Here is a 72,089-nt window from a genome sequence, read left to right as displayed (position 1 = left end):
ATTTTTTTCAAGAAAGTTAACTACAGAAAAGGGAGTATTTAATACTCCGTCACACAGAAAATAGCATAATAATTATAATGCTTTTAATAGCCATGCCTTCAATTAAGACTATTTTCTTCTACGAAATACCGTTGGTATGAAAATCTGAATGTTTTAGTTGGTAGGGGACGAAATAGAAATACTGAAAAGTTGAAAACTGGTTTCCTGGCAGTGAAATGAAGTTGCCGAAATCCAAGGAATCTGGACTCGAGGGGCGTCTGGACAGTCGCCAGCGAGAGGGGCATCCCGTCTGCTGTCTGTTCTCGTTTCAGGGATGGCGCCTGTCCTGTACATCCTGCGCTATGGCTACATTCATGGGTTGGGGTGAGAACCTTGCTTGCAGGGAAGGGACTGACAGGCACCTGGTGGAAACAAACCACTAGAACCACAGACAGAGGATACGTTCTCTCCCTGGGTTCAGGTGGCAGGTTGGGAAATGGGGGCGGGCGGGGAGGGTGATAAAGGGTTAAAGATGGAGGGATAAGGCTGCATCCGGAAGCCAGCTGGGAACAGCTCCCTTTCTTGGGCTTCTGCAGGGAACAGAGCTGCCGTCACAGAATGTAAACAAAACCAGGGAAGAGTCTGACCACACCTTGGCCAGGGCACACGTGCACGTGCGTGCACACACACACATCCTCAAAGAGGGAAATTCGGCAGCATAACTGAAGCTGTGTGATCCAGAAGGAGATTCTCCTCCAGCACGAGACAGGGTGTCAGTTTGCTCACAACGACATGCTTTGGGGGCGGGTGTGACACTGCACAGCTGCACGCGTGTGGTGCACGCAGAGCTGGGGGGCCCAGAGCCTTGAGCACGTCAGGGAGGCCAGTCCGCCAGGACGGAGAGGACAACGAAGGTTTCCCTGAGGAAGAGGGAGTCGAGCAGGAGAAGCCTGGTGATCCTCCCTCCCGGGCACAGAGAAGGGCAGTTGAAAACACAGAGATAAGAGAGGGCTGCGCATGGGGGGGCGGGATGGGAGCTGCTAAATGATTAGGGACTACATTAGGTCACACTAAAGCATTTGGGAGCAGCAGGCCACGGGATATTTTTTAAATGGGGCGCTGATGTGATGCGGCCATTGTCCTGGAGACACTGCTCTGAGGCCAGGAGTGGGCACTGGTTTGGAGACCAAGGGCCGGAAGTCCAGGTGGTGGGATTTGCCCAGGTGAGCAAGGCCTGAACTGATGTGGTGTCGAGGGGATGCAGAGGGGATAACGGGTCTCAGGGGGTACAGACGCAGAAGTGACAGAGCTGAACTGGTTGAGGGCCAAGGAGGGAGGGGCCGAGCACAGTCACCAGGCTCCCAGCTCCGATGCTGCATCACCAGGGGCTGTGCCCCCGGCAGGAGCACGCCGGGGACGGTGTGTGCCTGTGAGTCAGTTTGGGCTGTGTTGCCTTCCAGATGTGTCTGAGATGTCCAACTATTTCCACCCAGTGACTGTTACATATTGAAGAGAGAGAAGGTGAGACAGTGTCTGGAGGGCGGGGTGTCTGGAGAATTCCAGCGACAGCGACAGGACAGGGGAGGGCTCTGGGGGGCTGGGGGTTCCAGGTGGGGGGCAGAGGCCGGTGTGAGGATGGAGTGAGACAGAAGTCACTGGGTGAGAGTTGGGTGTTTGGGTAACAGCATCAGATGTGAGATAGGGACCAAGAAGCATCCACAGATTTAACTATATGCAGATCACCAGTATCCTTGCAAGAGCCATGTCCGTGCACTGGGGGAAGGAAGACGAGACTGGGGAGGGTGGACAGATGGACAAGAGACATGCGGCTGGAAGCAGCTGCAGGGGCCGCGCTCTCAGCTTCCCCTCTGCAGGGAAGGGAGCGGCTGCCGGGGTCTTGGTGCGGGGTATGCCGGCTTTCTTTTCTTTTTCTTTTTTTTTTTTTTAACATGGAAGAGGTTTGAGCATGTTTAAATCATGATGAAGAGAAACGCAGACAGAGAGAGGCTTACGGCGGGAGAAGACAGAGCGAGGCCCCGGGGAGGTGGGAAGGTGGGGGCACGCCCGTGAGGAGGGGGGATAACGGGAGGGAAGAGGACGCTGGAGGAGGGCCGGGTCAAGGCGGGCGCGGCGATGGGACGGGGAGTGGAGGGCTCTGCGGGGGGCCGGCTTCTCCCTGTGAAGTAGAAACTGAGGTCTCATCATCCAGCGGGGTTGGGGGGGTGATGGGGGGCTGGGGGAGGGTGGGGGGTGGGGGAGGGTGGGGGTGGGGGGTGGGGGAGGGTGGTGGGGGGGAGGGGGTGTGGGGAAGGGTGGGGGTGGGGAGGGTGGGGGGTGGGGTGGGGGGGCGGGGGGTGGGGGTGGGGGTGGGGGGGTGGGGGGTGGGGTGGGGGTGGGGGTGGGGTGGGGGTGGGGGGGTGGGGTGGGGGGGTGGGGGGTGGGGTGGGGGTGGGGGGGTGGGGGGTGGGGTGGGGGTGGGGGTGGGGGGGTGCGCAGCCAGCAGTGCAGGGAGGAGAGAGGCCACAGGAAGTGGACTTGGGAGCTGGAGACCTCGCTGGGCGGTGGGATCACGAGCTGCCCGCGGTGCGGGACCCCTGCTGCGTTGCAGGCTGGCCGCGGGGAAGGTGGTCGGCGGGGTCCGCGCGCAGATGCGAGCGAGAGGACGGCGGCGGGCTGCGTCAGGGGTTCGGCCTGGCCACCGAAGGTGCGGACAGCGGCCCTGGCGCGGGCGAGCGTGGAGGGCAAAGGGCTGAAGGGCCGAGGACGGAGGCAAAGCAGGGTGCGCACGCGGCGTGGCCCGGGGCGTTGCTTCTGATGGAGGCGCTCCAGGTGACAGCGGAGGAGGGGGAGGCGGGCAAGGTGCGGGGGAACAGGGCGGGCCTTGCCCAGACAGACGCGGACGTCACCCGGTCCCCGTGTGGGACGGGCTGGCCAAGAGGCCAGCAGGTGACGAGCCTGCCTGCACCGCTCACACTGAACCGCTGGCCTCTCTCTGCCTCGGTGACCAACGATGGTGCGAAGCGGGGCCCAGGGACACCAGCCGTCCACGTGCTTCTGGGTGATGTCACCCACGATGGACTCTCTCTCTTTTTCAGTCAACTCGTTAATTTATTTTGAGACAGTAATAAAGCCACTGCGATCAACATAAATTTATTTACGAAAAAAACCCGCTATATTTTCCAAACCAAAGAAAAATGGCGTTGTTTTATGTTTCTGCAAATTTCTTTAAATGTCTGGCTTAATAGAAAGAGCCATATTCTCATACCTGCTTCTTCATTTGATCTGTTAGAAAATCATATGTCATAAAGCCCCTGGAAAACTCTAATGTACACTCACGACGGGATGAGAGTGAAAGAAAGAAAAATTTCTGACTCTGGAGCAAATTGGTTTGCTCTCCCGGACTACTCGGAAGGGCCTTGGGGATTCTGGCGACACTGGACCACGTCCTGAGGGCTGCCGGTTCACTACTCGGAAGGGCCTTGGGGATTCTGGCGACACTGGACCACGTCCTGAGGGCTGCCGGTTCACTACTCGGAAGGGCCTTGGGGATTCTGGCGACACTGGACCACGTCCTGAGGGCTGCCGGTTCACTACTCGGAAGGGCCTTGGGGATTCTGGCGACACTGGACCACGTCCTGAGGGCTGCCGGTTCACTACTCGGAAGGGCCTTGGGGATTCTGGCGACACTGGACCACGTCCTGAGGGCTGCCGGTTCACTACTCGGAAGGGCCTTGGGGATTCTGGCGACACTGGACCACGTCCTGAGGGCTGCCGGTTCACTACTCGGAAGGGCCTTGGGGATTCTGGCGACACTGGACCACGTCCTGAGGGCTGCCGGTTCACAGCCCTCTACTCTGTGTGCCCTGAACGCTCTTAACGACTGGAATGCGGGCAGAGAAGACAGGTGCGGCCTCTAGAACCGAGGGGATCCTCAAAGGAGAGGCAAGTTGAAGATAGAAATGGATTGGGAGCTGCTTTACCCAGCAAGTGGTGAACTTCCACATCTTATCCCAAGACTAGCAGGCCACAAACAAACGACAAACAAAACAAACAGAAGCCTTAAGAAGTATTTATTAATGTAACAGGAGACGAATCTGTGATAAACTAACATCTCAGAGACATTCCTGACGTCCTTGGTTGGACTGTTAGAGGACGTCCCTGTGCCCCTCATCACGGTCCCTCTGAGCCACGGCCAGGGCTGCACTTCTGCACTGGACGGATGCAGGATGTAGATCCTTTTGTTCTGAGCCCGTGGCCGCCCCTCTAGAAGAAGAGCCAGCCAGTGTCTCGAGGACATTCGTGAAGCAGGGGTGGCTTTCCCAGAAGCAGCCTCCATGTGTCTCTGGCCCTTCAGGTCTCCTGTCTCCAAGGTGACAGTGCGGCCACACAAATGGAATTGCAGTTTCCTTGATTTGGGATCTCAGTACTCATTTTTTTCCTCAGAGTTTAACAGTTTAGGTTTCTCCTTCCTTAAATTAGTGGCATTCATAGCACCAACCCTCAGGTCAAAATTTGACACAGAATATTCCATGATTTTAAAAATAGCTTCCCCCAGTCAAGTAGACAAAGATACCTGAATTTCAGATATGGGTACTATATTAGTTTGCTGTAACGAAGTGACACAAATTGGGTGTCTTCAACAGCAGAACTTTATCGTCTCATAATTCTGGAGAGCGAGGTGTGGGCAGGGCTGGTTCCCGCTGAGGCTGTGAAGGAGAATCTGCCCCAGGCCTCGTCCCCGGCCCCTGGCGATCCTCAGTGACCCTGAGCTGTAGATGCACCCCAAGTCCGCCTTCACGTTCGTGGCGCTCTCCTGCGTGGGTGTGTCTGTGGCCAAGTTTCTGCTGTTTATAAGGACCCCAGTCATATGTGATCAGGGCCCATCCTGCTCCAGTATGGCCTCATCCTAGCTACTTACATCTCCAGCCACCCTATTCCAAGTGAGGTTACCTTCTAGGTTCTGGGGGTTAAGACGTCAACATCGGAATTTTCAGTGAAGGCAAGTCAGCTCGTCAGAGTTGCAGTCCAATTACTGTTGCCATCTTTCCTTTATGAACTGTAGCTTGTTTTTGGTGTAATGTGTACCCAGACCTCAGATGTTCAGAGGTTAATTCTGTCATCAGCAGTGGGCTCTGTGAGAGTAACGATGCTAAAGAATAGATTTCAGAAACGCCTTGGTTGTGCTGGCTTTAGTCCTGTTTTGACCAGACCACGGTGCTCTGACGCAGCACTGGGAAAGAAACGTGTGGGTTTAACGTGGTGATGATTTCTTTTCGTAAACCTCTGTGACATCATTTGGAATGTTGCTGCTTGTGAAATAGAAGGTCTGCGTATATTTGTACTTTAATCATGTGTGACATTTCCCACCTGTTGTATCTTAAGATTTTTCTTCCTCTGAAGCCCTCCCATTTTTGTTACCAGGGCGAAGCCCAACACGGGTCAGGAAGAAGTTTATGGAGATCTCAAGGACTTTAAATAATTGCTTTAAAAGCACAGATTCAAGTTTGACATGAAAAGATTTCAATTCTATTATGGTATTTCATGATCAAAGTTTAAACACATTCCTTTAAGATGATCAGAGTCGCTGGGTTACCTGAACTTGAAGCTACTGCCTCTCATTTTCTCCTCTGACGGGATTAGGATTATCACGAGAGTGAGCAGGGTTTTCATCAGCTTGTTGGGTTTTCTTTCTTCCTCTGAGCAGTGTAACACACATTCAGCTCAAGGAACACCATGGTGCCCCTTCTGTGTTCTGGTGGTAGAGATGCAACAGGTGAACAGAACGCAAATCCCAGGTCTGGTGGGCATTGATTCTGGCAGAGGGAGACGGCCAGGAAGTCAGAAAAGTAAAACATTTATGAAACCACATAAAATCTCGCACAAGTGAATTATATATATATAAATAGTTTGCTAAGATGTAATAAGCAGTATGGAGGAAAACGAAGCAGGGATGCAGATAAGGACCAGGGGTGGGGAAGGCCCAGAAAGGCGCATGCTGAGAAGGGGGCTGGAGGGGCCCACGGAGCAGACGCTGCAGCAAAGGCAGTGGGCGGCCGGGCTCCGCCGCCTGAGCCTGAGCTGGGGAGGTGTAGGGGCGCAGGTCACAGGGGCAGAGGAACTTCCATGGCAGCAAGTCTCAGGGAGTAAAGGGGCGACAGAGCTGTGTTCTGGAAGGGCAGCGAGAGGGGCAGCCCGGGGACCGTCACGGTGGGAGTGGGCTCTCAGAGCCTCTCTAGAAGAGCCCATCCCAGAAGCTCGCAGTGTTTGTCAAGCACCAGCTGAGTCTGCAACCTTGTGTGGGGAGGATGGTCCAGGGAACCGACAAAGTCACTCTGAGCAGGAGATGATCTCTTCCCGTGGGATAAGGACACACATGTACATGTCTGTGCGTGCACACACACACACCCCACGCGCACACACACGTGCGCACACGCACACTTAGACAAGGTCAACGCTGCCAACCTGGATGAGCTACAAAACCATGACGTAAGATTCGACAATGGGCCTCACGACCATCGATTATGTTTCTGATGTTTGTGAAAACATTGGAAAGGGAGGCACAGAGAAGGAAACTATGTTACGTTCCCCATTCTCGACCCAAAAGAACACCGTAAGCACAACCAGCTGTCTCACTAACTAGAGTGGCCTAATAAAAGAGACAGACGGTAACAAGCCTTAGTGACGATATGGAGAAATTGGAGCCCTTGCACGTTACCGGTGGGAATGTAAAATGATGCAGCCGCTTTGGAAAGCAGTTGACAGTTCTTTAAAAAGTTAAACATCAAATCACCGTGTGACCCAGAAATTCCACTTCTAATATATACCCAAGATAATTGAAAATATATGTTCATGCAAAAACTCGTACATGCTTTTCGTAACAGCATTATTCTTAATAGTCATACAGTGAAAACAACCCAAATGTCCATCTAGTGATAAATGGATAATCAAAATGTGGTCTATCCATACGATGGAATACTAGTTAGCCATAAAAAGGAATTAAGTTCTTATATATCTGCTACAACACGGATGAACCTTGGAAAAGTTTCACCTTTTGCTAAGTGAAAAACTACATCTGATTCTATTTGTATGAAGTGATTCTATTCGTATGAAGCATCCATAATAGGAAAGGCTATTGTATTAGTCCGCTGGGGATGCTCTAACAAAAGACCAGACTGGGGGGCTGAGACACTTATTTTCTCACAGGTCTGGAGGCTGGCACTCCAAGATCAAGGTGTCAGCAGGTTTGGTTTCTCCTGAGGCTTCTCTCCTTGACTTGCAGACGGCCGTCTCCCCGCTGTGTCCTCACATGGACTTTTCTCTGTGCACCTGCATCCTTGGGTCTTTCTGTGTCCGAATCTCTTCTTCTTATGAGGGCAGCAGTCAGATTGGATTAGCGCCCACTCTAAGGGCCTCATTTCAATGATCCTCTCTTTAAAGGCCCATCTCCAAATACACTCACATTCTGAGGTCCTGAGGCTAGGACCACAATATGTGAATTTGGCGGGAAGGAGGAGGGCACAGTTCAGCCCCTAACATCTTTAGAGACAGGAGAGGCTTAGTGGGTGCCAGGGGCGAGGGGGGGAGGGGCAACAGGAGTGACTGCTAATGGGGAGGGGCTTCTTTTGGGGGCAATGAAAATGGTCTAAAACTGATCCTGGTGACTGTCGCACAGCCTTGTGAATTTAAAAGGGTGAGTTTTATGATATGTGAATTATATTTCTCAATTAAAAAAACAATATTCTGCTAACCTCCAGAAGAGGTTAATATAGCCGCCAGTGGGAGAAAAACAGGAGAAATAAGGACAAAATCACGAAGAAAGTGTTTCCTGTAGCTCTCCTTGGCCTCCTGACTGTTTCCCGGTGCCTTTGCTGAGCCACCTGCTAAGGACTCCATGCTGTTGCCAGGCTCCGAATTCCAGGAAGGAAAAAAGCCAAGAAATAGAACAAAGGTTCCGTGGTGGCTGAGCTCCCCGGGCCCAGCCCTGGTGACAGCTTCTGCGGGCAGAGCGGGTCTGGACTGCGGGCTGCTGTGCTTGGGAAGACATTCCCTCTGCAGCGTCCCATACGCCTGGGGCTCCGCTCCTCTCCCTGTCCACAGCTTTCTTCTTTTGTAAAGATCATCATTCCTGTCCTGAGCCCATTCTGTGCCCCAAAGGAGCCCGGAAGGGGGTGGTTTGCGGAGCCGTCTCCTGCTTGATAGATTCCCCGGGCCTTGGCGCAGGAGGGCCTCCCACTGGCGCTGGCGGCTGTCTCTGTCATCTGCCCGCTCATCCTTCTGGCTGTGAGTTTGCACAGACTGAACATCCCAACATTGTAGGGACCACACTTGTTAAGTGTGGGGAAAAACACAACGTGAGCCATGTCTTAGAATAGAAATTATCCTGATCCAACATTTGATACTTTTTTTTAAATGTGTGACTTAATACGTCATGAATCTTGAAAGATCTAAAACAGCGAAGGGAAAGAATGTCAGCAACATTTTCATGCTGCTGAGACAAAGAAAATACAACAGGTCCTGCCGGAGTAGGTGGTAGCCATTTGTGTCACAAGTTGAACTTGCGGTCTTTAATATTTGTCTATTTAATGTCCTCAGTCCATATGTGACAACACGGCCATGATTAGTGGCGGAAAATATCCCTGTGCCTTTATACTAAAAGCCGATAGTCCTGGCAAAATTAAAACTTTCTTTGAGAGTATAAATTTGCACCTTCTAACAAACCTTTCAGAAAAAGGTCACTTTACATGAATGCATGTGAAAATTTCACACAGCTCTTGGTCATCCACAGTCACAAAAGAGAACATGAGTTGAAGTCAACGAATAATGTGGAAAATCCAAAGACGTTGCGTATTTTAAATTCTTTCCCTGCTGTGTCAAGATTTGCGCTAAGTAGCAGAGGGAGCGGCGGCTCCTTGGTCCATGGCGCCCTCTGGAGGAGGAAAGGGGAAGCGACGCGAGGCGGGCGGGACGTCGAGGTGCAGCAGATGCGAGCAGGTGCGCTCCTGGGAAAGCCAGCTGTGTCCGCAGGCGGGATCTCAGGCTGTACAACCGCTCGGGGGTCCTCTCAATTTCAAGTTGAGAAACTCGCATCCAGAGAAGAGAGGCTGTGTCCACCCTGGCTCTTTGAGGCCAGGACCCTGGAGCGGGGAGACCCTAGTCCCTACCCCCCGTAACCACCGGCGCTCTAGCGGGACTTTAGGGCGCGGCAGGCAGGTCCCAGGATTGGATGGAGCGAGCCTGAGGTCATCCCGGAGCTTTCTGTGTTCTTTACGAGGGAGCGCCAGGGTTTGCAGCCCACGTGTGTGGGTAGTTTGGGAACACTGGAAGACGTTCCAGAGCACTGCACAGGGTGAGCCAGCAAAGGCCAGAGCGGGGCCCGGGTGAGGCTGGGGGGGTGTGACTGGACGGCAGAGGTTGGAAGCTTGTTGGAGCAGGTGGTACCTGTGTTCGTGTTAACAAACTGAATTCGTGGCCTTTAATATTTCTCTAGTTGATTTCCCAGCTCACATTCTGCCCTGTGTGGCTCGGGCAGCGTTGCTTAATCCCTCTGTGCTGAGGTGTGTATGACTGGAAGTTAGGCTACTACCCACACCTATTATACATCTTGGGTTGCCCTGAGGGTTTAACGGGTTAATTTGTATAAAACACTTGGAACTGTGCCTGAGCTCAGCACACGGCTACCACGAGGAAGCTAAGGTCCGTGAAGGTGGTGATGATGAGAATGTTTGAGCCAGTCTAGCGAGGGTTCTGGGGGCACAAAGGCGATCTTGTCACACACCGCGGAATTCAGTAAGGACCTCCACCTCCGTCCTCACTCAGGGCCGCAGAAACGAACCCTGGGTAAAGCTGCTAGCTCCTTTGCCGTGTCTTTACCTCCAGTTGGCTACATTAAGCAACATAAATAACTTTGACCCTTATTTTGTTGGTAGATTAAAAGATACGAACGGGAGACCCACAAATTTCGAAAAAAGTTAAAAACGCAAAGTATCAATACTGAAAAAGGCATAGGCCCTTCCACCCTAAAGCACCACCTCCCATGCCTGAAATTAATGAACTTACAAATGCACACGAACAGGGGCATATACACGCAAACACATATGTGAGCATACACACAGACCCACACAGAGACACACACACATGAGCATACACACACAGACACACACACACAGACACACTTGAAGAATAAGAAGACAGTGAAAACAAATGACCAGACACAGAAAAGACTCAAAGGTGTAGGACAGGGGAATCATTTTGAGGTTTCAGAGTAATTAGTATCATACAAAACAAATTTACTTTTTGATACAGGGGAAAAAAACTAAAGGCCTCATCCTGTTTGAGACATTATTTCATCTAACAGAGGTGAGGTCAGCAAAGATTGCTTTCAGATTAAAAACACGATTTCATTTTTAAAAGCAACACAAACAAAAGGACAGCTGCATTTACCCTTCAACCTGGCAAGCCCGCTTCTGGTAATCTATCACGAAGGTATACCTGCACAAGGACAAAGTTACCAATTGCAGAGTTAGTTGTGCTAGTACAAGGCTGGAAACAACCGAAATACCCGTGAATAAAGGGCTGGATTTGAAGCTACGCAAGAAAGAGGAAGGTCTCTGTGTACGGAAACATTAAGACCTCCAAGGTCTTGTATCAGGTGAACAAAAGCAAGAGTCAGAACAGAATAAACAGAACCTACCTCTTGTGCACTGTGGGTGGGAAATAGGATATAGGTATGTACACATATACCCGAAGAGAAACAGATGAACCACAAGCTCGCGGTTCCATGGTTACCTATGGGGACAATTCAGGGAGAACAACGATGGAAGGGGAGTGAGACTTCAATCATTAATTCTCGAATCCTCCTTGATTTTCGAATCCTGTAAATGTGTCATGTAATTAACCGAAAAAAGCAAGCCCTAAAATTGAAAGCCATAACTAGTGAGGCTAATTGTAAATATGTCAAATTGGTAACGTAACCACATAGAGAAAGCAATCATTTCATGGGTCCGTAAAGCATAAGATTTTTATGATTTATGTTTCTGTGCTTGTTTAGAGGAATACAGTCAAAGTACAAAGGGAGTTACAAAGAAATCTTAAACATCATATAGTCATTTTGTTCTTAGTCATAATATTAAAATTATTATTTTGAAACTATCTTATAAGTGTTATTTAAAAGAGCTAACGTGTTAACATAGTGGATTAACTAGATTGATTTTAGAAAACCAAGCAGTCTTATATCCTGAAATAAAACTTAGCTGGTTGTGGTGCATTTAAAAAATGTATTTGCTAAATTTTATTTGCTAATATTTTGTTACAGATTTTTGTGTCTACAGTTGACCCTTGGACAACATGGCTTTGAACTGTGTAGGTCCTTCAATGGGTGAATAGTTAAACAACCATACTGGAATATTATTCAGCAATAAAGTGGAATGAACTATGGAGACACTCAGTAATTTGGGTGAATCTCCAGAGAGTTATGCCGAGTGTGAAAAAGAAGCCCCCAAATGTTACATACTCTTATGATTCCATTTCTATAGCTTTCTTCAAATGACAAAATTATAGAAATGGAGAACAGATTTGTGGTGGCCAGGGGTTATGGCGGGAGTGGTGGCAGGGAGGGACATAGATGTGGCTACAAAAGGGAAACACGAGTGATCATTGTGGGAATGGAAACCTTCTGTATCTTGAGTATATCGATGTCTGTATCCTGGTTGTGATACCATAGCTTTGAAAGACGCTATCGTTGGGTGAAATTGTGACGCTATCACAGATCTTGCATCATGTGACTCTACAAATAGCTCAAAATGGAAAGTTTAATTAGAAAACAAATTATATATGTACAAATGTATAAAATATATATAAATTATGTAAGATATATTTACATATGAAATACTTTAAAACACTCCTGAAATACACACAATTAGATCTGAACAAATTGGAAGACATACAATATTCTTGTATAGGAAGACTCAGCAATATAAAGTGGTCAATTCTCCCAATTTTCAAAATATTATGTAATTCCAAATAAAAACCAACAATTTTTTCCCCTGAAGGTAGATAAATTGATTATAAAGTCTACATGAAAAATAAACAAGTAAGAATAAAGAGGACAACCTTGAAAAAGAAGAATTTAGTTTGGGGGACAGGGCTAGCCCTTCCAGACATTAAAATACACTATAAAGTCTCTATAAATAGAGCAAGGTAGTATTAGCACATCACTGGAACAGAACAGAAAATCAAGACGTTGACCCCTGTGCATATGGAAATTTAGGGTGATAAATGCATCATCTTAGATCTTAGTGGGAGAAAAGATGGGCTTTAACTAAATGATGTTCAGACACATGGATAGCCTTTGGAAAAATGTAAATTACATCCATATTATCCCTTACTGTACTCAGGATAAATTCCAATGCTTCAGAGATTTGAATGTCAAAAGTGAAATCACTAGTACCTGAAGAAGTGATTGGTGATATGTCATGTTATCCTAGACCTATACGTGTGTAGTGCTAAATTTTGAGGCCGACCCTACCACGGAACCTGTGTGGCGTTCCCATCGCTAAGAGCTGTGGATTTGACAGTCGGTTATGTGTCAACTGCATGGACTCAGCACATTTCCGTTCGCTGGTGCCCAGGCAATGAGCGTTCTCACCGTGGTTCATGGCACTGGGTATCCAACATCCTACCTCTTCAAAGAGGAAGAGACTTCACTGAGGCGAACTTCCTCAAAAGTGAAAGGATTAAAAAGGGCAAAAGCAACAAGAAGTTAAAGTGCAGTTACACCTTTGATTTAAATAACATTGCTACTCCCCAACTCTGAAAGAGATAAAAAAGGTCTTGATCTGAGACAGAGTACTGCTTTTCTGGGTTGGAGCGTTCTCGAGCGTGGTGGATGACAGCCCACCGACCACCAGGAAAAAGTGTGTCTCAATTTTGGATAGTGAACGTTTCTTCAAGTCCTTCCTCCTATTTTTCCCTGAGTGAGGGTAGAGAGCGATCTGGGAGGTCTTGGCTCCCTCCTGCTTTCTTTCTATCTTCTTCCTGGGCCCAAACGTGTCATTTTTTAAGGTTAAGTCAAAGGGATAAATGTGATTCTCAAAGACGACTGTAAATTACCCATGGCAATAGATTGTGTCCTATATGATATTCTTTTTTTGACTATTTGATTATAAAATAATAAGGCTGATGTTCATGACAGCTTAAGGGTATTAACCTTATTTCTTTATACTTAAAGCTTGTTTATATAGAACTTTTCTTACCAGAAGAATCATCTATGATGTAAAATAAGAGGGTAGAGACACATTTTATTTTATTTAAAAAAATCATATAATTCATCAACCTTATTGAGGTGTAATTTACACACAACAAAAATTCACCCATCTTAAGTGTACCAATGGATGACTTTTGACAACTGTATATCTCTGTGGACCTTCACCCTAATCAGGATATAGAATACCCTGTCCCTAGTAAGTCCCCTGTGCTGTGGGCATTGTTTTAATGATTAATTCCTAATTCCGTAACAGGATATTTCTTTTAGGACGACCTTGAGTGCCGCAAGGACAAGCACAGACTAAGAAACGCTCTGTGTGTGAAGATGCTCCATGAGAAAATGAAGAAGCAATGGGTGCAGATGAAAACGCCTGACCTTGAATTTCAACAGTACCTTGAGAATCAGAAGAGAAAGGGATTCTATTTCCTGTCGTGCTTTCAGGCTGGATTTGTTTACTGCCTTTAACGTGCTTTGGGAAGCGACTTTCAGGCTTTCCATCCTTAGCACGTGCCTGGTTACATTTCATCTATTTTGTTAACATGCAAGCCCTTCCAGTTGGGTTTTATTTAGACCCATTTCCCAGATGAGAACTTGGCTGGGAGAGGTTAGAGAATCGACCAGGGGCGCAGCTGGCCGGTGGCAGAGCCAGGGTTTGCTCCAGGCCCGTTACTATTCCTCACTGCCTTTGGCAGAACGAGGTCTCAATGGCTGCCGTCCACCCCTCCTACTCCCTCGTCGTCCAGGCCCGGCATCCCTGTGCCCATTCAGAGTCGAGTCCATCTCTGAATCCCTTCTCTGTCTGAGTTTCCTTCTCAAGGCTCCCCAGACAGGCTGCCCGAACATCTCAAACATGTTCAAGCTCTAATATTTACTCCTCCCTAACTCAAGGTTCTTCTCAGCAGACTGTGTGCCCGACGGCGGGAGGCCTGGGCCTACCCGCCATCCCTCCGGTTCAGGGAGCTTTCGTCTACTTCCAGCAGCACCACGCACACAGAACCGCTTGTGAAGTTTGCCAGCCTCGGGCCTTTTGCCCATCACCAGCCCCCAAGCCCCCAAGTTCCGAGCACATGGGGGCCTTCTCTAGAGGACGTGACGAATGCACTTTGAGGCTTCGTGGAGTTTACTTGGTGCAGATGAGGGAAAAATCATGTAAAAATTTAAAGCAAAGATAAAAAAATAAATTGGACAGTATGATGGGAGAGGATACATGCTGTGAAAAAATACAGGGCAGGTTAAAGGATATTTGGGGTGCTGGGAGGGGCTGGCCAGGAGCAGCTCCTTCCCGTGTCCCCTGTGGGTATCTGGGTCCGACCACCCCAGGAGAGGAGCGGCGGGTGCGAAGGCCCTGGGGTATGTGTGGTGTGCAGGGAACAGCGAGGACACCAAAGCGTTTGGAGAGTAGAGACGCCGCGGTCAGGGGACGGAGCACGGATCACGTGCCTCCAGGGCCCAGAAGGGGCTCTGGCTTTGTTCCGGGTCAGACAAGGCGCCACTGCAGGGTTTCCACAGAGAGAGGTGCAGACCATTAACGAGCTCACAGTTTATTCCCAAGTTTCAGAATCCAGTCTGATGCTTCCAAGTGTTTTTGCCTCTTGCTCTTTGGGTGTCCTCAGGTGTATTTATCTGTGCTGTGTTTCCTTTGAATGCAGCACACTGAGGGCTGGAGTGTGTCTGGAACGCGTCCGTCTCCTAAGATGTGATGGCACCTTTCATTTTTTTGCTGCGCCTCGAGGCTTCTGGGATCTTAGTTCCCCAACCAGGGATCAACCCTGGGTCCTTGGCAGTGAAAGTACCAGGTCCTAACCACTGGACCACCAGGGGAAGTCCCTGGCCGTGCACCTTTGTGAGGTTGTGGGGAGACATCACGTCTCAGGAGAATCCAGTGCATGCCCCAGGCCACAAAATCCACATTTATTAACTGTGCTGGGCAGGTGGCTCTTGGGATCCGGACCCCACACAGGGCAGTTGACAGGCCTTGGCAAACGGTGGAGGGAGATGAAGGGCCCACAAAGAAACAAGTGTGTCATGAATGAGCTCTCTGTCATAGGTTGTATTGGGTCCCCTCAAAGAAAGGTGCTGAAGGCTTACACCCAGTAACCCAGATATAGGGCCAGGGAAGGTGTGATTAGTTAGATGAGGTCGTCCGGGAGGGGGACCCTTATCCAATGTGATTGGCATCCCAATAAAAGGAGAAATCTGGACACAGGCAGGGGAAGGCCTGTGAGGACAGAGGCAGAGAGGGGAGGTGCCTCCAGGGCCTGGGGTCCCTGCTGAAGACTGTCTGCACCACCGAAAGCTGGAGGGGCCGGAAGCATCCTCCTCTAGGGCCTTGGTTTCCCACTTCTGGCCTCCAGGACCGCGAGAGGGGTCGTTTCTGTTGTTCTAAGCCCCCGTCTCTGCTGCTTTGTCAGGGCGCGCTCAGAAACCACTGCCCTCTTGAGTGGAGCGTGGACGGCCTCCTCGGACATGTGTGTGTGTGCTGGGAAATCACACAAAACCTCGGACCCGCCCGGCAACCCCTTCTCCTCTCTGTACCCAAACCTCATGGCTCTTCCCCGTATGCGGAAACTGTCCCTGGGGTCACCTGTCCACGGCCCCGGTCCAGGCCACGTCCCCCAGACGACGGTGGCACCTCATTACCGGCCCTGTTTCACCTTGTGCCACTGCGGTCCCATCTCTGTCGGGTAGCCACACTCAGTCTGGTCCGGGCCGCTCGCCTTTCTGGCGTCCTTGCTACCTCCTGGGTCCACAGGTGGATCCCAGGGTCGGAACTTTGCCCAGACAGCCGGCTTCCTTCCCCCTCACCTTCTCATCTTTGTTCCCCTTGCTATGCCTGCTCAGCTGTCCTCCCCACGCCCCGTTCCTCTGCTTCTCCTTCTGCCCCGTAGCACCGGTCACCTTCCCAGGCCGCGTAACTGACTTAGTATGTTTCTCACTGGTTGCCCCACCTAAACTCCACTGGGGAGGAAAGGGTTTATCTGTTTGATCTGTCTTGTTCCTCAGTGCTTCCCGAAAGCCCGCAACAGTGCCTGCCACAGAGGAGGCATTTAAGAAATGTTTGTGAAGCAACGAACAGCTGCATGAATAAAACGCAGTTAGTGTTTCTCCTGTGTCTATAGCTTATAGCACAATGTAACCTGTAGTTAAATGGCTGTTATATCCCTACCAGGGAGCAGTTCTGTACAAAGACAACTGCAAAAAACAAAACAAAAAACAAAGAAACACACAACTGCACGACCTGAAAGCGTGGGTTTCCCTCACCTCCTCACCCACGACCTGACCCACAGGCCTCACCCTGTGGAGCTGGCTAGGCTTCCTACTGGCACCGATGAGCATAACTCCCTCATCCCGTGTGTAGTGCAAACTCCAGTTTTCTTCCCCCTTTTTAGGAACAATGCGAGCTTGCGGGGGGGGGGCGGGGGCGGGGGCGGTCTGAGAATCTAATGGATGCTGAGAGCCGTGGGTCTCCGAGTTTGGTCCTTGGACCAGCGGCATGGGCGTCAGTGGGAAACGCCCGCCCTGACCTGCAGAATCAGAGCCTGGGGGCGAGGCGGGGACGGCAAAGGGTGGGCGGAAGCTCCAGGCGATTCTGGTGAGGCCCCTGGTTCAGAGCCCTGCTCTCGGCGAGCGGAGTGGGGCTAAATAAACACCGGCACCTGGGGACTCTGAAGGAATGCTCACACCTTCAGAAACCTCCTTGATGTGGAGGTCATACTGCAAAGCTCTTTGCTCGCCACCCAACTGGAAGGCAAACCCGGAATTCGTTCCCAGGAGCCCCCAATACCGCCCCCACCCCCACCCCCCTGACAGGCACCTTGATGGGATTTAAAAAATACACCCAAACCCTTTCTGTTGACAATACTTCGTGTCAAATACCACTGTCCTTTCGGGAGGCTCATTTGCATTCTATTAATATGTGCATAAAACGTTGTCTGGTCTCAGCCCAAATACACAGCCTGGGAAATCAAAGGGAACCTCTTCCCACCTTTTGCTGGCTTCCTCCTGAACAGTGATTTGTTCTAAAACAACTTCCTCAGGGAATTTCCTTCCCAAAGAAACTCCTCTCCATTTTAAAGGAAAATGACCCCTTATTCCCGGCTCCTTAACCAATTTCTGACAGGGAGCCCTAATGAGAGCGGGAGTTTGCAACTGGCGTTTTTCCTGCCCTCCTTTTTAAAGCCGTAGGTGAGACCCTTTAGAAAATATTCTGAGGAAATTTAGTGACTACAAAGGACTTGCATTTTGTGTGGAATTTATACGAACACCTAACTAATGCTTTTATTTTGGGGCGGGGCAAACAATTACTGAGATGCGGTAGACTTTGAACCATGTTCCTATGAGGAAGTTATAAAAAGATCTCTAACCAAATACTTATGGACATTAAAGAATAGATTTCCTACTCAGAGTAACACGCCATGGTTAAAGTAGATTAAAAATGGTTCCGGAGAGTAAAAATAGAAAAAAACATCAACTTTTAATGCAAAGGTTTAAAGTGTTTAATAATGTTCAGCAAATATTGTCGGTAAAATTTCGATGCTTCCAAGAAGTTAAAATAGGGGGAGTTTTTTGGACAAAATCTTCCTGTCTCTGAGACTGATTTATTGAAGATCTTAAAGACGTTAGTGGACTTGTTTAGTTACGTCATCTTTCTCATGACCGAGGATGTGAAACTCTTAAAATTTGTACAATTGCAGAGTTAGATGGAGCTTAGAAATCATTTGGTCCAGCACTTTATTTTCCCAGTAGGAGAGTGCGGAGGGGGGTCCCTCCCGAAGTTCTTTCCAAGCTTAGCCCTCTGTCTGATCCAGATGCTTCAGAAATAATTCCTTTTTTGTTACAATGTTTAACAAGTTTTTAATCACTGAAGGAATCATTTTCTTACTGGTTGGAAGTGAATGGGATGCACATTTACTGTATCAATATTTGCAATTCACCAGGACTTGGGAGAAGTGAGGCTGCCCTGCTTTGCATCAATTTCATTAAGGCTCAACCCCAGGAAAAGCGCCTGCACTTACTTGTAAAACCATCCCTTGGACTCTAAAGTCTGTGTTAACTGGACTCTGGAGAGGGGATCTGAATTGCAGTATCCCAAGTTCTAGGCTTTCAGCCCCGGTTTCCTGCTCTGTAAAGCGGGATGTGACTGGGGGGCAGGCCTCAAGGGCTGGATCAGATGGTGTCTGGGCTCCTTTGCTGCACTTTCTGAGATTCTCTACCTATACTAAACCTTCTTGTAGCACGACTTTCCTTTGGTCACATTGTCTTTACGTGATTTTCATGGAATTTCCTCAGGCACAAAAGCTCTGTTTTAAAACACATTTTTGTAATTGACTTTTGAGGGATTGGACAGATTTTACACCAAGAAACATAATTAGAGTGGGTTTCCAACTTGGAAAATGACTCCCCGTTGTTGCCTTGTTTGTGTATTTAAGATATGATTTACATCGTACCTCGAATTTCCAGACTATATGTCTTTGGTACAATGAGTCATGTCTACAATACAAACCTATTTGAGAGGGATGTGGTGTCATTTGGCAAAAGGCAAAACAACTGTTTTTGTTTTATTTTCTATGCATAAGCTAAATATCTTGGGCTGAAATACAAAAAGGTATACTTCGTAGCACAGTGAGGTCCACAGTCATTTTCATCATCACCGCATACATAGCGCCTTATTGATGCTGGAGGAATGAACAGAAAGATGAGCGGGGGAAGGTAATGGGTTGGTTCATAGGGCTTTGTAAGGAAGGAGGAAAGAGGAGGACCTTTTCAATCAGCTCAGGGAAGGACTTGTATTTTCCAGTGAGAAGAGCTAACGCCCAGAGCCTGGAGTGACTTGTTCGGGACCATCTGGTCTCCCTGCCAGGGGCTCGTAGACTCACTGGGGAGTTAGTACATGGCACACGGACAACAACAGCAAGCCATGCGTTTATTTCATTATCTACTTAATTACACTTACGCCATGAATATATTCTAAGCTTTTAATGAATGTATGTTGGTTTGAATTAGTAAAACCTTAAAAATGGGTAATTTCCTCCATACTATATTTTATTGATTTCTTCTTTCAGCATTTCCATTTTGAAGTTCTTCTGCCTAATTTCATTAGGATGTAATGACACCTTTTAAGGACATGTGATTTGGAGTTTTATTGCGCTACATTTGCTAAATGGCTAAATTTGAATTTGTTTTTACTTTTCGATGGTTTTGATTTTCTCCTTCATTGGAAAGATCTAGACTTCCACATTTAACCAAATTAATAGATATTAATATCAAGCAGACTGTTGAAATAGAATTAGTGGGAACTAGGGCCACACCTAACTACCCACGGCCTCCCCCACCCTCCTCCAGCCCCTCACATGTAGATTCTCTTACCATGTGTTTCAAGAGGGGCCCACGAAGGGGCTTCCTGGGCGCCACCATCTTTGCTGGGAAAATTCAGTGCCCATTTTTTTTCTTTTCAAGTAGCTGTGAGCATGTATGCCACTTATTTGTCTCAAGCATAGCGTAGCGGTGGTGGCATTTGTTGTTAGGAGGATTAAGTTTCTAGAGGAGAGAGCTGGACAAATGCAAAGCAAGATATTTTGGGGAGAGTTGGCGACAGGCATCAGCCCGTCGATTCTCCAGGGACTGTGATGCCAGGGCTCCTTTCAATGAGCTGGACAGTCATTCCATACACACGGCCAGTGCTTCTTTTTTTTTAATTAAAAAAAAATGGTTTTAGGCCACGCTGCTTGTAGCTTGAGGAATCTTAGTTCCCCAACCAGGGATCGAACCCATGCCTCCTGCAATGGAATCGTGGAGCCCTAAATACTGGACCGCCAGGGAATTCCCATGGCCAGTGCTTTGAATGAAAGATACCAGCCCCGCCCTAACCCAGTCCATAGAAGAGGAGGTTTCCCAACCTCCACTCCCAGAAAAGAAGAACCTGATATAAGCTTGTCCTCTCAGAGAGTCAGTAATCCCCAAGATGAAATTGATAACTTAAAGCATATTAATATAATAAATGTGAACAATTTAGTAGGAACTGAGACTTATGGGAAAGTGCTAGCATTTGGCAGACTTTGATGGGTTAGAAATAGCATATCATTCATTATTTTCAGCAAACATTTTTCAGGTGGGCATTGTTCAATTAATAATTGTACTTGAAGACATATCAAATAGATAATAAAAATATAGGTATCAGTAATGGAAAAAAGGATTATAATTAAATTATTTCTGGTACCAGAAATAATTGAATGGTTTTCAAAATAATAGAAAATTCCATTTCTTTTGCTACTTTGCATACATTCGGTGAACAGCAAATATTTGTTTTATGGGCTTTGCTTACAAAACACTGAAAAAATTGATTTTTTAAAAAATCAAAACGGTGCTTTGTGTCAGGGAATCTACAATTTCCTGTGGCCTTGAACTCAGTGGAGAAGACTATGCTTGGGTTACAATGAAAAACTACATTGTAACCCAAAAAGAAAGCAATCAGAATTAAATCGAGACAATCCATTTCAATACAGTAGCATTATTATTTTCATTGCTCTCAGAAGAGTGCTTTTTGCTAGTCATGATGACATTAAATCTGCCTTTATTATTTTGCACAAATGAATGCCTGAGATGTGTGCATATGTATATGTATGTGTGTCAATACATGTGTGTAACTTTTAAAATCATACTGCAAAGACAGGACAAGATCAGCCCTCTCTATCACATCGTTAATCCATCCCTGAAGCATCTGTGATCTCTCTCCCACACAGGATTAACTATCCAGCACCCTGAGCCCTTCTGAACTTTACTGATTATAGGAAATAAGATCAACGACCTTAAATAAACAAAACAGATGTCATAGAGTCCACGTACTGTATATAAATTGATATTGATAAAATTGATAAAAATATAGTAACAACAAGCACTTCTACAGGCCAGACCACCTCTAAGTGCTTTTATGTATCAACTAACTTGGCTCTTACAAAAACCATGTCAGCTAGACACTGTTATTTTCAACTCCATTTTACAGATGAGGAAAATCGAGGTACCATGAAGTGAAGTAACTTGTTAAAGTGATGTAGCTTGTAAATGGCAGAGCTGGGATTTGAACCCAGGCAGGATGCTCTAGATTTTAAGCTCCTAAACACTATTTTAGTTGACCTTCCAGCCTTTCAAATGGCCTTTTGTATAAAGGCATTCATGTAAGCTCATGCATTTTCCTGGTAGGCAGGATAAATATTCATCAGGACTTTATGGAGACTTTTTATTTTCTGTGCAGTTGGCCAACCAAGTATCTGATTTTGTTGCTGTTGTTTATAAATATGGTCATGATACTCATAGGCTTTTAAAAACTCTTATTTCTATCCAATTCTAACAGATATGTATCTGTTTTCCAAGCCCATGACAGATTAGAAGTAGAGAATTAACATGGTAAGAGGATGCAATAAAACAGTAAGAATGACAGTCTCAGGGCAAAAAAACCGAGAGAGAAAAAGGCAACCAGGATGGTTTGCGTAGCTCCTGAGATTGTCAGCACAGTAACGCACAGGTTGTGGACCTAGGCACGTGGCTGAGTTGTGAGAAATGTTTCTCCCTGTTTGAAATCTAACAAGGCCCTGGGCAGGCCCGGCCTGGGCCCTCACCTGCCCCTCACAGGCCTTTGAGGTGATGAGGATGCAGGGACCTGAGACTCTGGGGCCCACAGGACCGCAGGGGCACCTCAAGACGAGCCCTAGACTTGAAGGATTGAGCCGCCGACTGATAGACAGCAGGAAAGAACAATCGGATGTTTAAGTCATTAAAGTACCTTCCACCTTCCCTTCTCGGAACTTAGGACCGGAGCTGCCCCTTAGCTGGAGATGGCAGAGCTGTGAGCACGTATGGGGGCAACCTTGCCCCTCCCCCTCAACCCAGTGGGGACGAGGCTTGGGGAGGGACACAATGGGCAGCACAGAGACAGCAGCGGCCCAAGACGGGGCAGCTGGGAGGACAAAGAGTGGCACCTCTGTCCCCAAAGCAGGAAAATAGGCCTCTGGGGACCTGGCCGGCCGTGGCAGACCAGCCACCGGAGGGAAGCGGGGTGGCAGCACACATACAGCGGGCAGGGTTTCGGGGCCGCCACGGGGAGAGGCTCGTGGCTTTGGAGAGAGTGGAGAGGGTCCAGGGCCCGAGCGTCTGCGTGTCCTTGAGTGGCTCCCACTCCCCGCCTTCTCCACTCTCTGGACCGGGTTAGAAGGTGAACCCTCTACTCCCCAGTGAAGTAACGAGAGGGAAACGGCCATTATACAGTGCTAATTATCCGTATGGAATTGTGAAACAGGCCGCAGGAATCAACCGCAGAAAGAAATCCAAAGTCGCATAGGCCGAATCTGTAACAAACTGGAATAATAAACCAGAGGAGGAGGGAAGGTCTACAGAATAAATGCCTTACCTTAGGTTTACTCTTCACACACCCCAATTTCAAGCCAGGTGAACAGTGAATAGCACATTTTTTTTTTTTTTTTAGTGGATCAATTTGTTCATCTCAATGATGGAGAAGTTAATTTTTGCCTATTGGATATAAATAATACAGTCAGAGACACAGCTGTTAGATTTAACCCAATAACATTATAAAAACCTTTATACACAATGAAAAGAAACTTCATATAATAAGAAAGACACTGAAATCTAAAAATAATAAATGTGAAAACAGGATAAAAGTTTACATCCAAAATATATATGGATTGATACTGATAAACATATAACACACTTGGCTAATCAGATATTCAAAGGATATTAACAGTTCCACATCGACAGCAACAACGTGTGTTTACAGATCATATGAAGCCTCATGACCCCACAGTGAGGGACAGAGGGCACATGGCAGAACCAGGACTAGAGCCTGGACGTGAGGGAATAGAAATAACGGACTTCTACATTAAAAAGTTCAACTCGGGCTCCTCTGGTGGCGCAGTGGTTGAGAGTCCGCCTGCCGATGCAAGAGACATGGGTTCGTGCCCCAGTCCAGGAAGATCCCACATGCCGCGGAGCAGCTGGGCCCGTGAGCCATGGCCACTGAGCCTGCGCGTCCAGAGCCTGTGCTCCGCAATGAGAGAGGCCACAGCAGTGAGAGGCCTGCGTACAGCAAAAAAAAAAAAAAAAAAAAAAGTTCAACTCAACTGGTAAACTTAAATTAGAGTCACTTGAGTTATACCCATTTTACTATCAAAGTAGCCAGAATAAAAATCCCCACCCTGGGCAGGCCACGGGGGACCAAGTAAGCAGATTCCTCATTCTGGGGAGCAGTCTGGTCATCAGATTGTGCTGGGCAACTGTCCCCACCCTCTGATGCAGCAGTCCCACCTGTGAAATGAGCACCTGGGGTAGACAGAAAATATGTGTATTAGCGGCATTGGTAACAGCCGAGATAGCAATAGCTCCGTGTCTAATCATTGGTAAACACACGTATCACATTGCATTACACTTAGTTTTTCACATGTTTGTCTCCTGGCTAGATAAAAGTTTGTGGGTAGGGACCCTATATTGATTACTTTTGTGTCCCCAGCATTTAACAGGAGCCAGCACATAAGCAATCAAAAAATATTTATTGAATGGAAATTAGCCGAATCCAGGTAGCTAATGGGATGTAATAATGTTACCATAATAATTATGTAAAACCTACATTACTTGGAAATGTGCACACAATATAAGTAAAAAATCAAAACACCAAACTGTGCACACCAGCTCCACTCTGTAGACTACAGGTGTCGATGCTCATCACAAGAGGATGCATGGGGCAACCCAGTCAGACCAGCCTGCATTGGGGTCACCGAGAGACCTGGTTCTAGGGCAGTTTTCCCACCTATGAAACAAAATGTCCATCTTGCAAGGTTGCTGTGGGTTCATATTGAGTTCAATAGATCCAGAGCACAGAACAAGGTTTGGCTTATAATATGTTCAATACACAGTTGTTGAATTAGGTAATGAAAGCAGAACCCAGCAGACTGCAGGGGACTTGGAAGGTGCTCAAAAGTGGAAATCACTTTGATTACTTTTTAGAAACATAATGTGAAGCGTTGCTGATTTAGTCTTATATGTTTATTTTTTGTAAAACTCACCATAATAATACACAGCGAAAAAGAAAAAGCCAGGGAAGGAGCTGATGCATTTTTGAAAAGAACAAATGAAAAATGAATGTAATGTTTCAAACTTTATTCAAAATCCTGTCATCTGGGCACCCTGACAATCCATCTTATCTCAATCCTTTAAGCCTCTGAATGGCTGAAGTTTTACTTCTTAGATTTCTGGAGTAGAAAAGGGCCTGATGAATTGTTGTTTTTAATTTATACTATTGCCTGAAGGAATCTGATGCGGCTTATGGTAAAGGCACACAAACACATATAATGATACCTTTAAAAAAATACCAAAACGAATTGAATGTTTAGGACATAATATTAAATCATCGCTCATTCCACAAATGTTTGCATCCTCAACACGAGAGGTTATGACACGTGCACGACAGCAAGCCCCCCACTGCCCTCTCCAGGGAGCTGCTCTTGCAACACTTTGCATGCATCAGTTCAGCTGTCTTCACAACTGTGTGGGGTGGGTTCTGCTATTCCCCTTCCCCTTCTGCAGATGAGAAAAATGGAGCACGCAGAGGTCAGGTATGTCCCGGAAACCCAGCTAGTGGGGTGGGCTCTGCTATTCCCCTTCCCCTTCTGCAGATGAGAAAAATGGAGCACGCAGAGGTCAGGTATGTCCCGGAAACCCAGCTAGAAAGCGCGGAGCTGGGAGTTGGGCTCAGGCAGTCTGGTGAGGGAGGCCACATTCCAAAACTCAGGAGATTTCTCAGGAATTCAGCCCAGGAGGGGACAGAGGCACACTGGCAGGCGACGTGTAAAGTAGACATATGCAAATGACATTTGCGTGGAAGTGAAGATGACCTCACAAGACCACCAGCTGATGTTACTCCAGGTACACTGCTCGCTGGTTTAGAAAGCAGCTGCATCTGTTCTTTAGCTCAGCGTAGTAGTCCCCTAGGGCTGTAGAACACGTGGCCACACACTGGGCGGTTGATGCAAAAGTTTAGTCCCTCACAGTTCTGGCGTCCAGAAGTCTGGAAACAAGGTGTCAACCTCTCCAGATGTGGTAAAACGTATTAAAATTAAGACATTATGTTTGGGAGGAGAAGCCAAGGACGCGACTGTACAAAGTTTTGATGAGGCCTCAGAAAGACACCAAGGTCGGGGAGTCCAGTCACACCAGGACCTTTTCAAGGGGTTAAGGGGGAGCCTCAGAGCCTATCAACCAATCCTGGGGCCTCTAAGGAGCTTCAGGGAATCGACCCAGGGTCATCTCAGCAGGATCCAGACAAAAAGGGGTCTTCTCAAAAAGATCTATGAGCGAGGTTCTAGTTTCATGGAGTGAATCCCATTGAAGTCCATGGGAGACACACAACGTTTCTGAGAAAATTACTTCTGCAAGAACGCTGGCAGCTTGGGCAGAAAGGAATGGGGAGAGTACAAACCCCCCAAATTCCAGTGTCAGGAAGCATGCTGAGAAGCTACTCAGCTGCACACATGTGCTACCTTTCATTTCAAAACAAAGGAAAGACTCAGAAGGTAGAACCAAGAACCCAGATGGTGAAGCCATGAGAATTATCCTCAGGCCTTGAAGCTTAATCAAGGAACTTCCAAGCTCGCCCATCTGGCTTCAGAGCTGCTACAGAGCAGAGACTCCCCTTTACCTTCCTTTTTCTCCTCTTTCAAACTGAACTGTCGATAGTCCTTATCTGCTGCCTGTCCCATGGTTGTACATTGGGTGAGTTGAGGACATGACTTTTCAGTTTCACAGGTCCATAGATGGGCAGAAATTGAACTTAAAGATTATTCCCAAGAGGCTTCTCTGACCTTTGACCTGATTTAAATGAGGAGATTTGGGACTCTGAGTTGATGCTGTAAGAGATAAGAATCTTGGGAAGCCTGGGAGGGCCTGAATGTGTTTTGCATATGACAGGGACATGAATAATAAAGGCCAGAGGGTGGATGGTGGCAGACAGACTCTGAGGTGGCCCCCTGATTCTTGCCTCCTGGTACTTAATGCCTCCCCTGAGTCACAGAACAGGACCTGTGACTTGCTTCTTATCAATAGCTCACGACAAAGGTGATGGATATCGCTCTGGTGACCATGGTACAATCTACAAGATTCCATCTTGCTAGTAAACTCACTTTCTCTCCCTTTGTTGATTCTGAAGATGTTGGTGACCATAGTCCTATAACTAAAGGAAACTGAATACTGTCAACATCTTCATGAGCAGTGGTATGCATGCTTCCCCAGTCAGACCTCCAGGTGAGAACACAGCCTGGCCAACACCTTGTGAGACCAAGCAGAAGACCCCACTAATCCATCCCTGGACTTCTGACTCACAGAAACTGGGAGCTCATAAATGTGTATTGTTTGAAGCTGTTACAGCTGTGGTAATTTGTTACACAGCAACACATAATTAGTGCATGCAATTTATTCCTTTAACACAAGTAAAGGGTGTGATGCCAATAAATGGTAAAAATTTCAATGGCTATATGATCATTAGTTTGCATCATTATTTTTATTAATCTGAGTATATCTTTAGAATATTTATAGCCCAGTTAATTTATGAAATAGATAAATGTTAAGATTTTAAGACAATTTTGCACATAGTAGTAATTTTTCTGTATTTTTTAGCCCTCCAGTTATAGTTGATAGTTTACTAGATCAAACGTAGACTCATGGGGTGTAAAAGGGTTACTTATTGTGCTTTGATCTCCTACTGTTTACCAGATAGTTCCAGGCACTTTCCAGACATGATCTTATCCTCAGAACAATCCTGGGAGAAAGATATTATTACTAAGTCTAGTTTAAAGCTGAAAAAACGGAGGGTAGGAGATGTTAAGTAACTTGCCCATAAGGGCAGAGCTTGGATTTGAGCCCAAGTTAGGTGTACCTCCAAAACTTATGTCCTTTACCATACATTATGCTGTTTATTTTTAAAAATTTTAAGTGTTAGAGAGGTAGAAGATTTTTTTCCCTCAGTTTTATTCATCTATTAACTTTTACCAATACATTTTTTAAAAGGAGGATCTTTAAATAGTTTTAAATTTTCATAATTGTGTTGAACACATGAGTAGTGGAAAGGCAAACACTTTCCTTTATTGTTTCAGCAACTTTTCCAAATTCATTTTATGAAGCCAGCGTTATTTTGATACCAAAGCCAGACAAGGATGCCACAGAAAAGAAAATTACAGGTCAGCATACATGCAAAAATCCTCAACAAAATACTAGCAAGGCAGGAGTTCCCTGGTGGCCTAGTGGTTAGGATTCTGGGCTTTCACTGCCATGGCCCGGCTTCAGTCTCTGGTCGGGGAACTGAGATCTTGCAAGACACGTGGTGAGGTCCCCCCCCACCAAAAAAAAAAAAAAAAACTAGCAAAGGAGAGAATATTTGCAAATCATATATCTGATAAGGGACTAATATCCAAAATATATAACGAACTCATACAATTCAATAGTAAAACCCCCAAACAATCCAATTAAAAAATGAGCAGAAGATCTGAATGGACATTTTTCTGAAGAAGACATACACATGGCAACAGGTACAGGAAAGAATGCTCAGCATTATTATTCATGAGGGCAATGTAAATCAAAACCACAATGAGATATCGCTTTACACCTGTTAGAATGGTTATTATAAAAAAGACAAGAAATAACAAATGTTGGTAAGGATGTGGAGAAAAGGGAACCCTTGTGCACTCATGGTGGGAATGTTTATTGGTGCAGTCACTATGGAAAACAGTACGAAGCTTCCTCAAAAAAATAAAAAATAAAACTATCATATGATCCTGCAATTCCACTTCCGGGTATTTATCCAAAGAAAACAAAACAAAAACACTAACTCAAAAAGATATCTGCACCCCCATGTTCATGCAGCATTATTTACAATAGCCAAGACATGGAAACAACCTCAGTGTACGTTGATGGGTGAATGGATAAAGTAGATGTAGTACACATATACAAGGGAGTATTATTTAGCTATCAAAAAGAATGAAAATTTACCATTTGTGACAAATGGATGGACCTCAAGGGCATTATACTAAGTGAAATAAATTAAATGTAGAAAGATACTATATGATCTCTCTTATATGTGGAATCTAAAAAATAAAACACCCCCCTGCCCCCAATCAAGCCCTAGATACAGAGAACAGATCGGTGGGGAGTTGGAAGGTGGGAGAAATGGGTGAACTGATTTTTTTTTTTAGTAAAAAAAACCCAAACATGTATCAAAGATTTAATTCAACTAATTAGCTAATAAGGGGATAAGATGTTAAGACCGATTCAAAAGAGAATTTCACATATGAAGATTTATGTAGTGGCTGGTAAGCAGTGAGTTTTCATTGAGAAAGACAAACCTACAAAAACATAAAGGCACAAAACCCCAGAAGACAGTAGAATCGCCTTAGTGGGGAAATAACCATGCTGCACTGCAATTCCTTTTAGGATTATTTAGTTAAAGTGATTTGTGGTTTAAAAAAAAAAAGTGATTTGTGGCTATCTCTCCTTAAAGTTTACCAATGTTCATATCTTCATATGTATCTATAGATTTATGATTAAGTATCTTCCTTCTTCCTACAAAGGGAACTTATCACATATAAAGACACCATAAAGAAATAATTCTCAAGTCTTAGGTGATGCCTAGTGAATCCTTGCTTGCCGGAGCATCTAATGCAGATTTTTCTGAAATTTACCGTAAGCACTTTCTCACTTTCTTAAAAAAATGTTTAAGGTAAACAGGCTTAAAAGGCAGGTTCTGTTGGAAGCTCCTTTGCATAGCTCTCTAGGTTTCTAAGCCCATCTCCGTGTGTGGTCTGGTGCTGAACCCGGGGAGGGAAGACCCTGTGGGTTCCCAGGGCCCAAGGACCCGGGGGCCGAGGCGGACGCGGCAGGGGTTTGACTGGGACGCCCGGGCTGACCGCGGGGTGTCGCTGCAGCAAAGACCTGGCCCATCGCCGAGGCCCGGGCTGGGCCCCGCGGAGGACGCACCGGGACCGCGGGTGCCGCGCCACCTGCCCCGGCGCATCCGCCCGAGTCCGGGGAAGGAACCATCGCTCCGCAAATCAAAGCGAGCTCTAAGGCATCTTAAATAGTTCAGACGGCAGAGTTAAAGTGAGGCCGTCAACCCTTGCTTGACAAACCCCTGCTACTTGAAAAAAAGTTTTAAAGAATGGCTTAAAATTTAAGGGCGCACAAAGGAACATTTGGTTATTCAAAAGGACTGATTTTTACGAGAAACTGTTTCAAAAGACTCTCTGGAACGTGCGCTGGCACTCACATCTCCGAGTCCCTTTACCTGGGAGCTGGTGGAGGCCCCTCCCCCTCCCCGCCCCCTCCGCTGAGGTTTCCACTCGCTGCCCGGCAAGGCGTGCGAACGTGCGAGATCAAGGCATCCCAATTTTCTTTTCTTTGTCCCCCCGGGGTCCTCTTATTGGGGACGACAGTAATTGCGGCTTATAATGGCTCGACTTGAAGGGGACAGAAGAGCGCGGCAGGTTTACGGCCGCCAGCGGGGCTCCGGGAGGATTGGGGGCCGCGGCCGCTTCCTCGACGGGCGGGGCGCGCGGCGGGCGGCGGGTCCCCGCTGCGCGCTCATTAGCGCTCACTCTGCTTAATGGCTTCCTGTGGCTGGATGTTTACTTGTCATTTGTTTTCGCCTTTGTTTCCCAGCTACTGCACCGCAGACTGACCGCGACTTCTCTTTCCTTCTCTACAGCGCACTGCTGGAGCTGGACGGGCGCCCCAGCGCACAGCCTCCGCGCGCACAGCCGGGCGCCCCGCGGGTACCCCGCGCTCCGGCGCCTACCTGGTAGGACACGGGCCGGGGCTGGGCGCACGGCTGAGAACCCCGGGACAGGCATTCTCACTCCGCAGTATTGTGTGTCCGGCCTCAAATGCGCTTCATCGTCAGAGTGACTCAGGAATTGGGGGTCCCGGGCCCCCTCAACCCTTCTGGGGCAAGGCTTTGCTCTTGGAGCCCCTCTGCCCAGGGCTAGGTGCGAGCAATGCCGGCCCTCATCAGCCTCTCGGGGTCACGTGAAATGCTGGGAGCTGGACAGTAGGAGAGACCCGAACACCACGGCCCCCAAACCCTTTACGCTCTTGGGGGGCTGTCCGTGCCAAAGCGCGGACTGGTGATGAATCTCATTCCAGACCGACACTTCATTTTGAGCAGAGTCCTGAGAACAGCCCCGGTGAAGGAGAAAGCTCTTCCCTGTGAGGGAGGGAGGGACCTACCTGCAGGGGCCACTGCGCTGAGTATCTGAGGAAGTCCAAGGTGTCCGCATAAAACAACCTCATGTATTAATAAATGAGGAATTGCTCTAGACATCAGACTGAAAAAATTGTCTGATCGGTGCTGATGTAAGCTACACTGGCAACCTCCAAAACTTATCCCCCCACCTTTTTAGAGCCCTGTGCTTCCTGACTGTAGTCTTGACTTGAATGGAAAATTCCACCCTCAAGTTATAAATCCTTGGGTAAATTAGAGGGTTCTTCTGGGGAGGTGCTATTTTAAAGAAGCTATTTCATAAATCTAGTTATACCTCCTAAAACAGGCCTTATCAGTTTGATGTGGCCCCTAATTTCTAAGAGATGAAATGATATTTAGAAGAGGTGAGACTCCTGGTGCCTGTTTTCTATGAACTTGGCAAACACGTCATTTATCACAAGCAGCATATTCCTATGGGACAATTGGTTTACAGTGTATGGTAGTTCTAGCGTCTCCATGTCAAAGGGAGATAAAGCTAGAAATTGAATTTTAAGGGAAAGATACCTTTGTCTACTTCCTCTCATTGCCCTCAAGCCTACCCACCCCTTTCTCCCTTCCTTTCCTAAAGCCCTCCTCTCCCCTGTCATCCTCTCCAAAGAATTCCCCTTGTATTAACTCCTAGTTACCACTACCTAGGATTAAAGAAAGAAAGGAGAACAGTTTACTACCCCTCAAATTGTTTCCTTTAGTTTTTAAATATAAATACCCCCTAGAATTAAGGGACAGAGACTTTCAAAGATGTTATTTTTTTTGGTGTCAGTTACTGTTGAAAATAACCCTTTCCTAACTAGATAGCTGGAAGTTATCCAGATGTTATCCTTTGGTGCTTAGAAATGGGATTTTAAATTTCTAATTACCCACTGACATAATTTGCCATTAAAAATGTCACTTTGCTATATATATGTATCAGTATACATACATACTGTTCTTTTTGAAAATAAGATTGTAGGGTTGCAAAATGAACCGACAGAATGTGGAATCTTGAAGAACATGAACGCCAATGAAAAGTTTTGGAAGCTGATTCAGGAGGAAACTTGTGGAACAGAAACCAAACAAAAACTCCAGAATATAAAATTAAAAAGTTTGTATTTGTCCTTTTTTTCTTCTGAATTTGAATAATATTTTTTCACTTTTTAGCAGTTAATTCTGGGAAATAGTGCTATAATCTGCCTTCCAATTAGGTTAATATTACAGGAGAACCATTTTTTAAATACTTTAAAACTATATTTTTAAAACTATATTGATTTTTAATGTAATTTCTTAAATAAGCCCTCTAATATAGTGCTTATGTGTTCGATGTTTTGTTTAGTGTACTGACATCAGTGATAGCAATAATCATCAAAAACTACAGTTCACAGGGTGAACAAAACTACACGTTTTTTTCCCTCAGTGCATTACTTGGGCTGCTTCTCTCACCAAAGAAGAAATCCATTTCACTAAAAGTGGAGCACGCACTTCTTGCTCAGAACTGCGCACAAATGCAAATTGCCTGAGTGATGAGAAACCAGGGTTCCCAAAACCTGCTTGAAGTTTGAGAACATGAGATTTTCAAGTGAGGCTGCAAGGAAATATGTAAGCTAACGCTTCTTTATTGAGTCATATAACGCTAGTAACATCACACAGCATCACTTATGCTAATGGAAGCATACTTTTTCAGCAAGTACGAGGTTGCAATCATTTGGAAGTAAGTGAAACTTACACAGGCACCTCTGGGTGGCTCGTGGCTCGTTTGGATAAACTGGTTGGTTCAAATGACCTTCATGAGAACCTCATAGAGTTTGGTGGTTGAGTGCCACCTTTCCTTAGGTCTGCAGTATTCTATGATGAAACCCTCTGGATTCTTGCATAAATATTTATTAACTGCTCACCGTGCCAGGACTGGTTTAGGCAATGTAGATACATGGGGACACGACAGGCTAATAGTCAGCGATAGTTTTTCTATGGACAAAATGCAAAGTATTTTGAGGTGCGCATCACCTTTTATTAACTATGCATTCACGTTAATGCCCTGAATGAATATTCTAGTCTCTCTTCCCTAACCTACTGATAAATGGACTATTTCCTGCCATATCGGTAAACAAAGGATGTAGCTCTCTCAGGGTTACTTGACATGCTTCCTCCCGGGCTTGAAGTCCTAAAAATTCCTGCTGAATAAAACATAACTCAAGTTTTAGGTTGTGAATATTTTTTTTTATTTTTATTTTGTGGTTGTGAATATTTTTTAAGTTGACACTACGTTCCGGGTTTTACAAGCAATATTATCTTTCACATTACCCCATATATGGTTGTGTGCTGTTTCCATAGAAATGTCTAAAGAAATTTTGCTCAAACTTGCATATTTCTTAAGTAATTTGTGCATTTAATCCATTTAACATGAAATTTCCAGAGAAGATTTCAACACTTAGTTAGAGTGACTTTTTTTTTAGAATGGAAAAATCAGGTGCAAATTTTGGAGGGGTGTGTTGAGCTTGCAGCCCTCCTGAAGGGAGGGGATGGCATGCCGGCTTCTGGGGAAGCTCCTCTGAATAGACAATTATGGAAAGGAGCCAGCGGTTTGATCCTGGTCGGGAAGCAAGGAGTGCGGGACCCAGCCTGGAGCTGGTCACTGTTGAATGCAGGCTTATGCGTGTTCACGCTGAGCTGCCCATTTCTCTCTGTAAGCAGGACGTAATCCTGGTAACTCAGGGTGTACCTTTTTGAATGGACACAGAAAGCTGGGCTACCTGAACAAGGGTTTTAAATTAGAGATAGAAAGTCAAACAAAAACACCTTCCTCACTACTGAGACCCTGTATGTGTGAAGGTGAAAGATGCAAGTTGTTCTGTGTTGTGTAACAGACCAGTGTGATGAAGGGGTCCTCATTACCGCTGGGAATCTCAGTCATCGTTGGCAATCAAAGATGTCACAGCTGGGAGCTGAGGGCTTAGGTGTCCAGCATGAGGGAATCTGAGCACCAGGTTGGCAGCCTGTTCATAGACACTCACAAAAGAAAAATTGTACATTTTCTAGAAAGTACAGGACTTTGATCTAAATAGGTGTCTACAAACGTTGTTTACTAAATTTTGGAATTAAAAAATAATTTATTGACGTATACTTGATTGACAATGTCCTGTTAGTTGCAGGTGTGCAGCGAAGTGATTCAGTTATACATATATGTATATATCTATTATTTTTTAGATTCTTTCCCCTTCTAGCTTATTACAAGATGTTGGGTATAGTTCCCTGTGCTCTACAGTAGGTCCTTAGTGTCGGAATATTTAAATGGTGTATATAAAATGTGTTTCTTTTGTCTCTACCAAGATACGTTTCGTTTCTCTCAGAATTTTAAGAATTAAAACATATTGATGTATTTTTTGACTTTTATACAATGATAAATTTAAAAATCTACCAGCAGTTATGTTTATAAATAACAATATTAAATACTGAAATACCAGAGTAAATCTTGAATAGTTGAAAGGACAGTACATTTCCAGTTTTGTGCCGAAAGGAAGAACTTCTTGTTCAAATGTTAAACTTGGCCTTAAATATTAAGCAGTATATGTCAATGTGAATTCATATTCTTTTCTGTTTATAAGGTAATGAAAATTTATCATATGAAATGCTACAATACACTACTACATGAGCAAATAGGGCCTTGATAATGAAATGTCCTCTTTCCAGTGTCTTCTCCTAGGAGAAGAGGAACCAGGCTATTGGTCAATGCTGATCAGAGGAAAGAGGTGAGATTTCTCTTATTGATGATAAGTGTGTTTTCTAATACTATATTTTCATTTTCATTTGGGAATATTTTTTTGCAAGTCTACTATGTTCCAAGCTTTTTAATTACTTAGAATTAACATATTCATTTCAGAGAGGTGGTTAGTGTAAAAAGCATTTTAAAATTCTTACTGTATGCGGGATAATGTTTTGCATCCCCCAAATAGTTTCATTTGATTGATGTAAAAGAAGGAAGTCATGATCCCTGACTCCAAAGACACTGTAGCATGTCTGGGAGAAAAAACATACACTAAACGTGACTCAAGGAGAACGATGAAATCACCAAATAGAAACGCGTTTAGAGAGAAAGAAAATAAATTATTCTTATCCTTTATTATATAAAATCAGGGTGAAAACAAACTAAGGAGGTTTCCTATAGATCGTAGGTTTTAGTACAGTCTTAAAGGATTTGCTTTTCTAGAAAGGAGAGGGCTCGTCCCGTGTGTCTCTGGTGAGTTTAGGTAGTATGGTCTCTTTAAGTTCCCAGCTCCGCTACTACCGGACCTGAGAATGGGTTTCTTCTGATAGGATGTGTGTTTTCCATCCTTCTGCCTTTGCTGATCTGTGCATCGCCATTCCCTCCCCAGCGGCATTTTAACTGCTATTCCAGAGCTCAGATAACATCGTCAGCAAGCTAGCATGGCCCGACTTAGAAACTGAAAGACAGGAGAATCTAGGGTAGAATGTAAAATATCATGAGCTGTATTTTCATACCTGTACTTCACCGGTTGGGTTTCAAAATGAGATAATTTTTTTGAGTTGGTTCATAGTGTTGGATTTTTATTTGCATACTCAGACATAGCAGCAAGGATAGAGGGACCCCTCAGGTTTGGAGTAAGACAGTCTGGGTCTGACTCCTTGCGTTGCTCCTTTACAGGCATTCTGAGCAGGTCCTAAGACCCCCGAGTGCATCTAGGAAGTGGTGATGGTCATGCCTATTTCATGAGGTTACCATGAGAAGAACCTTAGGGGCAAGTGCCCAGCACAAATTCGTTTAAAGACAAAAGTGAAGAGTGTATGCTGTTTAAAATAGATTTTACTTTGTTGTGTATGTTTTTTTTAATCAAATTCGTTTTCTGAACAACTTGTTATGCTGTGTCCCGAACCTTTTCTTCACCAGAAAATTGTGTGGGTGCATGTGGTACTCAAAGCCGTTGGTGGAGGGCAGGTGTTTCGGTTTGCCTCTTGTCCCTGCGGTGCGCTGGTGGGCCAGCGCACCGGTCTCTGGGCCCTCCTAGAGGAGCCCGGTGGGCCGGACCTTCGCACCCGGGTGTCAGGAGCACAGCCTTTTCCATTGCTAGACAGGGCAGGATTTGGGGACCGCTCTGTCAGACAGTTGGAGACGGCTGAAAGTTTAATTTGCAGCCAACATTCGTCTTCTGCCCTGCATTCTCTGGAAAGAAGACAAGATGCTTTCATGACTGCAGACTCAGAACTTCCATTTAACACTTTTCAATCAAGATAAACCTTACCTATTAGACTAGGAAGGATGGCTTTCTCAAATAATGTTAGAAATGTGGAGCTTTTGAAAAAATATCATGATCCACCTGAAAGTAAGGCTTTATTGTCTCTGCAGAAATGAAGAAATTAAAAGTGTTTTTGATGTTAATGGTTTCTGGTCACCCCTCTGCATTCAAAGAAGAAATGAATGCAGTTTCTTTGTCCACATGTACATGCATGTGTATAGAAGTATTTATGCTAGCAACAGTGGGAAAGGTTTTGGTAGGCAACTTATAAGATTTCATGGAAGTTTCAAGACAAGGATGGAAATGCCCCTTAAAAAATCCCCCCAGAAACAAAAAAACTGGGCTGGATGGTAAGGCTCTAGAAACTTCCACACAGGAAAGACTCAAACAGGTGACCTGAGCCTGGGAAGACATGTTTAAGGAAGCATAAGTGGCCTCATACACTTGGGGTTCTCATGCAGATTTCATATTTAATTCATATTCCAATGAGCATATTTCATATGTATTTCATATTTATCTTAAGTAGCTTCAGAGACCATACTAGGACCAGTGGGAAGTAATTACAAAGAAGTAAATTCCAGTTCAATATAAGAGGAATTTTTTTAATGACTAAAGGTGTATTCTTGGTCCAGGCTGACCTTTGGTAACTTGGAAGTGTAGAAGCCTAAAGCGAACACTACCATCCCCTTTTCCCCCTAACTAACCCCCTTCACCCTGCCCACCCTGGAATTTCAGGTTTGAGATGGAGTTTCACCTAAGTGGATGCTAGGTGAATCCACCTCAGTGGATGTTTCTTCCAATTCAAAGCGTATAATCATCTAAATACAGAGAAAAAACAACTAGAAAAATAAAAACACACAATGTGGAAAACAAACACACTAAACAGAAAACCCCTGTACAGAAGACTGCATATATACACTAGTTCATAAACCAGAAACCATGATACACATGTAAGTGCTTGTTAATGTGTGATCCTACAATTAGAGTTTTCCATTTTATAGCTTTTTAGGAGATGGTAAGACTTTACATATATATATTAAAAAATAGCTGAATTTAAATAAGACTTACAGGCTTCAATCTGTGATATTTACAGTGCTATGGGAAAAGGCTTTAGAGAATGAACTAAAAATAAAAAGTATCCTACATATAATAGTATAATAAGGAGCAAAATGGTTCTTATGTTTTTTAATTAATTAATTTTTAAAATTTAATTATTTTTTTTATACAGCAGGTACTCATTAGTTATCTATTTTATACATATTGGTGTACATATGTCAATCCCAATCTCCCAATTTTCATCACACCACCACCACCCCCTTTCCCCCCTTGGTGACCATACATTTGTTCTCTATATCTGTGTCTCTATTTCTGCCTTGCAAACTGGTTCTCCTGTACCGTTTTTCTAGATTCCACATATATGTGTTAATATACGATATTTGTTTTTCTCTTTCTGACTTACTTCACTCTGTATGACAGTCTCTAGATGCATCCATGTCTCTACAGATGACCCAATTTCATTCCTTTTTATGGCTGAGTAATATTCCACTGTATATATGTACCACATCTTTTTTATCCATTCATCTGTCAATGGGCATTTAGGTTGCTTCCATGACCTGGCTATTGTAAATAGTGCTGCAATGAACAATGGGGTGCATGTGTGTTTTTGAATTATGTTTTTCTCTGGGTGTATCTCCAATAGTGGGATTGCTGGGTCATATGGTAACTCTAGTTTTACTTTTCTAAGGAACCTCCATACTGTTCTCCATAGTGGCTGTATCAATTTACATTCCCACCAACAGTGCAAGAGGGTTCTCTTTTCTCCACACCCTCTCCAGTATTTGTTGTTTGTAGATTTTCTGATGATGCCCATTCTAACTGGTGTGAGGTGATATCTCATTGTAGTTTTGATTTGCATTTCTCTAATAATTAGTGATGTTGAGCATCTTTTCATGTGCCTCTTGGCCATCTGTATGTCTTCTTTGGAGAGATGTCTATTTAGGTCTTCTGCCCATTTTTGGATTGGGTTGTTGTTTTTTTAATATTGAGCTGCATGAACTGTATATATATTTTGGAGATTAATACTTTGTCCGTTGATTCACTTGCTAATATTTTCTCCCATCCTGAGGGTTGTCTTTTCATCTTGTTTGTAGTTTCCTTTGCTGTGCAAAAGCTTTTAAGTTTCATTAGGTCCCATTTGTTTATTTTTGTTTTTATTTCCATTATTCTAGGATGTGGCTCAAAAAAGATCTTGCTGTGATTTATGTCAAAGAGTCTTCTTCTTATGTTTTCCTCTAAGAGTTTTATAGCGTCTGGTCTTACATTTAGGTCTTTAATCCATTGTGAGTTTATTTTTGTATATGGTGTTAGGGAGTGTTCTAATAAAATAAATAAAATAAAAAAATTTTTTATTTATAATAAATAAATAAAATAAAATAATAAAAAAATAAAATAAAATAAATAAAATAAAACTGTCCAGTTTTCCCAGCACCACTTATTGAAGAGACTTCTTTTCTCCATTGTATATCCTTGCCTCCTTTGTCATAGATAGTTGACCATAGATGCATGGGTTTATCTTTGGGCTTTCTACCCTGTTCCATTGATCTATAGTTCTGTTTTTGTGCCAGTACCACACTGTCTTGATTGCTGTAGCTTTGTAGTATAGTCTAAAGTCAGCAAGTCTGTTTCCTCCAGCTCCCTTTTTTCCCCTCAAGATTACTTTGGCTATTCGGGGTCTTTTGTATCTCCATACAAATTTTAAGATTTTTTTGTTCTAGTTTGTAAAAAATGCCATTGGTAATTTGATAGGGATTGCATTGAACCTATAGATTGCTTTGGCTAGTATAGTCATTTTCACAATATTGATTCTTCCAATCCAAGAACATGGTATGTCTCTCCATCTGTTTGTGTCTTCTTTGATTTCTTTCATCAGTGTCTTATAGTTTTCTGAGTACAGGTCTTTTACCACCTTATGCAGGTTTATTCCTAGGTACTTTATTCTTTTTGTTGCAGTGGTGAATGGGATTGTTTCCTTAATTTCTCATTCTGATCTCTTGTTGTTAGTGTATAGGAATGCAAGAGATTTCTGTGTATTAATTTTGTATCCTGCAACTTTACCAAATTCACTGATTAGCTGTAGTCGTTTTCTGGTGGCATCTTTAGGATTCTCTGTGTACAGTATCATGTCATCTGCAAACAGTGACAGTTTTACTTCTTCCTTTCCAGTTTGTGTTCCTTTTATTTCTTTTTCTTCTCTGATTGCCATGGTTAAGACCTCCAAATCTATGTTGAATAATAGTGGTAAGAGTGGACATTCTTGTCTTGTTCCTGACCTTAGAGGAAATGCTTTCAGTTTTTCACCATTGAGAATGATGTTTGCTGTGGGTTTGTCATATATGGCCTTTATTATGTTGAGGTAGGTTCCATCTATGCCCACCTTCTGGAGAGTTTTTTTTTATCATAAATGGCTGTTGAATTTTGTCAGAAGCTTTTTCTGCATCTATTGAGATGATCATTTGGGGTTTTGTTTTGTTTGTTTTATTTTGTTTTTTTGATCATATGGTTTTTATTCTTAATTTGTTAATATGGTGTATCACACTGATTGATTTGCATATATTGAAGAATCCTTGCCTTCCTGGGATAAATCCCACTTGATCGTGTTGTGTGATCCTTTTAATGTGTTGTTGGATTCTGTTTGCTAGTATTTTGTTGAGGATTTTTGCATCTATATACATCAGTGATATTGGTCATTAATTTTCTTTTTTTTGTAGTATCTTTGTCTAGTTTTGGTATCAGGGTGATGGTGACCTCATAGAATGAGTTTGGGAGTGTTCCTTCCTCTGCTACTTTTTGGAAGAGTTTGAGAAGGATGGGTGTTAGCTCTTCTCTAAATGTTTGATAGAATTCACCTGTGAAGCCACATGGTCCTGGACTTTTGTTTGTTGGAAGATTTTTAATCATAGTTTCAATTTCATTACTTGTGATAGGTCTGTTCATATTTTCTATTTCTTCCTGGTTCAGTGTTAGAAGGTTATACCTTTCTAAGAATTTGTCCATTTCTTCCAGGTTGTCCATTTTATTGGCATAGAGTTGCTTGTAGTAGTCTCTAATGATGCTTTGTATTTCTGTGATGTCTTGTAATTTCTCCTTTTTCATTTCTAATTTTATTGATTTGGGTCTTCTCCTTTTTCTAGATGAGGCTGGCTAAAGGTTTATCAGTTTTGTTTATCTTCTCAAAGAACCAACTTTTAGTTTTATTGATCTTTGCTATTGTTTTCTTTGTTTCTATTTCATTTATTTCTGCTCTGATGTTTATGATTTCTTTCCTTCTACTAACTTTGCGTTTTGTTTGTTCTTCTTTCTATAATTCCTTTAGGTGTAAGGTTAGATTTTTTATTTTTCTTGTTTCTTGATGTAGGATTGTATTGCTATAAACTTCCCTCTTAGAACTGTTCTTGCTGCATCCATAGGTTTTGGATCATGGTGTTTTTGTTGTCATTTGTCTCTAGGTATTTTCTGATTTCCTCAGTGATCTCTTGGTTATTTAGTAATGTATTGTTTAGCCTCCATGTGTTTGTATTTTTTACAGACTTTTTACTGTAAATGATACCTAGTCTCATAGCTAGGTATGAGACGCTTGATATGATTTCAATTTTCTTAAATTTACTGAGGCTTGACTTGTGACCCAAGATGTGATCTATCTTGGAGAGTGGTCCATGTGCACTTGAGAAGAAAGTGTAATCTGCTGTTTTTGGATGGAATGTCTTATAAATGTCAATTAACCTATCTAGTCTATTGAGTCATTTAAATCTTGTGTATCCTTAGTAATTTTCTGTCTAGATGATCTGTCCATTGGTGTAAGTGAGGTGTTAAAGTTCCCCACTATTATTGTGTTACCATTGATTCCCTCTTTTATAGCTGTTAGCATTTGCTTATGTATTGAGGTACTCCTATGTTGGGTGCATATATGTTTATAATTGTTATATCTTCTTCTTGGATTGATCCCTTGATCATTATGTAGTGTCCTACCTTGTCTCTTGTAACATTCGTTTCTTTTTTTTTCTTATGTATTTTTTTTTTTGGCTGCATTGGGTCTTTGTTGCTGCATGTGGGCTTTTCTCTAGTTGTGGTGACTGGGGGCCACTCTTTGTTGCAGTGTGCGTGCTTCTCATTGTGGTGGCTTCTGTTGTTGTGGAGCACGGGTTCTAGGCATGTGGGCTTCAGTAGTTGTGGCTTGAGGGCTCTAGAGCGCAGGCTCAGTAGTTGTGGCACACGGGCTTAGCTGCTCCGCGGCATGTGGGAGCCTCCTGGACCAGGGCTCAAACCCATGTCCCCTGCATTGGCAGGCAGATTCTTAACCACTGTGCCACCAGGGAAGCCCCACTTTCTTTATTTTATTTATTTATTTTTTTTGTGGTATGCGGGCCTCTCACTGTTGGGGCCTCTCCCGTTGTGGAGCACAGGCTCCATACACGCAGGCTCAGCAGCCATGGCTCACGGGCCCAGCTGCTCCGCGGCATGTGGGATCTTCCCAGACTGGGGCACGATCCTGTGTCCCCTGCACCAGCAGGCGGACTCTCAACCACTGCACCACCAGGGAAGCCCACATTCTTTATTTTAAAGTCTACTTTATCCGATATGAGTGTTGCTACTTCAGCTTTCTTTTGATTTCCATCTGCATGGAATATCTTTTTCCATCCCCTCACTTTCAATCTGTATGTGTCCCTAGGCCTGAAGTGGGTCTCTTGTAGACAGCATATGCATGGGTCTTGTTTTTGTATCCATTCAGCGAGCCTGTGTCTTTTGGTTGGAGCATTTAATCCTTTCACATTTAAGGTAATTATCAATATGTACGTTCCTATTACCATTTTCTTAATTTTTGGGGGTTTGTTTTTGTAGGTCATTTTCTTCTCTTGTGTTTCCCACTTAGAGAAGTTCCTTTAGCATTTGTTGTAGAGCTGGTTCGGTGGTGCTGAATTCTCTTAGCTTTTGCTTGTCTGTAAAGCTTTTGATTTCTCTGTTGAATCTGAATGAGATCCTTGCTGGGTAGAGTAATCTTGGCTGTAGGTTCTTCCCTTTCATCACTTTAAATATATCATGCCACTGCCTTCTGGCTTGTAGAGTTTCTGCTGAGAAATCAGCTGTTAACCTCATGGGAGTTCCCTTGTATGTTATTTGTCATTTTCCCCTTGCTGCTTTTAATAATTTTTCTTTGTCTTTAATTTTTGTCAGTTTGATTACTATGTGTCTCAACATGTTTTTCATTGGGTTTATCCTGCCTGGGACTCTCTGTGCTTCCTGGACTTGGGTGGCTATTTCCTTTCCCATGTTAGGGAAGTTTTTGACTATAATCTCTTCAAATCTTTTCTCAGTTCCTTTCTCTCTCTCTTCTCCTTCTGGGACCCCTATAATGTGAATGTTGTTGTGTTTAATGTTGTCCCAGAGGTCTCTTAGACTGTTTTCATTTCTTTTCATTCTTTTTTCTTTATTCTGTTCCATGGCAGTGAATTCCACCATTCTGTCTTCCAGGTCACTTATCCGTTCTTCTGCCTCAGTTATTCTGCTACTGATTCCTTCCAGTGTATTTTTCATTTCAGTTATTGTATTGTTCATCTCTGTTTGTTTTCTTTAATTCTTCTGCGTCTTTGTTAAACATTTCTTGCATCTTCTCGATCTTTGCCTCCATTCTTTTTTCGAGGTCTTGAATCATCTTCACTATCATTATTCTGAATTCTTTTTCTGGAAGGTTGCCTATCTCCACTTCATTTAGTTGTTTTTCTGGGGTTTTATCTTGTTCCTTCATCTGGTACATAGTCCTCTGCTTCTTCATTTTGTCTGTCTTTCTGTGAATGTGGTTTTTGTTCCACAGGCTGCAAAACTGTGGTTCTTCTTGCTTCTGCTGTCTGCCCTCTGGTGGATAAGTCTATCTAAGAGGCTTGTCAGTTCTTATCTTATGTTAAAGCAATAAGATATGGTCTAGGAAAATGACTACAGTAATAACACTACATATTTATTAATGTGATATTTCAAGCATTGTGCATGGATTATCCCAATTAGACCTGCACAAATCCTGTGAAATGGTATACCTACTATTTTTTAGTAAACCCATTTTGCAGATGAGGAAATGGAAACTTAGGACAATTGATAACTCACTTGCCCAGGATAACCAGTTAGCACAGCATGGACCCTGTGTCCATGGACCCAAATCTAGCCTGTCTCCAAAGCCCATAGATGTAGCCACACTGTTGTATCACTGTTGTACTGTTCTAGGATAGAACACGAAATTACCTGATGACGTACAACAAATGCACAGAGAAGGAGCTTATGACCAGTGAGCATCAGTCCACCGACTTCATTATTAACGTTAGTTAATACAATGATGTAAAGTACATTACAAGAAAAGACAGCTACAGACCAATATCTCTCATGACATAGATGCAAAAATTCTCAACATATTAGCAAATCAAATCCAAAAACGTATAAAAAGAATTGTACACTTTGACCAAGTGGGATTTATCCCAAGTAGGCAAGGCTGGTTCAACATTTGAAAATCAATGCATGTAATTCATTAGATCAACAGACTAAAAAGAAAAATCACATGATCATGTGATCAGTATCCTGCAATTTTGTATCCTACAATTTTGCAATTTTGCTATATCCTGATTTTCCAGGATCAGTAGATGCAAAAAAAGCATTTGACAAAATCCTATGCCCATTCATGATAAAAACTCTCAGTAAACTAGAATTAGAAGAGAATTTCCTGAACTTAATAAAGACTGTCTACAAAAATCTACAGCTAAGATCATAGTTAGTGGTGAAAACTCAAACCTTTCTCTGTGAGATCAGGTACAAGGCAAGGATGTCCTCTCCCACAACGGCATTTCAACATCATACTAGAAGTTTGTTTATGCAATTAGACAAGAAAAAGGAAATAAAAGGTATACAGATTGATAAGGAAGACATAACTCTGTCTTTGTTCACAGATGACATGATTGTCTATTTAGAAAATCTGAAAGAATGAGCAAACAAACAAACAAAACACCTGGAACTAATCAGCAGTTATAGCAAAACTGCAGGATACAAGGTTAATATACAAGCCAGTTGCCTTACTATATACCAGCAATGGACATGTGGTATTCGAAATTAAAAACACTATAGCATTTACATTTGCACCACGCAAAATGAAATACATAGGTATAACTCTAACACAATAGGGACAAGATCTATATAAGGAAAAGTACAAAGTTCTCATGAACAAAATCAAGAACAATAAATGGAGAGATATTTCATGTTCACGGGTAGTAAGACTCAGTATTGTCAAGATATCAGTTCTTCCCAACTTGATCTATAGATTTAGTGCAATCCCAATCAAAACCTCAGCAAGTTGTTTTGTTGATATCAACAAACTGGTTCTAAAGTTTATATAGAAAGTAAAAGACCAGAATAGTCAATACAATATTGAAGTAGAAGAACACAGTTGGAGGTTTGACACTACCCTATGAAGCTACAGTAGTCAAGGCGGTGTGGTATTGGTGGAAGAATAGACAAATAGATGAATGGAATGGAATAGAAAGCCCAGAGACAGACACATAAATCTAGCTAACTGCTCTTCAGCAAAGGGATAAAGGCAATGCAGATAAGCAAAGATAGCCTTTTCAATGTTCATGCTGTAACAGTTGCAACATGCAACAAAGTGAACTTGGACATAGGCGTTACACTTCTCACAAAAATCAACTTAAAATGGATCATAGACCTAAATGTAAAATGCAAAACTGTAAAACTCCTAGAAGATAACATAGGAGAAAACCTAGGTGACCTTGGTATGGTGATGACTTTTTAGATACAACATCAAAGTCACAATCCAGGAAATAACTAATTAATAAGCTTGGCTTCACTAAAATTTAAAACTTCTGCTGTGTGAAAGGCAATGTCAAGAGAACGAGAGGGCAAGCCACAAGACTAGGAGAATACATTCGCAAAAGACAACATCTACTAAAGGAGTGTTATACAAAAACATATAAAGAACTCTTAAATCTCAACAATAAGAAAACAAACAACTGCATTTTAAAAACGGGCTAAAGACTGTAATAGACTCCTCACCAAAGAAGATATACAGGTGGTAATTAAACATGTGAAGAGATGCTCCACGTCATATGTCGTCAAGGAATTGCAAATTAAAACAATAATGAGATATCACTACACACCTATTAGAATAGCCAAAATCTGGAACGCTGATAACACCAAATGCTGGTGAGGATGCAGAGCAACAGGAACTCTCATTCATCACTGGAGGGAATGCAAATTGTACAGCTACTTTGGAAGACAGTTTGACGGGTTCTTACAAAACTATACATACTCTTACCATACGACCCAGCAATCACACTCCTTGTTATTTACCCAAAGGAGTTGAAAACTATGTCCACACAAAAATCTGCACATGGATGTTTATAGCAGCTTTATTCATAATTGCCAAAACTTCGAAGCATGTCCATCAGTAGGTGATGGATAAACAAACTGTGGTACCTGCAGGCAAAGGAATATTATTCAACACCAAAAAAATAGAGCTGTCAAGTCATGAAAAGACATAGAGGAAACTTAAATGCATATTACTAAGTGAAAGAAGGCAATCTGTAAGTGTACATACTGTGTGATTCCAACTGTATGACATTGTGGAAAAGGCAAAACTAGGGAGACAGTGAAAAGATCAGTGGTTGCCAGGGGTTAGGGGTCGGGAGAGATGGATAGGCGGAGCACAGAGGATTTTTAAGGCAGTGAAAATACTCCGTATGATATTATAATGTTGAATGTATGTCATTATACATTTGTTCAAACCCATAAACCACCAAGAGTGAACCCTAATGTAAACTACGGACTTTGTGTTGAAGTAGGTTCATCCTTGGTAACAAATATAGGTCCCTGGTGAGTGATGTTGATAAACAACGAGGCTGTACCAGATCTGTACCTTCCCCTCAATCATGTTGTGAACCTAAATCCGCTCTAAAAAATAAAGCCTTCATTAGAAACAAAACAAAACTATAAACCGTAGAACACAACATTTATTTGTATGCTGAAAATAAGAAGGCTTCTTTCTACATTTCCCAATTTAGAAAAATGATAGAAAGTGACTCTCAAGCCCGAAAGTCCATTTCTGATCACTGCTTTTGGCAACGTGTAAGTATTTTCCCCTGGAGCCTTTCTGCACAAGGACCCTTCAGGTGAATTTGAAGCCTGGGGGGTGCAGCTCGCACCGAGCTGTGAGAAAGCCTCCCGGCCTTTCATCTGGCCCGTGGGTCTCTGCCGGCCTCGAGCTCCTGTTTGGTTTGCCTGCACCCCGGCAAATATATCTCCGACTCAATATTGTTGCTCCAGAGCTGACCTAAGGAGGAGACTGTTCACGGAAAGGCGAGAAAAAAACAAAGCTGAAATGAGGCAAGACCCCTCTTAACATGAAAAGGAGAAGTGCCACTTGAAATTAAATTCAAAATGAGTTTAAGGTGGTCCCTCTAACAGTTTGTCAACAGAGAGGATAAATGAGTGTGAACAAGCCAGGCTTTAGAAGAATGACAGGGAGGAAATTAAAGAAACAGAAAATAAGAGTGGGACGTGGCCAGCCTGCGTAATTCATGCTCGTATCTGTGGCCTGCAGTGTGGGCAGCTGTACCATTTTTGCCTGCGTAGTTTCATGTTTTCTTTCTAAAACCACATTGCACTGGGTTGTGGTTTCTATGGGTGAAGTGATCCAAGCGGACGTGTGAGCACGGTCGCCGGTATGAGGGGCCGGGCGATGTTTAACCAGTAAGCCTCACAGAAATCCCCAAAGGGATGCCCTTGAGATGCTGAAACCAGGTCATGTGGGTGGCAAGCAGCTTGGCCCACGTGGCCATAGGTCTCCTTTGAGAGGCCTTGTGTCACCTCCCGGAAACCCAGACACCAAGCAGTCTTGCTTTTCATAGACACGACAGTTGTACTTTCTGCTGCTTGGGGGCAGCTCGGAAGGCCTGGGATGAGGCCACCTGTCATCTTGGTGGAAGTTGGGCCCCTCCGCCAGCTGCTCAGTGCCTGCATTCTGACATCTAGCCCTTGACCACGTGGGTGGACTGGCTTGGCCGGGAATGATGTAATGTACTTGTGTGCACAGATGTGGGAGTATTAGCAAATTTGCTCCTTTTTATATTTGTTGGGATAGATCCTGCACCCCCATCAGAAAGCAGCACACCCGACCCCATACCTACACGGCATCAGTAGTTTCCAAGAGCGGTCCTGACCAGAGCAACCCCAGCGGACTTTTAGAAATGCAGATTCTCAGGCGCAGAGCACACTCACTGAATCGGAAACTCTGGGCTGGGGCCAGCAGCCTGCTTTAAGAAGCCCCCCTGGTGATTCTGATGCAGGCTCGAGTGTGAGAACCAGGGCCCCGGCCAGCACCCTGCTCGGGGGGTTAACTGTCCCATTTGATTGTAGGAACGGGGTCCACTTCTGGATTTGCCAGTGGGCACCTGCTTGCCTTTAGGCAATGCGCACCAGGGCTTGCCTCTGAAGGTGGGTCTTTTCCATTTTGCCCGCCAGCCCCAGGGGTGGGGGGGCTCTCGCTGCTGCCCCCACCCCATGCCTTTGCTGTAGGACACCTGCACTCCAATCAGCCATCAGGTGGCCGGGCTCTGAGGTGTTTCCTTACTGGTGGCAGTGGACTTGGCCTGTCCAGTTACCCGGCGACAAGTGGAGCGTATCATGAGAAATTCATTGCTGGTTAAGCTGTTGGCCCCTGTGCTAACGCTGATTCATTAGCACGAGTCTGAGCCCTGGGGGCTGCAGGGGTGAGCCTGCGAGGTGCCTCTCCTGCCGGGAGCAGCGGGGAGAGGAGGAGACTTCCCTGGGATGTGAAGAAGTGTGTGTGGGAATCCCAGCTCCGCACTCCCTAGAATACAGGTCCCGGGCCCTCCCAGCACAGGGCGGTGACCAAAACTGGTTCCCAGAGGAGTTTGCATGTGCGTCCAGATCGCATGAATTGCACACACCCTGAATCCTCTGCAGGGCTTCGACTTTAGTCTTACACCCTGTTATTACTAATAACGGCTGCCGACAGCCCTCACACGTTCTACCCAGGATTCCACGCGCTTTTAGGGTACCCGGTGGGCTTTCAGCTCTTCCTCTGCTCAGTTAAGTGAGATCCGTTGTTTTGTCTCCACAGCAAGAGACGTAGAACTGGCACCGGCCAGGCTCTGTGTAAACGCTGTCCCGGGAGAGGAGAGGAGAATTAGCTGGAGAGAAAGCAAGGGGAGGGAAGGAGAGGGGAAAGTAGAGAACGTAACACAAGGTGCAGAGCAATGTGGCAGCGTTTCAGCCGTCTCTGCTGTGCGACAAAGTGCCCCCAAGCCCAGTGGCTTCAAACAACACTGGACTGTTTCTAAGCGCTGTTTGGGGCTCAAGTGGAGGATTCTTTTATTGGTCTCCCCGAGGCTCAATCACGTGGCTGCATCTAGCTGGGAGCTGGGTTGACTCTATTACATCTGAGATGGCTTTAGACTTCTTTCCCTCTGTCTCTGTCTCTATTTTTGTGCCTTTCTCTCTCTCTCTGTTTTTCTCTCTCTCTCTGTTTCTGTCTCTGCCTCTCTCTCCCTCTGTCTTTCTCTGCCCACCCCCTTTCTCTCTCTCTCTCTCTCTCTCTCTCTGGCAGGACATCCATGTTTCCTAAATGGTGCCTGTCTTCTAAGAAAGAGGCAGCTGAAACTGGCTGTGCTCTTCAGGCCTGGGTTTGGAAGTCTCAGAATTTCACTCTGTCATCTTCTGTGAATCAGGAAGTCACAGGGCTGCCCAGGTGCAGAGGAGGGAAATCCATCCCACCTCTTGATGGAAGCAGCCACATGTCTGTGTGCAAAGATGGAGAAGTTGGGGCTGCCTTCGGAGACCAGCTCCCAGGGCTGCAAGCCTGCTCCTGTGAACTCCCGGCCGAAACCCTCCCATGGCTTCACGTGTCATAAAAGCCGAGGTCCTGCCTCGTCTGCAAGCTGACTTGTTTATTTGCTTCTTGTCTGCTGTCTGTCTTTCTTCACCTGGATGCAGGTTCCTTGTGGGCAGGCATTTCTATCCATTTGTTGCCTGCTGTCCTCAATGCCCAGCGTGGTGCCGGGCACGTAGGAAGAACTCAACAAATGTTTGTTGAATGAGTAAAAAAAAGTGCACATTCGAGTAAATCCAGACATATATTTTTATCTAATTGCCAGATTGTAGTTTTTTTTTCTTGTGAGCGGCAATACTTTATTTTGGTGTAAAGACAGGAAGCCGGAAAATACACTGTATTTAAAGCTTTCTTGGTTCCCCTTCACACTGTGGAAACCCCTCCCCCCAGAGCTAATCTGTCCAAACTCAAATACTTAAAAATTACAGCAGCAAAACAAAAGCGTAGAAAACATAAAACCAGGTGGAGAAGGTAGCCGGGCCAGTAGTGTCACTTGGTGTGGACGACTGAGGTGCTGAACAGGAGCTTCTGTTTCTGTTTTTTTCTTTTCTTTCCTCCTTTCTCTGCAGAGAGGGCATCTGAAGCAGCTGGCGCATCCAGTCGACAGTGTCATAGATACCGCTCTCACTTCCGCTCACCTGCGAGTTCAACATCTGTGAACTGACTCTGCAGCCTTCTCTGGTCTCTAAGGAAACCCTAGAGATATTCCCAGGTGACATTGAGAGCAGATTGTATTTTATAAGCATGCCCTGAAGGATGCTGTATAAGACAATACCCTGTGGGACTTCCCTGGTGGTCCAGTGGCTAGGACTCCGCGCTTCCCCTGCAGGGGGCACAGGTTCTATCCCCAGTCAGGGAACTAAGATCGCACATGCCGCTCAAAAAAAAAAGACAAGGCCCTTAACTTCTGGTTGTTGTGACATATGTGAGACAGAAAATATGCTGAGTCTGGCTGGGTTGAGGTTTTGAAGAAATCGTGTAACTGAGCTGAGAGCCCAGCATGACTGGAGGGGGGGGGGGTCCCATGTACCCTGGCTACTGCCGTGCGCAGAACTCAGCCTGCACGGGACAGTGGGGCATTGCCTGTGCCGTCATCCACAGCGAACAATGACACAACACCCAGGCCCGTGGGTGCTGGAAGGCAGCACCGCGTGGGACCAGACTGGGCCTGTTGCATCCCAGGATTTATCAGAGAAGCTTCTCTTCCTGTTAAACTAGTGCTCAACCTTAGAGCGATGACTCTCGCCTTCCCTGGTATCTTGTTAATTTGTGAATTCTTATCAAGTGAATCTTTTTTTTCTCCTTTTTCTGGTTGGTAAACAAAAACGTGCCAGTTTTAAGATGAAAATATGTTAATATCATATAGCAATAAGGTAGCTTCAGCTCTTCAGGGGATCCAGAGCCGAGTTCTTTCCTCCATTGCCTTGTCTTGGGGTGAGCGGTAGTTAAGCCACCCAGCTGAGAACCTGAGTTGAGTCTATTTACAGAGTGTGATAAATGGCAAACACCAGGCTCTAATTCTCGAAGCTTCGTCCGTGGCATTTTGTTCAACAATAGGGCCCTTACATTTGGGAGGACCCTTAGTTTTTACACTACAGGGAAGATACCTGCTGATGTTTTCAGACAGGATGGAGGTAGCAACAAGTGATAGTAATAGTGTGTCTAGGATGATAGTAATAAGGAATTCTTTATGCTTCTAAAACACCAAGAATGTCAGAAACACGTGAGAGATTCTTTTAGAAGACCTTATCTGGCCATTCTTTACTTCTTTTTAATTTTCACTTCTTTTAAATTGTCATTTTTACCTATCTTTCACAATTTTGAAGTAGCGGTGAAGTTTTGTCAATCCACTCGGTTAGAGCGCACACTCGCTCTTAGTGGATAATGTTGAAATCTGCATTTTCCTTAAATGTAAATGGGAGAAAATATTTGTTGTTGATTTATCAGGAATAATAAAACTTCTCTAACTTCAAAAATGAAAAGACAAAATGATTACCGTTATGTTAAGTATAGTCTAATTTGATTTGACCCAGTTTTAATGAATCTGAAATTGCAAAATATATTAGTTCAACTTTTCTAATGATAAGTTAATTTTCTTGACAGTCTGTCTGTCCATCCTTATTTTGACCAGAGGGCTGTGCCGAAAGCATATCTAGATATTCTGAGAAGCAGTAAAATAATACGGCTTTTGAATACTTAGTTCTATGTTTTACAAATATTGTTCATCGCTAATATTCACAGAAAAGAACTTCAAGAACCAGAGATAATTTTCCTCTAAAAATGATGCGAAATAACAGTACATTTTGGGCATCTTATTATGTGCGGGCGTTTGTTACATGTGGAGAAACCAGACAGATATAAAGACTACATTTATTTGAGAGGGGGAAAAGTTATGTCAACCACCAAATACCAAATAGACATGCGACAATATGTTTTTAACTCCAGAAATATTGAAATACATGATAATATCTCCAAATAAGAAGTGTTTTATTTTTGTGAAATGCTTTTGTGCAATGAGGTGTCTCTTCTTCAGAGCTCACCGGCTGTTGGAATTGAGGATTTATTGTTCTTTACAGACCCTGATGTCTACCCCAGCATCAGCACAGGAGACAGCCCCCTCCCTGGGTAAGTGACAGAAGGCGCCTCAGTGCGGCCTGGAAATCTTAAGGTTATTTATCCACTTGATAACCAAACCAGGACTGAGCGTGGTGAAAAGCGGTCTTCCTCCCCAAGACGTTCACTGCACAATCTCTAAGTTTGTGGGCTTGATAATTACGCTGTCCATGTGACGGCCTTTTCTCTGTGGAGATGAAGCTGGCTGTGTATTACTGCTGTCTGTGTGCTTTGTCCTTCATTTCATCAGCATCCTTCATCTGTACTTTAATACTCACCCTAAACGGTTCTTCATTAAACGTGGAAGGAACACTTTGGAATGATTTTTGCAGGTGCTGCTAAGAGGTAAAAATACAGAGCCCTTTCTGCAGCTCCCATAATTGGACTTGTAAAGAATCTTGGAGTTCCAGGGTCCCCCAGGGTGTGGACAACCCCCTAGAATAGACAGAAAAGGGTGTGATAGGGGTTTTTGCCCCGTTTTTCTTGCAATTTCAGCAGGCAAATCACCCGCTGCAAAGAGTTTCCTCCTTTTTCACGTTGTAAAATAAAAGGTGGAGAGACTCTGACTGGCTTTTACAAGATAGAGGTGGTGTTGGCGTGAAAAATAAAGTTCCCTAAGAAGAGGCTGCACGCTGTCCCTTCTAGGACGAGGTGTGGACGCTGTGAGCCGCTTCCCGGTGCCTGAGCCCGAGGGGCTGAGTCGTGGGTGCCCAGGCCGTAAACAGCCTTCAGGGCACTTAAAACATCAGCATTTTGTGGGCGTCAGCAGAACGCACTGGCTTTCTCACCGCCATCTGTGCTTTGTGTCTGAGCCTCCCTTTGAACATTTGCCTTGGCTTGTAAACACTGCCATTTATTCCACTTCCGGTTTCAAGTCGATGCCATTTTGCCAAATGCGCTTGCGGTCTGTCCGTTCCTAAAAAAAATCTTCATTTTTGTTCACCAGACTCGGCTTTTCTTGCTGGTTTTAGGGCCCCCCTGAGAGCGGGCACTTCCGCTGATGACGAGGGCGAGGATGGAGGCCCCTTTAGACCTCACATTCAACCCCAAAGCCCCAAGTTAGAGTGCTCTCCAGTCAGCCTCAAACGCACTTTTCTTCGTTGTTGACTCATCAGGGCTGAGTCAGGGCAGAGGAGGTAGACCCGGTGTCCCCGCCCGTCATTTACAGGGCATCTGAGAAAACGCATTGTTTCAGGGTTTGTTCCTGAGAGAAACCCACCTCCCTGCATGGGCTGCTTCCTGGAGGATTCCTCCTTCTTCTGTAGTTCGTGCTTCATCGATTTCTTCATTGTGTGAGGTGAGCAGAAATAGGTCTAAAGATGATTCTGAGCTGCAGTAGGAAGCTGCCTCTACTTCATGTCACCCCGTTGGCCGTCTGCTCCTGGCCACACGGGCCTCCTGTTCTCTCAGCACAGCAGACGTCCTCTTACCCCAGGGCCTTTGCACTGAAGTTCCATTTTCCAGGAATGACTTCCCGCAGACTTCCCCTCAATACTCTCTCACTTCCTTCTGGTCTTTACTCAAAAGGCCGCACCGGGCTTCCCTGGTGGCGCAGTGGTTGGGAGTCCGCCTGCCGATGCAGGGGACACGGGTTCATGCCCCGATCACGGCTGGGCCCGTGAGCCATGGCCGCTGAGCCTGCGCGTCCGGAGCCTGTGCTCCGCAACGGGAGAGGCCACAATGGTGAGAGGCCCGCGTACCGCAAAAAAAAAAAAAAAAAAAAGGCCGCACCAAGGAAACCATGTGATGTTTCCCCACTGCCTCCACGCCCTGCCCGTATTTAAATCACCTTCGCCTGCCTTGGTTTCCCTTCTCAGCACTTAACCACCATCCAACATAATACACGTTTCATTTATTTATTTTCCTTAGTGTTTTTCTCTACCGTCTACCCTCGAGCATCTTTCTCACTCTGTTACATAGTGTTTTCTGTAATCCCCAGTGTCTTAGAAAAGTGCCTGGCATTCAAGAAATACTTGATGAATAAATGAAAAGATTCGGGAATTTTCTAAAAACTGTTATTTTCCTTGGCAATACTTTTCATTTTCTTTCATTACACGCAGTCTCTGAACCATGAGCCTGGACACATGAAGTCATTTAGCTGTGGATGTGGTCACTGGGCTTCCCGGCATTGGCCACGCGGCCCCTCTGTCCCTTCCACCCGTCCCCCATGCTGTCCTTCTCCACCTGTCCAGACGTTTCCCTTGGCCAAGCTCACGCCTCGCCGCAAACCCTCCCCCACAGATCCCGCTGATGACATGCGCTCTCCTCTCCAGTTTAGCCCGCACGGGAGGCTGTAGACGCTTGGATGGGGTGGGCCGCTTCTTCTGCTTCAGCTCCTGCCCAGGGCTGCCAGGACTTCTCTGCCAGGAAGCACCCGGGGTGGGAGTCCTCATGGCTGGCCCTGTGAGCGCACAGCTCGTCTGCTTATTCCGCGGGGTTTTATCCTCAGCCTCTCATCCCCAGGAGAGCACTCAGCACGGCACCTCGGACAAGTGTGATTGTGATGATGGTTAGCGCTCAAAGACGGTCTATGAAAGTCACCTTCCTTTTCTAAGAACTTGTCTTTTGGTCCAAAATTCCATTTTAGGAAATCTCTTCTTCCTTTGCAATGAAGAACATGCCATGGCTTGAGAGAAGTGATCAGCCTTTATACTCTTTCATAAGCAATATTAGACCCTCTGTGAGACCTAAATGTGGGCCTTTAGAATGGAAGGAATAAGGGCTAATATATATAATGAAGAAAAAATAAGTGGTGAGAATCATCTCACCAGTGCTGGCGTCTGTTTTTAAAGTGTTTCATTTTCCTTTGGGAATATACTAATTATTATTCAGTTATGTGGATTCAATTGGGAGTGTTTTCACTCATCTTGTTTTCTTATTTAATCCGTGTATGAGACTGTGAATGTTTTTAGGCCTGAACTAGATCTTTTTTTTTTATCTTTATGTATCTACGTTCTAGCACAGTTGCAGATACAGAATTAGTAGGACACAATAAATATTAAAGTATGAGGAACGAGTGAATGAATGTGTGAATGAATGAATGAGCCCTAACCCACCATACTGGGTTACGAGGATCATCTATGTTAACACGTGTGGCAACATCTTACAAGTTGTCACCAGCGTCGATGACATCATGGGGCCCTTCATTGGGACCTGTAGATTCGTGGCTTCATTTCAGGGCAAGGTCAGCAACTTTTGAGACACAATCCCTACCGCTGAGAAGGTTCAAAATTCTTTCTACTCAATCAGGATGCCAAGAGAGAGGTAGGAAAAATCTTCTTTTAAAGCTTACTTACTGCCTACATATAGGATTTTCTCAATTATGCCTAAGAGCACTTCGCTTTTTTAGCTTTGTTGGAAAAGTTTTTAAACTGCAAAGTGCAATATTGTTGAATTATTCTGAGTCAGCCAGTCGTGGGCTTTTTTTTTTTTCCGTTGTTTTTTTTTTTGCGGTACGCGGGCCTCTCACTGTTGTGGCCTCTCCTGCTGTGGAGCAACAGGCTCCGGACGCGCAGGCTCAGCGGCCATGGCTCACGGGCCCAGCCGCTCTGCGGCATGTGGGATCTTCCCGGACCGCGGCACGAACCCGTGTCCCCTGCATCGGCAGGCGGACTCCCAACCACTGCGCCACCAGGGAAGCCCCAGTCGTGGGCTTTGAGCCTGGTTCTTCCAGTTGCCTGTTGCATACCCTGGGTAAGTCCCTTCTGTCTGCTGCATCTCAGTTTTCATATCTGTAAAATGGGAGCAGTAATTCCTACCCCATTTGGTTATTAAAGAGTTCAATTAAACAAATTAAATCATACGAAGTTCTGCTCACAGACTTACCACCCATTGACTGTGTTTGCTTCTTTTTTTATTTCTCCAACTGAGTTCAATTAAAAAAATAATAGCCCTGATAGGAGTGTGAAGTAGAGAATTGAAAACAGTGGAAAGAGAGCATTACACTGTACTGTACCTCTGCTTATAAGTTTGTCGTCAGAATAAACTCAGGATTCAGGTGATGCTACAGCCACTTTCTCTAACTGTTTCATAAATGTAGGAAATGGCCCCATATCACATCGATCCAACACACAATTTTATTCTTTTACAGGAAGAGCTGGGATGGGAAGGTTTAGCTGATGGGCAATAGATGGGTGCTGACAATCAAAGGTGAGGCCGCCTTTCAGTGTTTCCATGTGCTTTCCTACACCAGGCTCTCCTTGCCTGAAGGGGCGCCTGGTTTCCTGCCGAGGGGAGTTAGCTGCTTGCCCGTCAAATACAGACGGCATTCTGCTCACTTAGGTGGTTTTGCTGAATAAGAAGAGTCACGTTCATGCTCCTCAAGATTTCTTTTCCTCAAATTTCTTTGGAGCATTTAAGAAAGTTGGCAAGCCTCTTTTGTCCTCAGATTTACTCCAATAATCTTTAAATAATGACTTGTGTCTATTTTGTAGCATTTCTCCCCTGAACTTCCAAGTTGGCAGAATCCTCTGGGCCACAAAAAAATGTGTCTCATTATGTTCTATGCAAAGGGATTGAACGATAAACTCTGGGAAAGTGTGTAGCTGTAGCTGACAGGATGGCTTGCCTTTATGCAGATTTGAAAACAACATTTTTTGTCCTTAGTTTATAGCTTCAGTTGGGAATTTTACATGCAGTTGCCTAATTGTGGCAGGCAACGTGTACTTAATCAGACCCTGCTCGTCCCGCAGGTAAGTTGTCATCTATAACTCAGTGCCTGTCCCTGTTGGGTCCGGCCGGCTGTGAAATGTGGCTGCAGCCCTGGGTAGTACAAATGGCATTAATTACCTCAAACAGGCATAAGCCAAATGGAGTCATTGGTTTTAGGAACTAACCATATCCTCCACTTAGATCAAGGATCAAACTTTTATTCTGCCTACTTCCAGGAAAACACGTTTTGTTCTGTTTATATTGAGCAAACATGTCATCAGTAAAACGAGGAAAGTCCCAAATAAACTTTCTTCTAATTTGATTTACTTTCTATGCAGATGCTCTACATATGCATAAAGAAATCCAGGCTGATTTTTTTTTGCCTTAATATCGCAAAATGTATAAATTCCTCTTCACTCCCAAGTATATAAATATTAAAGTATGCTTAAAAGTAATAGAAAATGCATAAAGTAGAAATTCTAAAATTTCCAACTTTACCATATGAGTAGTTTACCAACCGAAAAAGAGTGATGAAAAGGACAGCATGTAAATCTATCCATGGAAATCTAAATGGCCTCACTCCTTCTTTCTTTCTTTCTTTCTTTCTTTCTATCTTTTCTTTCTTTCAAAAACTCTTTAACAATCTAAAAACCACAAACTTGGCCCACAGGCTATAGTTGGCAGACCTCTGATCTAGTATGTTAACTTGGCGATTCTCCTTTCTGGGCTTAAATTATAGAAGAATGAATTGAAATATGTCATGCATCTTTTGGAATCTAGAAGTACCAAAGCCACCTTCTTTATGATATTGCATTCTTCTGTCTAAACCACAGGCTCTATTATGTTTATCCTTATATGCTAGGATCCTAACCCAATGCCTGATACATGGTAGGTTTTCAGAAAATACTTGCCATATAATAGCATTTCTTATTTTCATCTAATCCTACAGTATTGAAAGGGTGACTTCAATTCTGAGAGATGAGTTTTTTTTATAATCAGCCTTAATAGAAATATTTTCTTGGGCCATCCCAACCCTACCAGCTTTCTGTAAAATTTAAGGTATGAAACCCAACAGATACAATTTATCAAAACTATTTATTACCTCGATGAGCAATAGTTATGTATAGTGCAAACACAACATTAGAGAGTGAAAATAATTTAAAGGTATAAGATAAATTCTTGGCCGCTGATTTTTAAAATGTGTTTAAGTCCATATTGTGTTTATTTGGTGGGTATCTCTGATTAAAAAGTAGTGTCTCTGAGGGCAAAACCAGGACTCTTTCTTTCTCTTATTTCTTTCATGCTTCTTTTTTCCTTCATTCCTCCCCTCAAAGTGGCAAAGTACTCACTACTCAGCACACAGTGGGGGCTTAATAAATGCTGCAGACCCCTCGCGCTGGCCTTCTAGGCTGTCTCCAAGATGGTTCTTCTTCTTTCCATCCTCCTTTCTTTTTTTGCAAAAATGCTGCAACAACTTCTCCATTTCTTTAAAAAAGTATGTATTTCTCAATCTGTCAAATAAACACTATATGATCAATTTAAGATTGCTTTAAATAAATTTATTTTCTGTTTTTCCCCCTTTCTTAAAAAAAAAATATTGGCACTAAGCCATGAGGCATAATGAGCTAGGGGTTTGCAAAGTCTGATTACAATTGACTGACACGTAGTGTATAATTATTAATTTCTTCTATCACTAAAAGAAAAGGAAGAGGGCAAAATGTATTACATTCTTACTATTTAAAAAAAAATTTAAGTCTAGTTGACTTACAATGTGTTAATTTCTGCTGTACAGCAAAGTGATTCAGTTATACATATATATACATTCTATTTTTACATTCTTACTATTAAATACCAGCAGAGATTCTGTCATCTTTGAAAACACATATGATGTTTATTCATCTCTCCCAATTTAAGGAAGTAAAAGAACCTGGTCTTGTAGATTTTAGAAGCATTTTGTTATGGTACTTGATGCTGTTTAAGACATTTTTTAAACTTGGGTTATAAATGTCAGAGTTAATTTGGCTTCCGTCCACTTCCCTCCTTCTGTGGCCTGAGTTTTGGTGGACGTGAGTCACACTAAAGCTTTCTGCTGCGAAGCCACGCAGACTTAAGGGTCTGAGGGGGTCATGAGACTCTGGCTCCCCCCATGCCCCGGCACATGGAGCACAGAAATTTTGGGAATCATTTTAGGAGCTAAAAGCCTTGCTGGGGAGCTGAGCTGAGCTGGCACGGCTCCCAGGCAGGGAAGCTCCGTCCTCCCCAGCTCCTCTCCCGTTTCTCAGCATGGGGTGTCAGGGGAATCATTAAGGGGGCATCCTGGCCTCGGCCTCCCACACCTGCCGGTCCTGGTTCCCTGCTGTAATTTTATGGGCCGTGAGGAGGCAGGTTTGACGCCACGGAACACAGTCTCTGCCAACAGCTGCAGACAAGTCAGCTCACCAGACAGTAAAATGTAAAGAGGGGGAGGGAGAGATAACCTTTGAAGTTTACAAAAAAGCATGACTTTGACCACTTCCTTTTTCCTTTTTAAATTGGTGTCCCAGGTATGTTGAGAGCAGCTATCGGCTAACTTTACAAGGAAAGATCCACTTCCTCCCAACACTTAGGGGCTTCGTGGTTCTCAGCATTTTAATTCCAGAGCTGAGTGGCCTTCATTTCAGAGACATCTGTGAGAAGCAGATAAGAAGTGTGGCATTTTGACTGAGGTGTATATTAAAGGACGATGCACTGAAAATACACACCCACACGTATACAGAGAGCTCTCTGGATTCAAGTTTAAGGTTAAAGGGTACAAGCCATCACTGAGCCCCATCATCTTTCCCACGTGTTTACTCTGCATTGGGCCTTCAGGCTTTTGTCCTTTAAAGGAAGAACGCTAAGAAAGGGAATTGAAACTCTGGCGCTATGTTTTCCTCTTTCTTCACATCTCAATTTTAATTTCCCTTTAATGCTTTTCCTTTCTACTTTTCTTTCAGTATTTTTCTCTCTTTGTTTAAAAAAGGAGTCTGGGATTTTCATTGTTCTGTCACTCTTATACAGTTTAGCATGGAATGTCCCGGAGGGTGTGTGTGTGTGAATCCCATAGCACTGATCTTGGGAAGACCTTGCTGGATTGTGGGATTTGAGTCTCCAGTTTGAACCATGCACGTGAGAAAAGCATAAAAGATTCCTTTCAAATTACATAACATACCTTATATTTGGTAGCATTGTGATTTCCAGATGTCACTTCATTCATTTTAACAATGCTCTTAACTTTCTGTTTAATGAAATGTAGGGAGAATGGATCAAATTTAGACTCTTTGATGTTCAGTTCTAAAATAAGAATTAGGGTCATTATAAAAGGCTGTTTCCAGGCCAGCATAATGTTTAGAGAGAACCAAAAAATCCTCACAGTTCTCTTACTTTTTCTTCAAAACTATTAAAAGGAACATAAATACTTGCATCCTTCTTTGTAGGGTGGGAATTAACTTAGAGACCGATCCATGGATCCTCACAATTCCATCACTGAAGTGCTCAGTGATGAGCACTTACAACGTAGTTGTTACAACGTAGTTGTTAGACTTCAAACCAATCCCTAACTCCCTGAGACTCCGAAAAAGTAAGGCAAGTGGTCTCGACCTCTTCTGTCTGATACCGTAGCCACTAGTCAGGGGTGACAGTTTAAATTTAATAGTCCCACAGTCGACCGGCCACATCTCAAGTGCCCAACAGCCCTGAGTGGCCAGTGGCTATTGTACCAGGCAGAGTGGGGAGGGAAAGTTCTGTGGGACAGGGCTGGCTGGTAAGTGTGTGACACCGTACAACCCGAGAAACAGCACCCAGGGCAGTCCAGGCAGCTGGGCTCCAATCACAACCTTCTTACCCTCCCCTTGTCGTTGAAAGCTTGTTGAATCACTATTATGTTATTTACCACAACAGTTCTGCGGAGTCATTGATTCCTTACACATGTGATGAGCACTTGCTGTGATCCAGGAATTGTGCCCTAGGCTGGGGACATAAGGACAAAAAGCGTCATGCTAGTGTGCTAGGTGCCTACTGCCTGCAAAAGAAGACCAGCAAATGAACAATTCCCAAATGGAGAAGCAGCTCGGACAGCTGTACGGAGGGTGCAGGGCATCGTGCAGGGGATGCTTCCCAAAGGAAGCTAAGCCTCAGTGGGGGGCAAAAGTTTGTGCACAAATTATTACATAAGAACAGCATGAGGCGAAGGTTCAGAAATGGTGTTGCTGAGTTAAGGTGCATGATGTGTCTACAAGAACTGGTGCCTAAATTTTCTTGTTTGACAATAGAAGAGCATCAATATTCACACTTTGGCCAACACTGAGGCGTTTCGATATTGCAAATAAAAAATGGCTAGTTTTGCATTTCTTTTATTACCAGTGAGATAGAACACACTTGCATTATTTCACTGATACACGTTCATAGGTCACTTTCATCGTCATCAGTTGGGGCGGTGCACACATATGCGTGTATTGATGGTCTGATTTCTTTTTGATTTCTACGATCTTTTCCTTGAAATATTAACCTTGTGCCTGCCGTAGAGTTGCAAAAATTTCAAGTTTGTCAATTCCCTTTTAATGTTTCTATGTTTTAAATTTATGGAAGCAACAGATAGTTTTAATTCTTAGGTAATTTAAAAGTTTCCTTTTTTTCCTTTATGCTGTATATCTTCCCAAAGCAAATATTATATAAATACCGACCTATATTGTGGTTCTGCACGTTGACAGCAGCGGGGATTCCTCTGAGGAGCTTGAAGAAATATGGATACCTGGGACCCACCCAGCTACCCAGGGAATTCCACCTTGCAGCCACGTGTGAAAACCATGATTCACATTTTTTTTTAATTTTTAAAATTTTTATTTATTTTATTTTTTGGCTGCGTTGAGTCTTTGCTGCTGCGTGCGGTCTTTCTCTAGTTGCGATCAGGGGCTACTCTTCGTTGCGGTGCGAGGGCTTCTCATTGCGGTGGCTTCTCTTCTTGCGGAGCACAGGCTCTAGACTACTGACTTGTGGCACACGGGCTTAAGTTGCTCCGCGCGGCATGTGGGATCTTCTCGGACCAGGGCTCGAACCCATGTCCCCTGCATTGGTAGGCGGATTCTCAACCTGTGCGCCACCAGGGAAGCCCCATGATTCATATTTTGTAGTAGTTTTATAATTCCATATTCTACGTTTATTTGATGTGACATCATATTTCCAAAATATTTAGCCCTTTGTCTTAAAACCATTTGTTTAATAATCCAATCTTTCCCAACTTCTTTGGAATGCTATCTTTACCACAGACGACACTTTCAAAGACATTGGGCTTTGTCTATACTTTCTATTCTGTCTGACTGATTCCTGTGAGAGCACCTTACAGTATCCCATAGAATGAATCCTCCCTGGTTACTTTTATGGATGTGGAACTCACGTTTTAAATTTATTTATTTTATTTTTGGCTGTGTTGGGTCTTCGTTTCTGTGCGAGGGCTTTCTCCAGTTGCGGAGAGCGGGGGCCACTCTTCATCGCGGTGCTCAGGCCTCTCACTGTCACGGCCTCTCCCATTGCGGAGCACAGGCTCCAGACTCGCAGGCTCAGTAGTTGTGGCTCACGGGCTTAGTTGCTCCGCGGCATGTGGGATCTTCCCAGACCAGGGCTCGAACCCGTGTCCCCTGCATTGGCAGGCAGATTCTCAACCACTGCACCACCAGGGAAGCCCCAGAACTCATGTTTTAAATAGCACTCATCAAGTTGGGTTGATTAAGTAGAGGGGACCTAGAAAGTCATGGTCTGAATATAATAATCGATAGAGCCATCTGGATTGGTTGGTAGTGAGTTAATATTAAAAGCTGGTTTATTCTTGGCTCATTCAATGCAAATATGTTTAAAGCTAAATGTGCATAGTTCATTCAACAGCTTTGACGGGGCCACAAGGACTTTTCCTTTGAGGTTGGGTCGGCTGATGAGCTTCCTGTGTATTTTCTCTCATCACCGACAACTTCGATGCATTGTCTACGTTTTAGATTTCTGGTTATGTGATTACCTAAACACCCCTGGCATCCAACCTGACTGCAGAATCCTTTTCAGACTCTGATACAGTTTTCTCGATTGACCCAGTCCGTTGGGGTCTTTTACTGTTATCATGTCTTCCCAAAGCAGTCAGCATGGCGGTTCTTTTTGGTTAGAAATAATTCCCTCTCACAGTCATAGTTTTCCAGATTATGTAAATAGTTCACTAAATTATAAAACTCTGATTATATCTACACTTGGCTTCAGTAGGAAACAAATACAGATGACCCCTGATAATTATCACCTTGATGGTGGATAGAGCCACGTGGTCACACACGGAGGTCCTGCCACTTGGCTCAGGTGGCCCTGGTGCCTGTTAGTATATTTCAAAGAGCGCTGTGGGCTAATCTGGTTGGGGTTTCAGGGAATTTCGGGGTGCTCGTGAAGTGGGTGTAGCACGGCGTTGGGAAGCCGCGGGGGAACCCAGTGCCCCAGGGGCTGGGAGCATGGATGTTACTTCCCTCCCCCCGCCCCGGTCCTGTGCCCACAGGGTGAACGGCTGGGTCCTCCTGAGGGTTCAGTGTGGTAACACCAAGGGACTGTTATGGAGCCAGAACCCTGGGGACTGCCCCTCCCCTCACTCTCTTCCCGCCCCCCCATACCTAGTCCACCCGCAGACTTGTGTTTTATACCCCAGACTTCAATGTCACTGAGGTCCAAGCCTTCTCTCCATCTCCGCATCCCACGCTGGGCCTGGCCATTGTCATCTGCACCCAGACCAATGGCCTCTGCATCCACTCTTGTCCTTGTGATGTGGATTTTCATTAGGATCGTGGCTTCAAAACACGCCCAGGATCATGTCAGCCTCCTCTTCAAATATTTCAGTGCTGTCCTAGTGCTCCTAAGATAAAGACGAAAACCCTGATCTTGGTGGGCCCCATGCCCTCAGCTCCCATCTCACTGGCCTTTGGGCCCCGAGGTGGACGGAACAGCTCTTCACGGGGAGCCTTGTGCACACTTTTCCCTTCTGCTCCCTCCTCCTCTGTCTGCCTCCCTAGAAAACGCTCATCCTTCGCAGGTGGGCCTCGTTCCTGGAGGAGCCCTTCCTCTGCCCATCGTCCCCCTGCTATTCTAGGTTCTCGGGCGGGGTCCCCATTCTGCTCACCCAGCTGCAGCTGCGGGTGTATTTCTGTTTGGTTAATAACATCTGTGTCCCCTGAGGAACTCTGGGCTCCTTGGGGACAGGAATCCTGTTGCTCGCCAGTGGGCCCACCACGGCTGGCACAGGTCTCGGCAAACGTTCAATAAATCGTTGATGGAATATTCATCAGAGTGGACGAGAAATGTAATAAAGCCTGTAACAGAGTCTGACATGTAAGACGCACTTTTACACATATATTTCCTTTTTCCTGTCTGTTGTGTCAATCAGACAGGATCATGTTACCTATTAAATGACATATGCAGCTTTGGGCCAACTGCCTTTGATGTGGAGGGAAATGAAATGGCATCTACCTTCAAAATGATTTCTAGATCATTCGATATAAGCGAACCTGAGAAAATGTCTTAGCAGACACAAAGACAGTACATTTTCTACAGAAAAGTGGCAGGAGTATCCTACATTAGTACTGAGTCAACTGCTCTCCATAAACCTTCATCCTCAGTAACAAAGCGTCACAGTTGCAGACGATACCAAATTGCAGCTTATTTTTAATTATATTAGACTTTTTTCTCCCCTGTGGAGAGCGCGGGGAAGCCAGGCTCCCTTTGATCCCGGGTAGGTATGTTAATGCTAGAACAACAGGAAGCCCCGCCGGACCGGATTGCGTCCCACCCCCATGGCCACCTTCACCCCGCCTGCTGCCGTGCCATTCATCTACTCGGCCTGATTAAGGAAACCAGCTCCAAAGGGCCCCGGCCCTCGGTCGTATCGTATCTGCGTCAGCTGTATCCTTTCGCAGGAAGAAAATACTTTAAGGAAGAAAAGTTTAAGTGATTCACTGGTTAATTTGAGTCAACAGTTAGTCTAAGATCTGGAACTTTTAGTTTCTCTTTTGCAGGGTCTGCAAACCTTTCTGTAAAGGGCCGGGGCGGGGATGGGGCACGTCTCACTCTGCTGTTGGGAAGCTCTTAGCCCTGCCTCGGGCCCTCCCCGGGGGGGCGCCGCTGGAACCACACCCCGCCTCGATCCTCCACAGTCCTTCCCCAGGCCGCACACCCATCCTCCCAACTGGAAGATTCCACTGGCGGGCCACCACTCCCAGTCCCGCCCAGTTGCCTGCTGGGCTAAGACAGATCCCTGGAGGGGTGTTGGCAACCACCCTCTTGTCTCACTGGCCCGAACTTTGTCTCACCCTCCGCCCTCTGACTTTGGCATTTACATTCCAGGCTTTAAGGGTTTTCCCACCACTTAACTCTTCTTTTTTCTCCCTCACCTGTTCAAAGCGTTCCCATCAAAGACCACCCGAAGCCACACTCTCTCCACTGTTTCCCACCTTCCCTTTCCCCCAGCAGTCCAGCTGCCCACTGAAAACACGCATCTCCCTTTGCCGGGTCCACCTGGCATCCTCCTCACCCTGTCTTCTCCTCCTAGCTGCTTGCATCTTCCCCAGATATGACAGGTTCGTCCTTTTGCATCTTCCCCAGATATGACAGGTTCGTTAAACACTGAATGAGCAGAATAAATCACTGTTTGTGACTTCATGTTCAGGGTTTGCGGATTTGCATCCCCTGCGGTGGCCCAGGGGGGCCTGGTCACCAGCCACTGTAGTTGCCTTTTAGGTAAGAACTCCCTGGCAAACGGAAGCATCATTCAGAAACGTAAGCCTGGGAGTCAGTGCCCTCCAAAATAGCCTGCTCAAAATTTCCCATTTAGGGGAGGGAGAAAACGTCTATCCATAATTTTTTTCTAAAAATAAAAAAGGAATTAAATGTAACCCATTTAATATATAGGCTGACCCCGAGCTCACTGTCCCGTGTGTCAGTGGGTCACACAGCGCCAGGGCCGGGCCAGGAATTGCGGGACCTGGAGTTTATACAGTTCTGGGGACAAAAGTGGGATTTGAGGAACTCATTACCAAAAAGAATTCATACCGGTAAGTGAAGTACCCTGAGGCCACCCAGTGCCTGGACGGTCAGTCTGAATGTATTGGTGGGCTATTGGAGGCGACACCACGTTGAAATACTTCTCTGCAGGTTGGTGAACAGCCTCTGCTCCCAGGAAATATTTCCCACGTCCCCCATTCAGGCCACAGTCCAGCGGCTGAACCCCAGGGACAGCCAGCTTCTGGTCGAACTCTTAGGTATCTGTGCAATACCGTTTTTAAACACTTTGAATATCACCCATGGGTGTATACAATGAAGATATATTCTTAAGAGTAAATAACTTCTTAATTTAAAAATTATGGAAAATCAGTGAAAATGCAATTGCTGATATAGTGACAGCTTTGACAGGAATTACAGAGAATGAGTCTGGGGCAAGGCTATAGATACAGCATCATACGTGAAATTAATTCATTGCATCATTCCTAGGTAAGCTCACGCAGAATGAGTGGAATCCAGAAATGGGCAAAGAAAAGTAGGATATCATTAATATGATTATAAAAATAAAACATAAAATATGTCAGGATTGTTATAATGGCATGTGTCATGACATGGGCCCTGGCAATGGCACTCTCGTACCTCACAGAGGTTACTGGTTCCTTCTGAACGGAGCACTTGGGATATTTCAATGTTTGATGAGTTATATACCTTTCTCCTACACAGGGAAAGTGTTCGAAGTTTGCTGACCTTTTCTGTGATAACAAATGACTGCTAGATTTCTACCTTTTAGAGTTAAAAAGAAAAGTCTAACCAAGATCCTTCAAAGCAAAGATAAAATTATCACATTTTATTATTATTTTTTGCGGTACGCGAGCCTCTCACTGTTGTGGTCTCTCCCGTCGCGGAGCACAGGCTCCGGACGCGCAGGGTCAGCGGCCATGGCTCACGGGGCCAGCCGCTCCGCGGCATGTGGGATCTTCCTGGACCGGGGCACGAACCCACGTCCCCTGCATCGGCAGGCGGACTCTCAACCACTGTGCCACCAGGGAAGCCCACATTTTATTATTTTTAACTGAAGTCCATAGTTTGCATCGGGGTTCACTCTTGGTGATGTATATTCTATGAGTCTTGACAAACGTGTAATGTCCTGTATCTACCACTTGAGTGTCATACAGAGTATTTTCACTGCCCTAAAAATCCCCTGTGTTCTGCCTATTCATCCCTCGCACTGCTCAGCCCCTGGCAACTAATAATCATTTTACTGTCTCCATTGTTTTTCCTTTTTCCTCCTGTCTTATAGTTGAAATCATACAGTATGTAGCCTTTTCAGATTGGCTTCTTTCACTTCGTAATAAGCATTTAAGGTTCCTTCATGTCTTTTCAAGGCTTGATAGCTGATTTCTTTTAGTGCTGAATCATATTCCATGGTCTGGATGGACCACACTTTATTTATCCATTCACCTACTGAAGGGCATCTTGGTTGCGTCCGAGTTTTGGCTGCTATAAACATCTGTGTGCAGGTCTTTGTGTGGACATATGTTTTCAAATCTTTTGAGTAAATACCAAGGAGTATGGTTGCCAAATCATATGGTAAGAGTATGTTCAGGTTCATAAGAAGCTGAAACTGTCTTCCAAAGTGGCTGTACCATTCTGCACTCCATCAGCAGTGAAAGGATCCTGGTCAGCATCTGGAATTGTCAGTGTTCCAGACCCTGGCCATTCTCACAGGTGTGTAGTGGTATCTTATTGTTGTTTTACTTTGCATTTCCCTGATGACATATGATGTGGAACATTCTTTCATATGCTTATCTGCCACCTGTATATCTTCCTTAGTGAGTTGTCTTTTAAGATCTTTGGCCCATTTTTTAATTGTATTGTTTTCTTATTGTTGAGTTTCAAGTGTTCTTCATATATTTGCAATACAAACGCTCAGATATGTTTTTGCAAGTATGTCTTTCCAGCCTCTGACTTGTCTGTTCAGTCTCGTAACAGTGTCTTTCACAGAGCAGAAGTTTTTAATTTTAATGAAGTCCAGCTTATCAATTTTTTCTTTCATGGATTGTGCTGCTTTTAGTGTAGTATCTCAAAAACTCATTTCCAAAGCAAGGTCACCTAGATTCTCTCCTACGTTCTCTTCTAGAAGTTTTACAGTTTTGCCTTTCACTTTTAGGTCTCTGATCCATTTTGAGTTGAATTTTTATGAAAGGTTTGAGGTCTGAATCTACATTTTTCTCCCCACATGGATGTTCAGTTGTTCCAGCATGATTTCTTTCTTTTTTAAAAAAAATTAATTAATTTATTTTATTTTTGGCTGTGTTGGGTCTTGGTTGCTACGCGCGGGCTTTCTCTAGTTGCGGCGAGCGGGGGCTACTCTTCGTTTTGGTGCACGGGCTTCTCATTGTGGTGGCTTCTCTTGTCGCAGAGCGCAGGCTCTAGGAGCGTGGGCTTCAGTAGTTGCAGCACGTGGGCTCAGTAGCTGTGGCTCACGGGCTGTAGAGTGCAGGCTCAGTAGTTGTGGCGTGCGAGCTTAGTTGCTCCGCTGCATGTGGGATCTTCCCGGACCAGGGTTCAAAGCCGTGTCCCCTGCATTGGCAGACAGATTCTTAACCACTGCGCCACCAAGGAAACCCTAGCATGATTTCTTGAAAAGACTGTTCTTTATCTGTTGAACAGCCTTTGATCCTTTGTCAGTGATCCGTTGCGTGGGTCTGAGTGGGTCTGTGTCCTGGCTCTTTACTCCAGTTCATTGATCCATTTGTCTGTTCATTCACCAATACCCCATTGTCTTAACTTTTGTAGCTTTACAGTAAATGTGGAAGTCAAGTACGGTCAGCCCTCTGACTTTCTTTTTCTCCTTCACTATTGTGTTGGCTACTCTGGGTTCTTTGCCTTTTCATATAGACTTTAGAATCAGTTTGTTGATAATCACAAAATAGCTTGGTAGGGTTTTGATTGGGATTTTGTATTGAATCTATAGATCAAGTTGGGAAGAACTGATGTGTTAATGGTATTGAGTCTTCCTATCCATGAATGTGAAATATCTCTCCATTTATTTAAATCTTCAATTTCTCAGTTTTGTAGTTTCCCTCATATAGATCTTGTACATATTTTGTTAGATTTATCCCTAAGTACTTTTTTCAGTGCTAATGTATTGTGTTTTTAACTTTAAATTCCATTTGTTCACTGCTGGTATATCAGAAAGCTGAATTTTATGTATTAACCTTGTATCCTATAGCCATGGTATAAGCACCTAATTCGAGGCATTTTTGGGGCTCAATTCTTGGGATTTTTTTTACATAGACAGTCAGGTTATGCATGAACAAAGACATTTATTTCTTCCTTCTCAACCTATATACCTTTTCTTTCCTTAATGCACTAGCTAGAATACAGTGTTCCAATACAGTGTTGGCTAGGAGTGGTGAGAGGGGAAATGCTTGCCTTCTTCCCGTTCTTAGGGGGAAAGTATCTAGTTTCTCACCATTAAGCATGAAGTTAGCTGTATGTTTTTGTTTTTTTTTTTTGCGGTACGCGGGCCTCTCACTGCTGTGGCCTCTCCCGTTGCGGAGCACAGGCTCCGGACGTGCAGGCTCAGCGGCCGTGGCTCACGGGCCCAGCCGCTCCGCGGCATGTGGGACCTTCCCGGACTGGGGCATGAACCCGTGTCCCCTGCGTCGGCAGGCGGACTCTCAACCACTGCGCCACCAGGGAAGCCCCTGTCGAGAATTTTTGACTCTATGTTCATGAGAGAGATTGCTCTGTACATGTTTTTGGAGGGAGGCTGTCTTTCTCTGCTTTTGTTGTCAGGGTAATATTAACCTCATAAAATGAGTTGGCAAACATTCCTTCCTCATCTATTTTCTGGAAGAGATCGTATAAAATTTTGTGTTAATTCTCACTTAAATGTTAGATAAAATTATCTTGTGACACTATCTGTGTCTGGGGATTTATAAATTCGATTTCTTTAATGGTTTTGAGATTTCTAAGGTTACTAAGGTTATCTTTCTCATCTTGGCTGAGTTTTGGTACTTTGTGGGTTTTGAGAAATGATCCATTTCTTCTACGTTGTCAAATTTATGCATATAAATTTTACAGTATTCCCTTACTATCATTTTGATGGCTGAAGGATCTGTGATGATATTTCCTGTTTCATTCCTGATGTGGTGATTTATGTCTTTTTATTTTTGTCAGTATTGCTAGAGGTTTACAGATTTTATTGAGTTTTCTTAAAGAGCTACATTTTGTTTCATTGATGTTTTTTCTATTGTTTTCCTATTTTCAATTTTATTGAGTTACACTATTATCTTCATTATTGCCTTCCTTCTGCTTGCTTTGGGTTTCTTTTGCTTTTCTTTTTCTAGTTTTCTGAGGTAAGAACTTAGAACATCATTTTGAGATTTTTCCTTTCTATGTATACATTTAGTGTTATAAATTTCCCTCTTAGCTGCATCTCGCAAATTTTGATATGTTGTGCTTTCATTTTCACTCAGTTCAATTTATTTTAAAATTTCCTTTTAGACTTCCTCTTGGACCCATGGATTATTTAGGAGTGTTGGCTACTCTCCATGTTTGAAGATTTTCCTTTTGTCTTTCTGTCATCAATTTCTAGCATGACTCCATCTGTCATTGATTTCTACTATGATTCCATTATGATCAGAGAAAAAACTCTGTATGATTTCAGTTTTTTTTTAATTTGCTAAATTAAAAAAAAATTATCCAGGATATGGTCTGTCTTGGTGAATGTTCCATGGGTGCTTAAAAGGAATGTGCATTCTGCTGTTCTTGGGTGATGTTGTTTTATGACATTGCTCAGTTCTTCTGTATTCTTGCTGGTTTTCTGTTTAGAGGTTCTATCAATTGCTAACAGAGGGGTCATGAAGCCCCTAACTGTAAATGTGGATTTCTCCTTTTCTTCTTTAAGTTCTTTCAGTGTTTTCTTCATGTTTTTGAAGTTCTGTTGTTTGGTGCATACATATTTAGGATTGCTATATCTTTTTGGTGAATTGATTCTTTACTCATTGTGCAATGTCTCTCTTTGTCCCTAGTGATTTCCTTTGCTCTGAAGTCTACTTAATCTGATATAATGTAGCCATTCCTTTTTTGATTTTGCATTATATATCTTTTTTCATCCTTTTACTTTCAAACTACTTTTGTACTTAAATTTGAAGTGAGTTTTGTGAAGACAGTGTATATTTGGGTTGTGTGTTTCTATCCATTCTGCCACCCTCTGTTGTCTAATTGGTGTATTTAGACCCTTTACATTTAGAGCAATTATTGAAACTTAGGGCTTATGTCTGGCATTTCAATTTTTGTTTTGTTTCTTCTGTTTCTCATTCCTCTGTTCCTCTTTTCTTGCTTTCTTGTGGATTACCTCAGCATATTTTAGAATAACATTTTTATTTATTTATAATGTTTTTGATCATATCATTCTATATAGCTTCCTTAGTGGTTGTTCTAGATATTACAACATATATAAGTAACTCATCACAGCCTCCTTATATCAACATCTTACTACTTTGAGTGAAGTATTGAATGTTTACTCCCATTTGGGTACCTTTAACCCTTTTCTACTTTTTAAATAAAATTGTCTTAAGTATTTCCTCTATACACATGGAGCACTACATCAGGTAGTGTTAAGTGTTATAATGTTTGCTTCAACCATCAAATCTAATTTAAGAATCTCGTGAGAAGGATAGTCTATGATTTTTACCTCTATTTTTACCCAGTGAATTAAACTGCTAGAGTTGCCATAGCAAAATTCCACAGATGGGGTAGCTTAAACCACAGAAGTTTATCTCTCACAGTTCTGGAGGCTGGAAGTCCAAGATTAAAGTACCAGCATGGTTGGGTTCCTGGTGAGAGATCTCTTCCTGGCTTACAAAGGGCTTCCCTCTCCCTGGGTCCTCACATGGTCCTTCCTTTGTGTGAGAGCACCCCTGGTGTCTCTTCCTCCTCCCAAAAGAGCACTGGTCCTATTGGGTTAGGGCCCCACCCTTATGTAACCTTACTTACTATTTTAAAGGCTCTATCTCCAAATATATTACATTGAGGGTTAAGCCTTCAACATAAGGACTTGGGGGGAACATAATTCAGTCCATAACACTCAACCATTTCTTTCCCTTTCTGAAAAAACTATTGAACATCTCAAGGATTTGTGTATCATCTTGTGCAGGGGCCATGCTCATCTTCTCTGCATTGTTTCAGTTTTAGTATATGTATTGCCAAAGTAATCCTTCCAATAGGTTTTTGAATACTTAAATAATTCTTGTTGATTGAGTCTGTTTCTCACCACAGAATCTGTTTCTCACATAGGTTTTTTTATCTTTATAATATATTGAATAGGTTCATTTTCAAAAGCAAGTTAACATCCGCTTGTCTATGTTGACTAAATTTCTACATGTCCTTAAAACATTATAACTTTATCAGTGTATTGGAGCAATTGGTGAAATTTAGGATGTAAATTAGATAATAGCATTATAGCAATATTCAGTTCTTAAATTTGGTCATTTTACTGAGGTTATATAAGAGAATGACATTTTTATTGGGAAATATATGATGAAATATTTAGGAGTAAACGGTCATTATGTCTGTAACTTTCTCTTAAATGGTGAACTAATAATAATAATAGTATAATTATATGTATATGTACATACACGTTTACATATAAAAACGTATGTAAAGAGAGAGAAAGGGAGACATAAAACATGCATTTTATGTGACACAAAATGAAGTATGTTTACAATTGATACATCTAGCTGAAGGACTTATGGGAGTTCATTGTACGATTCTTGTACCCTTGTATAAGTTTGAAATTTTTTCAAAATAAACAGTTAGAAAAACCTTAGAGTTAAAAAGATAATTCCCTCTCAATTTTACCTGGGGATATCATAGATTCCAAGATAAAAATAGCCTTCGTTCTATTTTTCTTCAGTATATTAGCATTACTAGTAAAGATAGAACGAAAACAGAACTACAATGCTAACTGCAAGTATAATCAATAGTCAGTATTGTTTCCAAGCACAGAAAACAGTTCAACAGAACTTGGCATTTTTGATTCCCTTGGACGGTCCAGTGATACTGTTT

At 44.1% G+C, this 72,089-nt stretch overlaps 1 non-coding gene across 1 annotated transcript; it reads right to left on the bottom strand.

Moving 5' to 3' along the window:
* Positions 1 to 71,134: 71,134 nt before the first annotated feature.
* On the bottom strand, positions 71,135 to 71,239 carry LOC115802070 (U6 spliceosomal RNA). Its single transcript, XR_004022449.1, has one exon. It is a non-coding gene; the product is annotated as a U6 spliceosomal RNA (small nuclear RNA).
* Positions 71,240 to 72,089: the final 850 nt, after the last annotated feature.

This window comes from Delphinapterus leucas, chromosome 12 (genome assembly GCF_059928025.1).
Source record: "Delphinapterus leucas isolate spDelLeu-1000000601 "Yukka" chromosome 12, BTC_Dleu_Yukka2, whole genome shotgun sequence".
Taxonomy (NCBI): Eukaryota; Metazoa; Chordata; class Mammalia; order Artiodactyla; family Monodontidae; genus Delphinapterus; species Delphinapterus leucas.
The sequence above is the reverse complement of the archived record's forward strand: the minus strand, read 5'-3'. Positions and strand labels throughout refer to the sequence as shown.